The 71,308-nt window shown below is 43.9% G+C and overlaps 2 protein-coding genes and 1 long non-coding RNA gene across 7 annotated transcripts in view; 1 reads left to right on the forward strand and 2 right to left on the reverse strand.

The window, feature by feature from the left end:
• The first annotated feature begins 9,384 nt into the window (after positions 1-9,384).
• ASB2 (ankyrin repeat and SOCS box containing 2) lies at positions 9,385-41,394 on the forward strand. Of its 5 annotated transcripts, XM_039553015.1 has the most exons (12): positions 9,385-9,724; positions 15,602-15,866; positions 17,449-17,544; positions 21,880-22,046; positions 22,699-22,854; positions 24,733-24,978; positions 27,215-27,386; positions 32,115-32,676; positions 36,379-36,532; positions 37,274-37,311; positions 38,325-38,400; positions 39,491-41,394. In XM_039553015.1, exons 2-12 carry the CDS (start codon positions 15,622-15,624, stop codon positions 39,493-39,495), a joined length of 1,917 nt encoding a protein of 638 aa, XP_039408949.1. In that variant the 5' UTR covers positions 9,385-9,724; positions 15,602-15,621; the 3' UTR covers positions 39,496-41,394. The 5 variants fall into 5 exon arrangements, with proteins under 5 accessions (XP_039408949.1, XP_039408946.1, XP_039408950.1 ...); XM_039553012.1 differs by having other exon boundaries at positions 9,386-9,724; positions 38,325-41,394; XM_039553014.1 differs by having other exon boundaries at positions 9,387-9,724; positions 37,274-38,400.
• A 1,554-nt stretch (positions 41,395-42,948) lies between these two features.
• FAM181A (family with sequence similarity 181 member A) lies at positions 42,949-45,448 on the reverse strand. The gene is given in 4 exon segments (XM_039553017.1): positions 42,949-43,889; positions 43,891-44,142; positions 44,144-44,727; positions 45,045-45,448. Coding segments are annotated over 3 exon segments (870 nt in total). The 5' UTR covers positions 44,657-44,727; positions 45,045-45,448; the 3' UTR covers positions 42,949-43,784.
• Positions 45,449-60,736: 15,288 nt separating this feature from the next.
• The window catches only part of LOC109143834, a 12,291-nt gene continuing 1,719 nt past the window's right edge, over positions 60,737-71,308 (reverse strand). The window contains exons 2-4 of the long non-coding RNA XR_002044223.1: positions 71,222-71,308; positions 69,830-69,969; positions 60,737-61,000 (exon numbers count right to left, since the gene is read on the reverse strand). The exon at positions 71,222-71,308 is cut by the window's right edge and continues 25 nt beyond it. This is a non-coding gene — a long non-coding RNA (uncharacterized LOC109143834). The remainder of the gene's footprint in view (positions 61,001-69,829; positions 69,970-71,221) is intronic.

The following is a 71,308-nucleotide window of genomic DNA, read 5'->3' on the forward strand; positions in this document are numbered from 1 at the left end:
TGCTGAGTGTAAGACCTTGGGGGGGAGGCGGGAATTTTCAGCCTGAAAGCTTCTAAATCAACTGCAAAAAATTCAATATAATCAGTTCAGAGGATAGCTTCAAAATACAAATGCTAAAAATAGAATTGGAGGGCTGGGGTTATATTTCTTTGATTTTTCAGGTGTTTGACTTTCTCGCTGCTGTCCTTTTTTCACATAGTTCCTAGTCTCTCTTTGCATCTGTGGTGCCATTGTGCATATTTACTGCAGCATGTGCAGAGGTACACAAGTGTGTTTTTCCCATATAAAACAAGCAAGAGGTGCAGAGTCCCATGCTTATATCTGGTTGATGTCATTTTAGTTATCTGGAATAGTAGCTTTATTTTGATGTAATTTTATTTGGTTCTCTGATAATATGCATACTGTGCTGCTAACCTTTCTGATGATCTTTTCCTGAGGAGGCTTAGCCAGTACAGAATCCTGATCTGTGCGCTCCAGATGGTAGAGAAACAGAAATATATACTCCCTACAATTAACTCATTTTCCTGCTTGCTGCAATTCAGCCTAACCACCTGCAGAATGCACACCTGTTTTTTATATTTCATTGATGCCTGGCTTAGAGAGAGTGGTGGACTTTGTGCCTCAGGTCCTTTCCAGGTGTATTTGCACTTGTGGATGTCAGTAAATTATCCTGAACCATATGGGATCAGCAAAGAGTTTTTTACTCACCTCTGAAGAGCTTGAAGTCTTATTGCCTGTTTCTTATCCAACATAGGGTATTGATCTGGAGCTCAAAAAGGAAAAGTGTTAATGTGTCATGAGAATTTCATATTGCAAGTCAGTGTGCACCACTTATGTGTCATGTGATTTCGCAGATCTGAGGCACAGTTTTAAAAATCTCTTGATGAAACATCTGCCTCTCCCTGAAGTGATTCTTGTGCTCCTTGGCCTGAGCACCACTTACTTTGGAAAAAAGTAAGTACAGTTCCACTAAAATAATCAGGAAAGTATTGATTTATAGTACCTAGGGATCTGCTTGTTCTTTACATAAATAAATGCAAAAATCTATGTTCCCTGCCCTTGTTTGTCAGTTTTCCAGTAAGGACAGATGGAAATTGTCTGGAAGTAGAGTTTTAACTATATGAACAATTTCTTTATAGGAAGAAAGCTGGAGAAAGCTCATATCTTCCACATTATTTTCCCCAGCTATTCTCTTGCCACACTAATTTGTACCTGTTATGGATATCTCAGGTAAAGGACTTCAGTCTTTACCCAAGTACAGCAGATTTCTAGTAAAATATCTGTTCATAAGCACATATACATACAAAGACAGAGAGTCCTTATTCATGTGTCTGTTGATAGAAGGTAAGAAGAGACAATAATAGTTTTTCATAAATAACAAAATACCCTAGGGAAAGAAAGGTTGGTAATGCCTGGTTGATTTATTATTTCTTTGCATGTTTATGTGTGTTACTTCTATTGTATTATGAGACCTTCAGGCGTTTTGGCTGATGGCTTTGTCCTCACTCTGGTGTGACTCCATCAGCTTCCATGGTGCTGAAGCAATATACCTGAGCCTACCATGAAACAAATATTAGTTTCTGTGCTTTGTTACACAGATGTGATGCAGAGCTGAAATCAACTGATCCTCAGGCCAAACATGTGGTATGGATTGTGATTACAAAGATCAGTAATGAGGACAACACCCTTCACTTACTACAGTGGTTTCTGGTAAATCCTCCTTTTTCCTCCTCTTTAAAAAATAAAAGTAAAAATACTATGAAACACTCCATTCCTCTTCTTATCCTAAGCAATGAACTCATAACCACAGATGTTTCATAGAACTAGTGAAAATTTACACTATCAATCACTTTTTTTTTGAGATAGGAAGCAGTGTTTTGGTTCTTGCCAGACACAAACGTGTCTCAAGCTCTGCTGCTGCCATGTGCTGCACAGGCTGCCCCAGTGAGCCTCCTGGCACACTCAATAAGTACTGCTGCCTGAAAAAGTGAAGTCTTGGTGCATGTATGAGGTTTCAGATTTTTTTGACTTTGGCTGTGTTTTAAAGCTAACCACAGTTTCCTGTGCAACCTGAGCTCCGTGTTTCCAGCATGCCCCAGTGTCGTTTCCGTGTGACTCAGATCTGGGCTGGTGTTTGCAGCCTGGCTTTCCCCTCGGGCCTGACCCACAGTCAGGGAGTGAGATCCCTGCTCCTGTGTTCCAGCCACGTGTACGTCTTCACTGGTGCACAGCAAGAGGTTGTCAGCAGTATGACAACAATAGCAGGGGAATGTGCTATTTGAGGCTCTGGGACTTGTTGCTTCAAAATGTAAGGGAGATAAATAATTTAGGAAGATTCATATTTGGGTTCAGTGTTATACAAAAACAAGACTATTAAGGAGTAAATAATCAAATAAATATTTGGAAAGGTTGCAAAGTGCCATGTGTTGAAGATTTAAACCAGTTGTCATGAACTTGCATGATGTCTCTGAGGAGAACTATTTATCCTCACCAAAGTTTCTTGCAAATGCTCCCAAACTACCATTGCTAGGGTCAGCCTAGAGGGTCCACTTAAGCTGACCACTGGCCTGATTAATTTTTAGGTGCCAAGCCACAGAAAATAAGATTATATCAGAGGTTAATCAATGACACATAATAGTGACCACAACTGATGTGACAGACATGATGTACAATTGGCAGAGAAAGCAAAACCTTTTTCACGAACAATAGAACGTGACAACCAAGAAATGACTCAGTCTTTGCAGCATTTCAGGGAAAATATCTTTGACATCCTGCATGCACCCTCTTCACTCATATATAGCGTGAATAGTTTAAGACACCTTATCTTGTCTCACAATCTCAGGTCAAAAGGAAATCACTCATTAAAGGAAAAAATGATGAACATGATTTAAGCACTTTTGAAAGGTGCTGTAATGGCATGCCTGTGCTTTGGTATCCAGAGAAGAAGCATAAAGCAGATGGATACCTTTCCCTACACTGACATGGTGTTGTTCCTTGCTCTGGTCCCAAAGGACTGTCCCACCTGAGGGTGAGAGTTTTGTCTCAGGAGACCAGACAGTACCCACTGCAGCCCACGATGTGATTGATCAGCCTGTTCCCAGACTGAGCCTGCACAGGCTCCCACCAGCTCCTGGGCAACTATCAAGTACCAGCCCCCTCCATCTGGGCTGGACCAGCTTTAGCCTAGTGAGCCAGGGAACTGTCTGTATCCCACTTGTATCGCCTTGAAACAAAACCCTCTCCTTGCTGAGCTGCCACAGGCACTCCCCCAGTGCTTGCTCAGCAGCCCTGCACGCTGCCCTGGTGCTCTCAGTGATAACCAGCTGATTAGCACAGCTATTGGCCTCTCCAGTTGGTGGTCAGCAGCATTCAGCATTTTGTCTCATCCTGGTGACCTGCCCTCTGCCAGCCTGTATCTCCAGGGTGGAGCTGGGGCCCTATAAGGATGTTTCCTCAGCAAAGAGCCACGGAGGCTGCCAGCTCCTGTAACCAGAGGAGATCTCAGCTGTGATGGCCATCACCCACACATGGCTGAGGCACCTGCAGCCCCACCAAACAAGGCCTGGTGAAAACACCCTAACCTGTCCCTATCAGTAAGGTGTGTCTAGATAAATGCCAAAGAACCGAAGCATGGCTGCAGCTCAAGTACAGAAAATACATTCTGCTTGTTGTTACAGCTCTCAGCAACATCAAAGCAGCTTGGCTGAAGTTCAGCTCTTTACTCCAACCCTCATCTGTGCTGTTCTGCTGTTCTCATCTTATGCATAAAGGTGTTAAACAGATTTTCCATCTCACTTTGTGGTTTTGACACTTGTAAACCAGGCATGGTTTTTCTTGGAGCTATGATCTCCAAACACAGCTCAAGAAAGATAATGATGTTTAGTTTGGATATCTGGATCTACCTGATTCGGCCTCATCAATTGGTGCTATGTAGCCCATGTACATAGCAAGCTACTTTTTTACCGTGAAAGAATCTGTCCTCTTGTAGACTTAGGGTGGGAGTTTTAACAGCCATTTAACTCTGCTCTTAAGGAATGAGTGATCTCTCACTTCAGTGGGGGAAAAACTCTTCCCAATTTGACTCTAATTTACTTATTCACATCAATTTTTATTATCTGGACTGTCATATTACTATGAAACAGCACTTACTACTTGAAAAAAAAAAGCAACAAAGAACAGAAACAGGAAAATATTTTTTGTGTCTTCTTGCTTTTAGTTCTCGTAATATCTCTTTCTGCAGTATGCTTGTGACTCTTACTATTGCACTGTTTGCTTACCAGTTCAGTAGACAGAGTACAGAAGTCTGCTGAGTTAGGTAAGTGTACAGTTATTTTTAACCGAGTTGAACATTACATGTTCATATGGCATGTTGTGCAACAGATATACACTGGTGTCATGACATTCTGTCCAGACACTTGTCCTAAATTTAGCTCTAAATTTAACCTGAGATGTAGGGCAAATAATTAAATGTCAGCCTTGTGAATCAAACCTGTTGCTTTGTGATTTGAACTTAAAGGAGGCATAAACCTCTGCTCCTCTCTTGTTGTGTGCTCAGTCAGTGCAGGACAAGGAAGCTTTCCCCATGGCAAGATAAAGGACAGATCATTTGACCAGGGCTTCAGGTACCGTATTCATTACACAGGAGTTTGACAGCACACAAAACCAGCACTGGGTAAATAGAGGTGGTGGTGCAGTGTCCTTTAGCACAGCCTGTTCTGGAGCTTCTGCTGCTCTTGTCTGCACAGCAACCAACCGTGTCCCACCTCATCTCTGGGCCAGCATAGCAGGATCAATGTGGAGGACAACCTGTCCTCTTGCTTTCAGTTTCTGAGCCCCATGGCAGCAAACTCACTTCCAGCTGGGTTGGTCAGAAGCAACTTCCAGCATTCATCCCAAGCCAGGCGGGAGCCCATCTTTCCAGAGCCCAACCCACGCACCTCTCCCCTGGGGCTGTGCACAGGAGGGTCCTGCTCTGCCTTGCTGCTCTGCTAGCACCTGCCTTAGCTTCTTACCAAGCATATAGGGAGCTGTAACTCCTTGTGGTAAAAGTTACGGACATTACTGCAAGATGCTGAATTTAGGTATGAACATTTTTTTGTTTTTTAAGGTCTGTTTATCTGTGGCAAGAGTAAAGCAAAGACAGATCCATATGCAGAAAGCCTCTCATGTTGTTGCAAGAAGGGAAGGAGAGCAATCCAATAAATTTTATTGCATACAGCAGGCACAGTAGTTCGAAACAAACCAGTCTGAAAGGAATTAGAGAGTACCACAGAAAAGCTTCAAGAGAGATTTGTTAATAAACTATCCTAAGAGACTGAATGGAGAGGTAAACAGCCATTGCATATATCCAAGGACTCCTTTTAAAAAACCCGTGAAAAAGTTGTTTTCCATAAAAATTGGTTTCATATTTCATTAATTTGGAGACACTCTTTTTCCCAGGATCTTTGCTATTCACAGCAGCTTGTGTCTCAGGTTGCCATTCTCATTCTCCTGCTCCCCTGAAGGAGCCTCAGAGCACTGGGATTGCAGCAATATCTCTGAATTTTGTGGGTTTTGTAAAGGTCAAGGTAAAGGCGAGTCTTTCATTAGAATTCTTACTAACATACATTTTAACATAAGATAAATGATATTTGCACAGCAAAGAGAACTAAATGATAATGTTTATGATTTCCCTCTTCCTCCAAGGAGCATGTATTTGTTCATATAGTCTTTGGGTTGTGTTCACTTCATATTAGATTTTCATGTTCCCTCTGACTGATTCTTCTTTCAGGTTGAGTCAGTGGATGTGACCTTATGGTGACATTTGCAGAGTGGCATTGACTGTAGTAGCTGCACACTCTTACAAAGCTCACTGGCGGGGCTGAGTCATCGGATACGTGAAATGGGTCTTAGGACCTGGGTACTAGGATCATGTCATATTTCCAGAGGAGTGAGGACTTCATTTTGATTTGGTTTGAAAGGGAAAAATTTTCCGTGAGGAGCCACTGTGCAGAGGTGGAAGTCATACACTGAGCCAAAGGCCATCCTGACTCAGGGTGTGTGTCAGCAGCCATTGAAGTGGGATAAATTCCTCCTGAAAGGGGAATTATAATCTTGGTAGAGTGATCTCAAAACAGCTACATCTTTCCAGCAAAGAAGTATTTAGGCAGCAAAGTTAGTAAGGAGTAATGTATATCATATTCGTTACCCCTGGGCATGTGTGACATCCTGCACCTTTTCCCATAGAAGTGCTTCTGGCTCCTTGCCCCTCTCAAGGTATTGTGGCCAAAGCAATCATTAGTTCTTGCAAAGGAAATTGAAACCATCTTCTCTTGTGGGAGTTTCTATATTCTTGTTATTTTAACGTGGGTTGAGTAGCAGGAGGCACAGGAGAGGTGCTTGTGGTTCTGGTGCTCACATTTAATCTTTGGGACAGTCTGATGGAAGCACAGCATGGCAACACTGAATGCAAAGCTCTGCTCACTGGATATCATGGTAAAGGATGTGTACTCTAGCTCTGTGCTCTCAGGGAAATATGCCACTCAAAATACCTTGCTGTGTTTCTGAAGTAAAAAAGTTGAGACCAGATCTAAGTAACAAGACAACAGTTACAGGTAATTGGTGCACAAAGAGATATGCTGTCCTGAGGCAAAGTATTATGAGGATTTTCTGTCCAGGAACTGTTACTGTCAGAACTAGTCAGTATTTTCTTCCTTTCAGAACAGCCACATATATGCCAAGTGTTTGGATGCAGTAGTTAGTCACCATAGGTAGATACAGGCAGACAGTTTGTGCTAATGTCCATTCTCACCTGCCCTTCATCATGTGAAGGCACATCTGTGGCAGCTCTGCACACAGAATGAGTCAGTCACAAGCTCACCAGTCTCCTGGGATGCACAAACGAACTTTGTTTTTTCCTCCAGCCTCAGCTGCCAGATTCAGCTGTGTAGTTTAGTAGAGCTGAAGGGCTTAGTAGTGACGATGGGCTACTTACTTCAAATAATGGAAGTAGAGACAAAGGAAAGAAATTTTAAATTTGCTTTCCTAACCTGGCTTCTGCTGGCTATTTTGAGGAAATATGAAGAAGAAAACAATCTTGCTGATTATTTCGCCATTTGTTTTCACATGGTCATCCTCTCTTCTCCTCCCAGACTCAAATCTCTTTTACTGTGTCCTGTTCGTGAGACCCTAGCTGACTCCCCCATCAGCATGAGTTGGCCATTTCCATCACTTCTATTTAGAGACAGCAAATGGATCTAACATGCAGTGTCTGAGTTTGAAATGTCCCAGAAAATAGTGTAAATTTACATATTTGTTTTTGCAGGTGACATTTGTAATCTATTGAAATGCCTCAGGGTTAAGCTGAAAATGCAGATCTGTAACTTTGCATGCCCCAGGGGAAATATTAGGCAATCTGATGCAATGCTAATAAATCATCATTGTTATTATTGTGCTTTGGATATGTTGTAATAAAGCCACAATATTGTTTTATTGGGAAAAAAAAATCAACCCCCAAATGTATGATTTCATTTCTGAGTAGTATTATTTCTGTAATTAAAATTCAAACTTATATGAGGTCTTCCTCTGAGGATTTCACAGATAGTAATTAAATAAGGTCTTATTCAGCAGTCTCTCTCCATATAAGTAGTCCTGTTGGCTTCCCATCTGCAAGGAATTTTGGACTGTTCTCAAAGTTAAGGCATTTGATTATTTCCACTTCACTAATGTAGAAAATGATACACAGAGGAGTTAAATGATTTACTCAAGACAAAAGAGAGAGTTAATGGTATCTGAAAATAGATCTTCTGAAGCAGAGTCCTGTGCTTTTATTGGAAAATGGTGAATCAACATTCACAGCAGCTTCAAATACATAAAGGGCGCACAGAGCTCTGCAAGGAAGCCCAGGAACATGGGAGGGAAGGGAATTGCAGTGTGCTTGCCATGATGGCATGAGGAGCCACTTGCAATGCTCAGAGCCGATGGCACCTTGAGCCCCAATGTCTTTGTCATAATCAAACAGGCCATCCTGGAAGACTTAGACACCTTTGCCTTTGCAAAGCATGAATCTGCATCACAGTATCAGCAATTTTTTCTTGAGTTCAGTGATCAAGGGTGAGAGATTCCCAAAAAGCAAGCAGAAGGGTCAAATGTGGGAGATGCTCCTGGTTTTAAGCCAAGGCGTTACAATTTGAAATAGTATCAAGGAAAAAAAGCACTGGGTGTTGTTTAAAAGTCACAGAGGGTTGGCTGACATCTTGTCAAGGGCATAAAAGTTTCTCACACTCCTGGTGATGACATCCAGGGCTCCTTTGTCTGTCACAGTTACTGCTGAATGACCTTAACTTTGGACAAAGCAGTCACAGCACTAGGTATGAGGGGCAGATAGCTTTTCAGACAGCAGGGAAGAAAGATGTGCCATGTACTCACCATCATGTCATGCTGGAGCGAGATGGATTCAGGAGCAAGGATGGAGAGGGAATGATGCTGGTCCTGAAAGAATAAAACCAAAGCAGCTGAGCTGAAAGGAATCATGTATTAGTGGATGATATGGTCTTGCTACATTTTTTTGCTTCAAGACTGTTCTTGTTAAGCCTTAGATGGGGGTGTTCATGCATTGACAGGGTGCCTACAGCGAACCTGAGCCTCCACAAGGTATTCAGAAAGGATTCCAGACCTACTTCCATCTCGGCTTTATTCTCCATATATGCAATGTTTTGCCAAGGGAATGAGTTAAACGAGCTGAAGGAAAATGCATAGGCATAATTTTGATATCCTATTACAGTTTTCCTTCATTCATTGTATTAGCTGGATAAACACATGGAAACCTTCCCAAAGTGAGTATTATTATTCCCATGATCCAGACAATTCAAGTTCAAGTCAGTTCTTCTATATGTGCCCAACTCTTTTCTTCTAACTCATCCCTGGATCAGTGCTAACTCCTCAGCTAGCTTGCCCTCTTCCAGAAGATGGGGAAGATGGGTACCACCTCACATTTATGGCCTTGAGGAGTCTGAGAGAGAATCTGTTGTTCACATTTAGGTGGTATGGGAGCAGTCCTTTTCCACGAGTAAGCTCTTAAAAATACTACTTGGAACAGGTTCACAAGTGCTGTTGTCATCTTTTGGAATCCTGAAGTCTCAAACTTGCAGCCTTAAAAATGTATGAACAACTCTAACACATCAGTAAATACCCATGTAATGTTTGGCTGTTTTGTTTAATAAGTATCAGCTAAAACAAGAGTAAATGCAGATCACTTCTCCCCAGGCAAATAAAACTCTCCAGGACAGTATATTTTACTTCAAAATTATATGGCAATTTTTTTTCTTCTTTAGGTTCCAGAAACATATCCATATATGGTCTACTTGTCAGGGACAATAAATAATGATGTAATAGAAAGGTCAACTTTGTGTCATTTAGCTACAGGATGTTGATGAAGTGAAGTTCTTCAGATAATGCAACAAAGAAGAACTTTAGGATTGGTACAAGTTTCTGCTGTGCATCTTCAAACAGGAAATCTGAGATTGGGAACAACTTATATTTTGGCTTGTATTCGCTGATCATGGGGTGATCCAGAAATAAACTCCAGGCTTCAAAGCGAGCGTATTTCAAAGCTGTCCTGCAGTTGATCGAAACATCCCGGCAAAGCAGGGAGACAAATACCAGCGAGGATTTTCTGAATTAAGACTTAACCAAGAAGATAACCCATTTCAGCACTATTATTACCCTTTTATTTCAGAACAAAAAGGTAATGCAAATATGCATGTTTTGAACTTACTAGTACTTTCAATCTCTCCGTTCATTATGTCTATGCAAATATTTATTCCTACAGCAGTTTGTAATCTAACACCCTAACACAGCCTTGAGACTTGCTTTTGTTTGTTTTGGGCTTTGGGTTTTTTTCAAATATGCCACAAAACACTGTCTGGTGATAAGCAGAACAGTAGCTCTGTCATTTCCTCATTTTTCTTTTGCTTGCAGGTGATGCTTGTATCTTTGTCCCTAGAGTATCTTGCTCAGAAATCAATGCTATAGCTACAACATACTAAGGTAGAATGTAGCATGCAAGGCACAGTGTGAAGGAGAAAAATGACATCAGCAAATCATTAATTTCTAAATTTCTAGTTGGTTTGACATGAAGCTAATATTGCATTGATTGCTGTGTGAATGAATACGTTCTGAGAAGAAATAAAAGCTTGCAGGTGTATGATTTCCAGTAAAGAATTTGCACAGAATCATGATTTGGTGGCATCAGGGCATATGCCATACTGATAGGTGACCTGTTTTGACAGCTGGGTCTGAGCAAGGGGATTTGTTTGCTCAGATGATTCCTTCGAGAAGCCTGGCTTTGCTCCTTCAGCACTGGGCTAGAACTTGAGTGGTTTGCATAAGCTGTCACTACAAAGGATCCTTGCCTGTTGCCGCAGCCTGACAGCATGAGGTGTCATCCTTCTGATGTCTCAGCTCTGGCAGATCTGATGGGCACTGAAATCTTTCTGGTTTTGCAAAATCATTTGCTTCCTTGCAATAGTTATCCAATATAATACCCTTGGAAAACTGCAAAAGTTTATCAGGAAACTGACCTAAAATGTGAGCACTTCAAGTGCTGCAAGTTGGTCTGGTTTCCATTGCCTGCAGAGGATCTGTCCTGAAAGATGCCACAGTAAGAACCGAAGAAGAGGCTCAGCTTGCTGTGAAGACATCCAGCTGTGTATTCCTTCCCCCATGTGTGCTCCTGCTGCTTTCAGAAGTAAAGACAAACACATAGAAAGGCAAACATGGATCTGCAGAAGCAGGGGCTCCACCATTCCTTGAAAAAGGCAAAATGATGAAGCTGCTCCTCTTTTCTCTCTTTTGCAGCCTCCAAAGACTGGTTATGTTTTTACAAATGTGGTTTATAACACCCTGAGCCATAAATAACACGGTTCTGTATTCAGTTACAAGCTGACTGGGATAAACTCAGCGCAAAGACAGGCAAAGTCTGGCTCTGTTCCCTTAATGGCCTTGTCACTCACCTGCCATCCTTCTCTGACAGAAATAAGTAATTCTGCTAATTCTGCTGCCTGGGGTCTATTGAGGAGGGACAGGCAGCCTCGCTAAGCTTTTCTTTAAAGAAGTGCTATCAACGGGGACCAGTTGTTTCAGATGCTAATGGCATTGAATTGCACGGTTCTGCGTGTTCAAAGCCAGCCGTAATCCTTGTTTATTTATGTTGCATCAGGGATCAAAAGCCCATTCTCCTAATCACTGTATGTTGAGAGAGCTTGTAGTCCGAATGTAATAGCAACCTAATTGTGTTTGTCTCTGGCTTTTGCCATCATGTAGGTGATTACTAGTACTCCCCCTTGTGAGCAGTACCTTTGATTTCAGAGATCTACCAGGTACAGCTGCTCGTTAACACAGGTTAGAAGGCGGCAGCATGGTCCTTGCACAAGTATTTTATTTCCAGCCTTACCTTCTGGTCACTTGATGCAGCTAAGTTGCCTCTGTATGGCACAGACCTGATTACTACATCTGAATTAAAAAACTCTCACTCAAATCTGGATGACAAAATTAAAATCAGGACCAGACTCTATGTGGAAATGGTGGTAAGTTTAGATTACAGAAGATCTTGTCAGACTGAGCTACTAAATGGCAGCACAGACAGCAGAATCCCAAGACATGTCTCTGCCAAGAGAGATCACTAGTGAAGCCACCCAGACCTGAAAGCAAAGCACTCTCTAAGGAATAATAAAGGCACTATACCCACAGCTTTAAAAATCAGGTTCTGCTGTTCTAGTAGATGCTGTGTGCTACCTGCCTGTGAGGATGGGCTCTTGGGCTGCTGGAGAAATGCAGAGTACAGCCAAACGTTAAAACATCCCCCCAAAACTTAAAGTTAGGATGAAGAATGAACGCAGCATTTAACTTTTAAATCTAATTCCAATATTTTAAACCTACAGTAAGCTGGCTTAGAGCAAGGAAATAGATTCAAGCTGCATTTAGAAAGACCACTTTGGCCAGATCTTACTAATCCAAACTAGTTCAAGCATTTCTAGCAACAAAGATTGATTTTTTTCATACCTTCATTACAGAAGGTGGAAAATATTTAGCTTATAGCACATTAGCCTACTGTCTTTCATAAGTCTGTGGCTGGCAGTTCACCGATGGCCTCAGATGGGGTAAACTTAGCCCTGCTGTGTCAGCTGAGCAAGGGCACTCCCAGGTGATGCCACTGAGCTTGTCCTCAGGGAAAGAAGGGTAAACTGAATCAGGCTGTGGTGCATTAGCCTCCAGCCAAGGGCATGTGCTCAGCCTGTTGTTGCAGCTCAGCTGGCCCATTGTGGCTTCTTACAGACATAACTCAGACCAGTGCCCCTGTCCTGTGGTCCTGCAGCTTCAAACAAAAGCATCCTCAGGTGGAAGGGGAGGGTGGTGGCTCTGCTGTGCTCTGTTCTGCAGGGGGCTGTGGGGAAGAAGGCACGTGCCCTGCCTCCTGCCACACTCAGGCACAGCACACAGGCAAACTGCACACACACACTTGTCTGAGCAAGTGGAGACCAGAGGGGGATGCAGGAAGAGCTTCAAACCCAACTAGAACACTCTCTGCAGGGGTTCAGGGCAGCCAAGGCTGTCCCTGGCTCTCAGTAAGGACCCAAAAACTCCTGCAGCCCCAGGATGTGACCCCCACACCTTCATAGTGTTGTGCAGTGCCATGAGCAGAACTGAAAGCTTTCTCTATTTTGAGCCCTATGAAGTTTCTCCCTGCAGCATGAGTCAGTGATGGGAGCTGCAGCCAGTGCTGTTGTTTCTGCACTCTGTGGAATTCCTGTCAAAATATTTAGATTAGTGAGGCTCACCAACATGCAGGAGAGGTTCTCCCTTTTCTCTGTTAGTGGGTTGGACCCAGTTAACCCCTACAAAGGATAAGAGGATGAAATATGAGTTATCCCCACAAATGTAAAATCTTCCCTTTTGCTCCCTTTGCCTTAAGAATGTGTGAAACAAAAGGAGGGAGGGGAAGAAGGTCCAGAAGCAGCCTTTATACCTAGATCCATTTGGGATGTGGTGAAGGAGCGATATCAGTTAGCTCCTCTGTGCCAGGGTGTGGAGTCACGTTGGCAGAGGTCTCCTGTACAGTCCTTAAAGCCCAGGCTGCCACAGAAGGCACTGCAACACCCAGCTCAGAAGCACAGTGGCGATGGATTCACTGCCATAAGGATGCTGGCAATGGGACTGGGGAGGATGTAGAGTATGGGTCCATGTCCCAGGCTGCACTGGTGTGGGTTGCCCTCAGAGAGGAGCAGTTTCATCTCCATTCTTGCCTTCTCCAAGGATTCATTGTGCATCACCTCCATTAGGAGCTTAAGATCAGATCCTGCCCTCTCTGCTGACGGGTTTGTTTAGGTTTCTGAGTCACCACTGGGGCCAGGTCCCTACAGTCAGGCATTGCAGTGCTGGATGCTGCAGACGAGCCTTCCAGCTCCAGCCTGTGGATTCCACACATCTGCAGCTACTACGTGAGTTCCTAGGCTGAGCGACTATGTAAGTACTGCCCACCATGCCAGGGGCTGAGCAAGCCAGACAGCAGCAGCAGCTGCTGGACAAACGAAGCTGTGTCATGGTTCTCAGCCAGCTGCTGGCTGGAGAGCAGCCAAAGGCAGGTACCGGAGCAGCGGGGGCACAGGGAAGCTATCAGCGCTGTGATGCCTGGGCTTGGATCTTCGGGACAGTGAGGGTCACAGTGGAGCTGAGGCACCCCCTGGAGAAGGGAAGCAACAGCAGCCATGAGACATCTGGCTGAAAATAAAGAAAAAATTAGAGAGAGAGAGAAAAAACCACCAAAACTGGGTTGTATTATTTACAGCAATTGAAGGTTTTATTTTGGTATTTTTCATGGCTGTAAAATATATTCTTTGTTGTTAAAAGTCATGATGTCAATCTGAAATCTGCTGGGCTTCCCTTTACCCTGAAGTGTTTCCACTTCTTCTGGAGTGGGTTTAGAGCCTGAGGTGGTTGTTGATGTGGGAGATATCACCATGTCTGAAGTGAAAACCCTAAATCCAAGATTTTAAGTTACTTGATTGATTCAAGCTCTTGCAATGTCTTCAAATTGTATTTGGGGAGCTGCCATTTCCTCCAGGTCAGGACTGTCTCTTGGCTGTGCACAGAGCAGCAAGAGCTGCTACAGCAGGGCACTTTCCTGGTGTGAGGCTTGTGGCCTGCTGGACCCCTCTGCCATTGGTGTCAGTGTGAGTGCCCAGGAAACCAGGCTGACCCGGGCGCTTGGAGGAGAGAGCAGCTGTACAGGGAAAGGGAGCTGACAGCTCCCCTGAGGCTCCTGCTGAGGCAGATCCTGAGCAGTGGGAAGCTGGGTGGTTCTGCTGTCCTCATCCTCATGGCTCTGCCGGCTGGCCCAGATCAGTAAGACCTGATCCCGGGCAGAGGAGGGCTGTGTGGAGCTGGAGACCAACCTTGCTGTGGCATTGATGGGACAGGGACTGGCAGCCACGGGGTGGGAGCAGGCAGCTTTTTCAGCAACCCCACTGGTACACTCAGGCAGCCCCTCGCCTCTCTGCACCTGGGGGACATGCCTCCACAGTCCCCTCCTGCTAGCTCCCTGTCCTCCCCTGTCACGTCCATGTCTTCCTGAGCAGCTTGTTCCCATTGCTCCTCATCCCAGTCTCCCCATTATTTTACACAGCTCTCGCTCAGCGCTTATAAAATCAAACCTATTCTGCGCTGGCTGTTATCTCCTTAAGAGAGGCAAGCTTTTCCACTTCCTCCCATAAAATAAACCCTTGGCTCTTGAATACTGATGGCCAGAGTGCTCTCTGGCATCCGAATGAGATCCTGCTAGAGCATTGTACCATTCATGGCATTAGTACTTCCCCTATCACTGCTGGAAATTCTGCAGTATCTTGACTTGTCTTTGCCTTTTAGAGTCCTGCAGTGGTGGTTCACAGTCATTCTGTGATTGCTGAGTGTGCCCAATTCCCCCTTCTCTCATTTCCATCTCGCTCGTGACCTTGAACTTTGTTCTGTGAAAAAGCAAAAATCAGAAGTGAAACAGAGCAGTGTGGTGTTGCTCTCCTCACTGAGTGAAACAAAGTCACTTCAAAGCATAGCTTTGCATGTTGCTTGAGAGATCTCCAGATAAGGTGGAAAAAATTACAAAGCGTCTCTGCTCTTCATGGTGGAGAACCTGTCCTTACAGAGAACCAGCAAAGAGACAAACCTCTTCCCTTAATTTCCTGCAATTACAGCAAGAAAGAAAACCAGTAAAAAGAGACATCCATTGGTGTTCTCCCAAATAAATTTCAAAAATGTATCTCTTTAATCTTAAGGGGATTTCCTTTACCTATTTTTCTCTTGAGATGTGGTAACCGGAATAAGCAGATAAAAACTTGCCTTGCTTGCAGCAACTCCCCCTTTTTTAAACACCAGCTAAACCAGTTATTTCTGTGTAATTGAAAGGAGTTAGTTCATTAAGTTTACAAGCAGATTTTAGCTGATAATGTTCTCTCCCTGGTGAAGGATTTCTGAAGGATTTTCTGGTCAGTCTAGTTAAGAGGCACACCTGAATGACAGCACACAATAGTTGAGTTTTTTTCCAGATTTTGATGGCCACAATTTCCTTTTACAGGAAAGCAAAGAATTATAAAAATGGCTACAACGGCAGCAAACACTCAAAGACAAACAATAGGCTGCGAGGAATACAGTCTGTACAGCAGCCTGAGCGAAGATGAGCTTATAAAGATGGCCATCCAGCAGAGCTTGGAAGAGGATGCAGCAGGTCAGCCAGCGGCTCAGAGCCCCCAGAAGTCGATGGTGGCCCGTGCTGGTGAGGTGGCTGCCCCGAGCCGTGCCAGCCCCCACAACCCTCCCTACCGCATCTACCCCTGGCAAAGGTAAGCGAGTGCCAGCCCGAGCTGCTCCCCCAGAGAGCCCTGCCCAGGAAGGAAAACCAGGCTCCCTGTCAGTGCACGTGCTCTCTAATTAGCTGTGCCAGGCGGCTCCTCTGCGAGTCTGTCATTAGTGTCAAAGCCGGAGTCTGCTATAAATCCAGTGAGGTCAACAATTTACGTGCTCGCAGCGAGAGGAGAATTTGCTTCATGTTGTCCATTTTAAGCAACAAATAAAACAAATAAAGGGGCACAGCCACAAGGTTTCCTGAACAACAGAAGCCCTCCCAAGGCCAGCTGCTCCTTTCCCCCACTGTATGCCAAGCTTTGCCAGAGAGGGAGCAAAGCATCTGTTATGAGAAAACGTAAGAGAGGCACAAAAAATATGTATATAAAACAGTGTGAGCTGACTACCTGTTAAATACTTCAGCTTTTAAAGGATGTGGTTATTTCAGATCAGTCTGACTTCAAGCATGCCACTCTTAGCCAAGAGCAGCTCCAGACACCAAATCGTGGCAGCATCCCCCTCCCCTGCAATGCTGAGCTGTGGTCACAGAGACCTGCTGACAGCTTCAAACCCAGATGTTGTTCCCCTTTCATTTTACAAAAGGCAGGTTTCTCAAGGAGGAAGGGAATAGATTCCAAAGTCACCTCCAAAACAAGGAAAAATATCCTTTTAATCTTTTAAGTTACTTTAATTTTCCCTTTTTTAATAAACTGAGAGCTACAAAAGTTCTGTTCCTCCTCCTTTTTTGTAACTCCACCACCCTCTGATGCCTTGCTCATTACCGCCTGTGGTAATGAAACAAACCTGTTTGGTTTCCAAGGCTGGGAAGCTGGGGACAATTTGATGAGCAGCAAGCATGTGCATAGCTGTGGAATCGGGATGCTGTGCTGCCAGCAGTCCTGCTCCCAAAGGCTGTGGTTTCTCGGTGTGGTTACTGTGCATTTGTACAGTCAGCTCTCCTGTAGAGACCCGATGCAGGGGAGAATAAGGGCTTCCCTGGCCATTTGGTCCCGACCTTGTTGGAGGTCCTTCAACACCTGCTATTTTGGCAAAAAGCAGCATTAGCAGTTCTGTGCATTAACCCAGCCCAGGAGTGTACGACCTCTCACCAAAGGGAAAACCTTTGAGGCTTGTAGCACCAAATCTGTAGCATTGCTGAACTCTTCTGCCACCTGGGAGAGCCAAGCTGGAAAAGGAGCTGACATCCAGTGGCTCTGGGTCCTCCGCTGCCCCCACCCTGACCCACTTGCTTGGCACTTTGGAGGTGATGAATGTCACCTCACCTCTCTTTGTGCCTGCTTCCTGTGTGGTGGTGGTGGTAGGGTTAACCACACTGTTGTCTTATATGGTCATTTGAATCCCCTGACGCTTCCTCAGAGGGCCAAAAATAAACTCGAGCTGAGTGAGCAGCTGAATCCAGTGCAGAGCAAGCCGTGGCCATCTGCTTTTATTCAAAGCCCTGACCGGCAGGCTTTCTCACTCCGTCTCTGTGGATGTGTGTCTCTGTCTCTGCCTCAGCATGACTTGTTTCTCCTATTCGGAGTATTTCTCCTTATTTCATTCTTGTCATCGCCACACCAGATTGGCGGCCCAGCAGACAGGCCGTGCTCAGCCATCCAGCTCGGGGGCAGCCTGGGGGGTCAGGCGAAGGCACGACAGCAGCACGTCCCAGTCCGTGTAAGTGTCTCCCTCTCCCTCTCCTGCTTTCCCCTGCGGTCAAAACAAGCCTTGCTACCCACTCTCTCCTTGAGACATCTCTTCTGGGTGGTGATGGTGCCTGGTGGGGGGAAATGGTGGTGTTCATCTGGAGGAGGTCTCGCTGACACATGCACCTCACCCTCGCTGCACTCCTGTTCTTCCTTCCAACCTCCCCGCTGCCCCAGACCATGCCCATGCTCTTGCAGGTGACACACCTCAAGTCTCCCTTGTTCTCTTCTCCTTCTTCATCTCTCTCCGTCCCCCCAGTGCTCATGTCCTGGGGACTCTGGGTCACTCAGAAGCTCTGAGGTGACAAGGACAACAGAAAGAGATGACTGCACTGTGGTTAATTTATATAGGTTGGCTCACTTACGATCAGGATAGATGAGGGAGGCAGGTGCTGATAGTAACTACATTGGTATTAAGTTCAGGGCTCAGCAACGGGAAAAAGTAGGGGGAAAAATGTATCCCAAGATGCCATGCCTGTTACCAGCCATACGTGTGCAGTCCAGCCACACTGAGGAGGGCTTACTTAAATCCCCAAGGAATCCTCCTTTTCCAAGGAGGAAACTGGTTTGACTGACTGGTCCTCCTGGCCATGTTTTGCTGTTGGCAGAGGCTGCAAATAAGCTTAGTTGAACATAGCCATGGATGAGAAAAGCAGACAGTGGCCCAAGCTCTGTCCCAGTGCCTGTGTGTATTGGAAATGTCTGGACCATGGCGGGTTTATTACGCCTCTGTGCAGGGCAGAATAGATACATGCACCTGCCCTTAGCTACCAGATGACAAGAGAAAAGCGTTACAGCCAGCACTTCCCTGTGTCCTGCAGAAAAGAAACTTCCCGCCTATTCTATCTACCCAGTTCAAATCTTGTTTAATGCATCTTACAAGTCCCTCCCTGGAAGCACAGGCACAGTGACTACCCTACCACCACTCTTCTTCCTTTCACCCCTCACCCAGCTTTACAATCTCCCCCACTTCCCCCTGCATCCTGGCTGATCCAGGCTCTGTACCTGGCCCTCCACTGGCATTGCACTCCCTACCATTGTGAAAACCTCTTCCTGCTACAACATGAAACCTGCCTTATCCCTGTCATCTGCCAGCTTTCCTTGGCCACACTGAAATTGCATCCTCTTACTTAAGTGCTCTGCACTGCTTGCATGCCTCTGATGCATTGGGTGCAGCAGAAGTCTTGAGGGCAGGCTGTTCTTCTCCACCAGGTAGCTCAATAGAGTTCAGTCTACAAGAAGGCTGATAAACTAGCCCACCTCTGCTGTCAGGTAGAGCAAAAAGATAGCTGGGAAGTCCTAGGAGAGCATGATGGCATGACTGTTTTATAGCCCTAGTCTCATAGCTAGGCAGGGATGGTATTTGACTTCATCTGGGGAAGTGTTGTTCCTTCATCCTGCCCGCAGCTCTCCAGGCTGCCAGGAAAAGAAGGAGCTTCTTGAACCTTTCTATGCTCCACTGAACCTCTTCTTCAGCGCTCAGAATTGATCTCACCATATATCTCATCTGCAAGGGGTATTTATTATCTTGCCTACTGGTCTTTGAAATGCAGTAATTCTTTTGAGTTGCCTATAAGGTTAAGATTTCGTCATATCTTCAGACTTCCTCCATAGTTTTAATACTTGTATTTTCTATACCTGATGAAATCCAGGCAGCAGAATGTGATGGGTTTTTATAACAGCCAACTATAAGCCAGGCAGAAAACAAGGATTTCACATGGACATTCATTAAACTTTCTGTTCTGATCTGGAATTTTCTTGGCTAAAGCATCTGCAGCCTGGTCCAGCAACCCCCCTCATCTTACTCAGGAATCATTTAAGGTCAAGGAACCCAACAGAAGTTTGCTTCATTCAACATCTGAGGGCTTAAGCAGAATAGTAACTGATTCTTCACGCATTTTTAACCCTAACACAGATCCAAGGTACCCTCCTGCTTTCCCTGAGGTCTCAGATAATGTGATTTACCTTGCATTTGCTGTGAGCCAGCCCCATGAGCAGACTTCTGCCATGTCCCACCTGGCATGCAGTAATTCATTAAGCACCAGTAATTATATCATGTGCCCAAATCCTGAGGTCACAGCCCTACATGTGTAACATGAGTCTTTGCACAAAACAACAGATGGTTTCAGCAGCCTTGTGCCAGAGGTGTTGAAAGATGAAGATCCCCCACCTCCACCTCCCCTCCCAGCCAAAAATGCCAATAGTTGCTGTCAGCAGACTTCAACAAAATGCTCAAACACCTGCATAAAAAACTATTGTACGTACACAATTAGGAATCTTAGCTTTAGTCCCCAGGGTACTCTAAGCAGTATGGAGGTACAGCAGCGTCCCTGGGACATCTGGCCAGCAGTTATCACAACGTCAGTCGATTCCTCCTGGGAGGGCTGTGGCCAGGACAGCAGCTGCCTGTTCTAGCTGTTATCTTCTCAGGCAAAATGCCTGGCCTTGTGTCCCATATCTCTCCTCATTCCAGTGTTGCTATTTTTGTGACCCTACTGTCATGAAATCACTGCTTCCAGCTATAGAGAAGGAGCAAGTGGCACCAAGTACTATTTCACCTGGGAAATGGTGTCTTTTCCCATGCCCTGGCACAAGTGTTGAGGTCACCTGTTCCTCTCCAGGTCCTGAAAAGCAGCTTGGTGCCTTCTTTTACTGCTAATATCAGTGTTTATGGCATAGATTGTGTACCTTTTGGCAAACAGAAATTAGCGAGGCCTGTGTGAGTTTCAGACTGTTGGTCTGTCCAGCCCCTACAAGGTAATGGAGTTCAGTGCTCCTCCTGTAACTCCCACTAAATGCACAGGTTGCACCAGTATACGGCTTTGTGAAGACTCCTGTGCTGACCTGCCCATATTTTTCTGTCTCTGATCTCACTCTGTTGGGGTATTTTAGACTTTCTTCCTGTCATAACTGAAGTTTCTTGTTGTTCCCATCATCACTGGCCTGCATGACCTCCATCACATGCTGTATTCCTGCCCTGGCAGTGCTAATAGTTCAACATGCACCCTGCAGTCTCTGACTTCACAACTGCAAGTTTTTCTCTGTAGAGCTAGTTCAAACCACAAAGGCTCCAGCGTTTTCTGCAACTTCTTGTTTTCTGTCTCTGAAACTATAGCCCACGTTCATTTTTTGCAAGTCGCCCTTAGAATTGGTAAAGTGCTTCTTCCTCTGCAGTGTTGGCTGTGCTGAATCTTAGTCATTTAGTGCATCACAATAACAAAGCTGTGGCTGCCTTATCCCAGCACAGCTCAGCTGGAGCCCAAGCAGATGCCAACACTGGAAGGCACAGCCCACCAACATGCACAGAGCTACTGCCCACCATGGGCAAGGGTTCTGCCTGCTTTGGCTGCTGGGTCCGAGCTCCCCAGCTCCCTACCTCGGCCGTGCTACCAGCAGCCTCAGAATGGGTGGAAGGAGGGTGGCAGGTCCTGTTCAGGTACTGCTGACACAGGGCACAGTGACTGTCAGGCAGTGTTGGGACTCCCGCTGTGTGGGGAGACTCACAGAAGCTGTCGCTGTCACTCTGCAGTAGGATTGGTGTGCCCAGGTCAGCTCTGCTCTGCAAACACTCAGAGAGCTCGGAGAAGTGGGTTGCTGCCCAGAGTGTGAGGAATGCATGCTTGGCAGAGGGTAGGTGGATTTTTTTCAGTCTTCCCTGGATGAAGAAAGGAGAGCCAAGACCAACACCCCAGTTCACATGGTCTAATCAGAGCTCTCCCTTCTTCATAAATGCACTGGCTAAATTCTGAAAACAGGATTGTGAGAGGAAATATAAAGTATCTTCAAAATACAAGAGTAAGATTTATTGATAGTTTCTGTTAAAGCCACATGCAAATCAAATCTAAAAATTTCTTCAAGGATGAAGAGGGGTAATTTTCTTCAAAGTTGATCTTATTTAGAAGATCTCATATGGAAGCACCATGCAACATGGAACAGCAAGGTGATGAAATTATCAGTCATGGACACTCCACAGTGTATAGAGGAATGTCAGAGCCAGTCTTCCACAACTTCCAATGTCTAAAATATAAGTATTTATGCCAGACATTAGTTACACCTACACTTTCCTTACACTCTGAGGAGAGAGATCAGTTCCTCCAGACAGTGATTCTTCTGATCTGCTGACAATGACAAAATCAGAGAAGACAAATTTTACCTTTACAGGCCCTACGGTGTCTCACGGTACAAATATTTGCTATACAGACTGCAGGGGTTCACTATTTTGGCCAAATAAAACAGTGATGTCACTGCAGAAAGCTTCTCAGTAATGAAGGAAACAATAACCAAGTTTTTTAATCTTGTTTTAAAGAGAAATTGACCCTGTAGTGGCAGCAATCAAGAATGGAGATGAAAAAGCAGTATGCAACATGATGAAATCAGGAAAAAACCTTTCTGTACCTAATAAGGATGGCTGGATACCCCTCCATGAAGCTGCATACTATGGCCAAGTGGGCTGCCTGAGCCTGCTGCAAAAAGGTCAGTAAAGCTAAAACTAACTAATTACAAAAGGGAAAAGAAGAAAATGAATAAACTAAAAGGCCAAATTAGCAGTATTTTAATCCTGGCCTGGGGCTGTGTATGAAGCTTCTTTCCAACCTCCCTGCCTGTATATTAATTTCACCTTCTCTTGGAAAGTAGGTTTCCAGACTGAAGCCTCTAAAAGTTAGAATATTTGGGAGAAAGTGACACAGGTTAGATCCTGCCAAGCCCTGGCTTTCTCATGCTAAGGCCTTGAAGCTGAGCTCTCTACTGTTGTGGGCTGCTTAGCTGCTGTAGCTGACAGGAATAATGCCACTTTCCCCTGGGGGGAGATCCAACCCAGCATCTCTTTGCTGGTGCTTGAAAGCGGTTAATTACTGTAGTTTGTTTTCAAACTGCTGCTGAAGAGCAGTTGCTCAACAACTTTCTGCATCACTAGTGGCCAAAGCTGAACATTTTAATCTAAACTGAAGACAGATTTAGATACTCAGTCTGAGTTAAAGTAACATTATAGTATATTCCTAACTTAGACTGCTTATGGAAAAGGAAAAGAAATAAACAACAAAAACTTACTTAAGCCCTCAAGGACTTAGAAGGGTGATGGTGCATTACATGCCACAATGACTCTGAGCTCACCATTCCTTCACAGCATACCCTGGCACCATCGACCAGCGCACCCTCAATGAGGAGACAGCTCTCTACCTGGCCACCAGCCGGGGCAACCTGGACTGCCTGCTCACCCTGCTGCAGGCTGGGGCTGAGCCCGACATCTCCAACAAGGCCAGAGAAACACCACTCTACAAAGGTCAGTAGCTGCTTTTCCAGGGATGCTGAGCTCTTCTGGCACCACCAAGGCAGAACTGCAGGATCACTTGTGATGAGGGGCTAAAAGTCAGTGATTAGCTCCTGTTTTCTACTTCCCTGTGGTAGTCCTCTATCTCCTATGTCTGACCTGCTATGCCATGGCCCTTCTTCTCATCTGCAACACAGAGAGGCACCCTGATGGGTTGCTGAGGGGTGAGATACTCAGTGGGGCCCTAAGCATGGGCTGTCTGCACAATGTCCCAAACTTACAGAAAGCTGGGCAGTGAAGGACTATGTATGCTTTGCTAAACAGTAGGACCTAAGTAGCTGTTAGATGTGCAAGTACAGTAACTGTAGACATGCCAGTGATTCATATACTGTGGGGGTCAGGCCAGGCTGTGTGCTATGGGAGAGTCATAAAACTATAAACAATTCAATGAGGTAGATAAAGTATTTAACACAGACATATTACTTTGCTAATCATTGGAGAGAACACTTTCTTCTTTTAGCAGACTAGCAATACATCCATGATATCACAAACATTCAGAGAAGATGATCTCTAACACATTCATGTCCAACCCCCTTTGCCGTGCCATAACAGTTTTTAGCACTCTAAAACATTAAAAACACATAATACTGGTTAAAACAGCAAGATTTGGATGCATAGCATTAGAGCTGCTTTTAAAATGCTTTTGCTTTAAAATTCTGGTTTTTAGTTGACATGGGAAAAGTTGTTCAGCTGTGCAGTAAACACACAGCAGTAGTAGTGCTCATAGTAATAATAATGACAGCAACAATGATATGAAAACACCCTTTAGCCAGACAAGATCTGTTAGTAAGAACGGGCTAGCCTTGGTGCAGTATCTTCTAGTCTATCCTCAACAACAACAAAAAAAAGAGTTAAAAAACCTGTCATAAAATAATCATCCTTCATATGTAAGCAAATTGAACTCTGCAGAGCTATGGATAGATAATTACAGAAAGGTCTAATTACATAGTTGTTTTCAGTACATATGAGTGTATGTCTCCCCTGTCCTCCTGGGGGAGAACACCATGGAGCTATCACAAGGGAAGAATTGAAACCAAAAGGTGACCTCTGTGAGAAAATGACACTATTATTTCAAAGAAAAAACTAATTGCTATGAAATGTGCTGGCCTCTCTTCTGTACATTATACAACAAATGCTAATTGGGGTTTTTCAATGTAGCTATTCATCCTATGTACCTTTAGGTTGGACTCCCACCACTAAGGTGGGAAGCCTCATGATTTGGGATTCAAAAAACTATGGGACGAATTGGTAGAATAAAAATCAACAAAACTATCAAGAAACTATCTTTAGCTCAGGATGGTCCTGAACTATAAATTTTTTCAGGCTGAGAAAGTGTTACTGACTTACACAACTGTTGGTTTGAGTTTTTTTATTTTCTTGTCTCTATGGAGCTTTATCTGCAGTCCATGGCAAGATAAAGAGTCAGTTTGCACAGAATTTGGAAAGAAAGTGTTCAGGTCACGTGATTTCTGTAACACATTTGTTCTTCATAAATTATTTCCTGCACCTTATCACCTCACTGAATCTCCATGGTTTTCTGTTGGTACACATGTGCTGGGCCGGGCTCCCCCCAGTACCGGACTTGGCACAACCCCTGCACAGGACACTTAGCCAGGTCTCAGCTGAAGACTGGCTTCACTGCTACATCCTTTCTGAGTCTCAGACAGCATCACTTGGCAGCAGCCTTGGCCCTCATATACACCTAAAAGGATCTTTGGTCTTACTATGACCTACTTGTATTAAATTGCTTTGGGCTACATGAAACTGATACACAACACCCAGAATATTTTCAAGAGCCTGTCCTAGTCTCTTCCCTTTTTTCCAAAACAGCTTGTGAGCGCAAGAATGCAGAGGCTGCAAGACTCCTGGTGCAGTACAATGCAGATACCAACCATCGTTGCAATCGAGGCTGGACTGCTCTCCATGAAGCTGTCTCCCGAAATGACCTGGAGATTATTGATATCCTTGTGAAAGGGGGTGCCAAGATTGAGTCAGCAAATGCCTATGGAATCACTTCTTTATTTGTGGCAGCTGAGAGTGGGCAATTGGAAGCTTTGAGATACCTTGCAAGATGTGGTGAGTATGGCTTACATGCCTCTATTCATTTAATTCTTAATAATTCAGTTTCCCAGTAATTCTCCCTGACAGTTTTTCTGTCTCTGGAGGCCAGGCCTAGCCTGCAGAGGCACTAGAAGTCTGTTGCTCCTGATGGTGGAACTGGGTAGGGTCTTTCACAGAGCACGAAGTACATGGTTCAGAGGCATGTGCTTCTTCGGCATTCATTCACAGTCACCTACTTTGGGAAGTAATGCAGTGCTGTCTGACTGCCTCTCCTAAGAGCTTTCTAAACCCATATTGCTGCACACATGTCGCCTGAAATCCAGTCAGTCATAAAAGACAGCTGTAGGTGCAATAGATGGCAGAAGTCGAACTTTAGCTAACCCCACCTGGTCATGAACATGTGCAGTGATGGGCAAGGTGAGCTGTTCTCTTCGTAATGTGTCCTCTGAAAACAGATAAAGTACTACTGTAGAGTTGATGGGTTTATATCAAATAGAAGCAGACTTACTCTCCCTATGAGTAAAACATAGAGTGAATTTGAATCTAATTTACACTAAACCTATCTTTTACTGCTCCACTCATGTAAAACAGCTTTACAATAAGCACAATATCACTACTATTCTGAGGCATATTATATTTTCACAATGGACTAATATCTTCACTGTAGGTAAGATTTGGGTCCTGCACTTGCAAAACTAGAGCTTACCAATGATGAAGATAAGAAAAACTTCTGAAAAAATTAATATTATTAAGAAAGATATGAGAGTTGGGAAACAAAAAATGTGTTCTGCTGCCCAGATAATCTTGTCAAGTGAGTTTTGTATGACCAGTTAGTCCATCATGCCGCCTGCGACTTAAGAAACTAAGCCAGAATGTGATTTGTGTTTCAAATTAGATAGATATTAAGATTTCCTTAAAGTCCAATTTTGAGAAAAATACACAAGGAAAAAACCAATAAAACTGTCCAATTGTTTCAAGCCCTGAAAAGCTCTTCTCAGAACCCCAGGAATGATATCATTCATTGTTTACAATGAGCAATTTTCATCATAAAAAGGGTTTCTTTCTCATTAGGAACATAGTCCTGTGTTATGTTTTGTCACTGTAATTCTCCTAATGTTTGCAGCTACAACATCTTCAAAAGACCAAACACAACACAGATGTTTCAGCTGAGGGTGAGAGCTCAGGGAAATGTTCTCATTGGCAGGGAGATTTCATGATCAAACAGAAGACTGATTGGTTTCTTCACTGGAGTTTAGAAGCAAAACTCCAGTGAACTATCATTCCCATTTAGGATACACATAGATCAGCCTTCCTGAGAACACCATGTTATGGTATATGACAGTCAAAACCCAGGCTTAAGGGCCTTAAATATCCACAACAGAAAAAATCTAGATTCCAAATTGTTTATGGCAAAAAAGTATTGTCTCGGTTTTCACTTGCATGTTATTTATTAAGCCAAACACACATTAGAGCTCAAGAAAAAAATTCCTAAATAATCTAGTAGTTTATGTTAATATTTATCTTCTTTTGTAGTAAAACTTACCATTTGAAGCCCAACTTCAGCCTTCATGAAGCAAAGAGATATGACCTCAGGTGCTGAGTTTTGAAATGCAATATTCATTGATTAAGGCACACCCCAATAAAACCTGTTTAGAATTGTTGATCAGCACCAAGCAGATGTTATTTTATAGAGTATTATTTTACCCTGGATACATGCTAAAATTAAAAAAGAGTATAAATACTTTACTGTACTTACAGTGTGAATATACAGAGTATAAATGATAAATATAAATAAATATATAGCATAAATAGATATCCATAGAATTCTGGAGACCACCTATTGAGATACTCTAGTCCGAACTCCTTCTCAGGAATAGCATATATACACAGTGTAAACACATAAATATTAATGGCATTACTGCTTTTGAAGGGAAGGCCATGCCCTATAAAGAACAGCCCATTTTAAAATTTTTTTACCTTTGAGCTGCAGCTGAATGGAGTGTGGATTCATGACTGGGACTTAATGGTTGCCACCCATGATAAACTGTCCCTCATAAAATTCCCATCATATTATAAGCCAATGTAAATGTATGATATACAGGTGTATAACTGACATGACTGTACCACCTCTGATATGACTGTATTCACATTTCATAGCTCCATTGTCATGGAAATAAAAGTGTTCATTCAAAGTATGTTCCTCCCATCTAATTTTAACCTTTTGGTGCTAAAAGGTTTTCTTCCTTCCTAGGTGCTGATATAAATACACAAGCCAGTGATAATGCCTCTGCTCTTTATGAAGCCTGTAAAAATGGACACGTACCTATTGTGGAGTTTCTTTTGTCCCAAGGAGCAGATGCTAACAAAGCCAATAAGGACGGCCTGTTACCTCTTCACATAGCAGCCAAAAAGGGGATTTGCGAGTAAGTTTTAGTTAGCTTCCTGCTTTCATCTTTTAGACAAGAATCCAAAGTCCTTAAAAAAAGGAGAGTATAACATCCCAGATCTAATTCTGAGCATTGTGAGCAAGGCAGATACCAGCTGAGAAGTGGGCTTTCTGCTTGCAGAGCTCAGGCTAGAAACTATACACCAAAGAGCATTTGGAGGTTGGGATGAGATGGGGTGAGCAGGAATGTGGGGCAAAAGATTCCTGTAATTTTACCAAGACATCACATATTACAGCTAAATAACATCATGTATCTTGGAAGTGGATTAAACTGAAGTTCTTAAAACACCCTTGAATTATAATAGAAAAAGTATTGGTGGGGAGTGTTAGTCCTTAATAGCTTTTGCAGCATAGTTAGCAATAATTTTCCTACATGGGCCCATTGTGGTTCTTCCGCACAAGCAGATGTTGGATTTGTCTCTAGTGTGTTCAGGTTTTAATAACAATAATTCAGTTGCTGACAGCAGGAAGTGGTTAAGTGAATCTCTAGGGCATTAGTGAGACTGTTTCTAGAATATGGTGTCCAGTTCTGTTATCCCTCCTTTCAGAAGCCTTTCAGGAAATTGAAAGGCTTTAGAAAAGTAGGACAAGAATTTCTCATGGTCTAGAAAATATATTTTATTAGTGAGTGATTAAATAACTCTTAATTGTAACAGACCCACTGCTTTCTTTCCGAAGTTAAATGTGTTTGGGATAGAGCTGAGCATATACTTTAAACAGGGAGAAAAGTAAAGAGTGGAAAAAATAAGCAGGAATCGGGTAGAATTCACAGTCCTCTGAAATAAAGGTTTTTCTAGGAAAGCAACAAACTATAGTTTGTGATAAAGAATATCAATTTAGAAGTTGCTGTCTGGGGATGGGATGTTGCACTGTCATGTAAGTAGTAACCTGGGACATTGCAGCATGCTTCTGAGCCTGAACTCTACAACACTTACTTCTGATCCTAGAGCAAGTTTTAGTTCCTGCTTTTAGCCCCTCACTGCTAGAAGAGTGAGTGACCCACAACTAATTTTTCACTGCAGTAAAAGATCCCTTTGGTGATTATAGAGGACTCTTCTGACTATCACAGTTTCCATCAAAATACTTCTACAATAGCAAATGAGAGTGTCTGTCCAACTGCAGTGACTGTTTCTGGACAGTACAGCTATCTTTGCAGAGAACTGCTCAAGTGGATTCCTACATATTTCTGAGGAATAAGTTTTTAACATCACTACACCTTCCCATAATGTTTTTCATTCTAGCATTTACATGTGCTTGGGAATGCCAATTAAGCTTCTCAAATCACTTTGAATAGACCTGAGGATATATAATTTTCTGTAGTTGGAGTAGGCCTGATTCCTTGTGCAAGCTGTGTATTCTAGAGGGCAGCTCAGTGTCAACTTATGTAACAGCTTTATACACTTATATCACGTACATGAATACCTTGCACTGACTAACGTAAGTATGACTCAAAATTTTCTCCAGGGTTTGAGTTATAAAGCCATTTTCTTGTGCAAGAAACAGAACTCACCTCCAGTCGTTCACTTTCTAAAAAGTTCATCTGAAATTACAGTAAGTTGATCTGAATCCAATTTGTATATAGAGTACGGGCTAGCTCTCTGAATCTTTCCCTCCCCTCAGTAGTCCCACACTCCGCTCTGAAAAGAAATTTACATGGAAACTCCACAACCTGAGTTCACTCCTGGGTTATGAAAGCAAGGGCCTGATTCAGGGCTCGTATCTATTATTCCCAACAGCCAGCAGCACAAATGAGAGCAGAATTTAGTTCAAACTCTGCATTCCCTCACTTGTAAAAGACTGAGCACAAATTTTGTGCACAACTGCTGCAAACTAAGTAGAAAAGAAAGACAAAAGAAAAATATATTCTCTTATAAATATTTATCTAAATGACAAAACTTTAGGCCATTTGGCTGATCATTCTTAATTCCTTTGGTATTCAGTAAAATAACACCCTGCACGGTGACCTCTGTATTCCTGCAGATTTAGTACGTAACTCTGCAGGAATTCCACACTTCTACTATTTGCCAGAGCACGAAGGCTCCCTACCATCAAAAAGCCAAGAATGTGGTCCCAGGGCTCAACTGTCAACTCTTGTTGCTTGGTGTTCGTTTGTTTTAAATGACACCTTGTCAATACTGACCTGAAATTCATAAGGGTCATCTCATAAGCTGTAGTACAATCGCAAGCAGTCACTTAACTCTTTCTCCCTTAGAACTGAGATGTTGAGAAGGGAAGACTTTGTGAAGCATGGGCAGGTTTATTAAGTAAATACAAGTCAGTAAACTCTTGGCATGCTCACACTAAGGATGCTCTGCCTCCTCCATATAACCTCTAACAAATAGAAAACACAGAAGCAGGTGTCAGGGATAAGGGGAATCTTGGCACTATTTAAAAACTGTACATGAAGCTCATCATGGGACGTGGTCTGACTTGTCTGGCCTTGGCTGCCTTCACTTGAGTAGCATTCTACCTCTAGAGAAACAGGAAAGGCTCCAAAGGCACCATATTACTGAACTGACCCACTTTGGAGGGTGAGAAAGAGACACAGGTTCAAGTTACACTTGATTAAACTGATAAAAACTTGATGCTTCCTGCTTGTCATACAAAAATAAATGTGGGGTACAGGGACTGTACTGAGTTCTAGGACACTGCAGCATTTGAATGCAGAGCCTCAGTGCAGCATCCCTGCAGTGAGGTTCAGGTTCCCCTTGCAGACAGAAATGATGCAGTGCCTCTTTAACTCAGATGTGAAAAGCTGGCTGAAGCACATATGCTGGAAGGAAAGAACAAAACAGACCCTTAAATCTTCAAAACATTTGATCATGGGATGACTAATGCTGGTACTTGGCGTAGCGTCCTCACAGTGCTCTGTGCCCTTTTTGTTATTAGGCACTTACAGAACATTTGCTGAGGGTGGGAAGTTGCCAGCTCACCAGCACCCAAACCTCCTGCTCCCTGGCAAGTGTCACAGTGCTGGAAAATTAGTGCAACTGCTTGGAGAAAAAAAAGTGCTTAATTTCCCAACATATTTACATAATTTAAAAAGCCTTTTTGTTTAAAAATGAGATGTAGAAGTAACTTGGAGACATCAATAGTCCATCATGTAAATAGGAACATAATCCTGTAAAGTGCTGTGCATCTTCAGCCCTTATTTCAGCTCCTGGGAGTGTTGGAGGCTCAGTCTTTCACAGGATCACAAGATCATCACAGACAAACATTTTACTGGCTTAGTTCATTATGTAAATATATGTCTGAGGGCCCAGTGTTGGGACCAGTCATTGCAGTCAAGCTGAAGATATGCAGCATTTTAAAGGAGACACACTACATGGTAGGAAACTGAGCTTTGCATGTTTGTGTGTCACCAGAGCTGTTGACTGCTAGGTAGAGTAGTCTGCATGGGAGGGAAAGAAGAGGAGAGGGTGTGCTTGGCTTCCCGGCTCACACAAGTTCCTATTTAAGATATCCCTCTCTCCACAGACTTTACACAGGGAGTGTAGGCAACTCTTGAGACAGCAGGCAAATTCAGGTTGGATGGTCTCTAGGCTCTTTCTGAAAGTAGCTTAAGGTGATTTGTCTATATCTACAGCATCGACCTAGGGCCTTGGCTAAATCACCCAACTTTATGAGCAGGAAATCAAGGTTTAACCTATGGGATTGGCCATGCAGCTCCAAAGAGACCTATGCAGACATAAAAATGATTATGGATTTGCGACTGCAGGGCTCCTGTGCATCATATATTTGAAACCCATATTACAAATTAGAGCAGCTTGATTTACGTTGTTGTGTTTAAGGCCACACCACACTTTCCAGTAGCAATCCCTCATTTACTGGGGTTTAGGACTTGCCTGTATATTTTTCTCCCTCTGCTGAAACATGGAAACCAGCCTGGAAAATATTTTCACTTCTTTTTCTCCCTTTTACTAATTGTCTTTTTGGCTCCCCATGATCTGGGATGGACGCTGGTAGCTCCATGGATTTGCCACAGCCAAACGCCACACAGTGAAGGCCTTCAGGACAGGGATCAATGCAGGGTAATAACTGAATTGTAAAATCTAATAGGGAAGGCCTGGGAACCAAACCTGTAGTTTATCCTAGCTCAGTCCTGTAGAGATGGGGTTTCACCCGCATCTGGTGTCAAGCCTATTACTGTGGCTGTGACCCACAGGACCTGCCAGCCTTTGGTGTTGGCACCCTTCTCTGCTGAGCAGTAAAGCAAAGCCTGTGAAGGTGGGGAGATACATTCTCTCTGCTGGCACCCCAGGCTGGAAGTGGTGAGCCTTTTCCTTCAGTCCTACCCACAGCATGATGATGAAGGTGCAGAAAATCTGGTAGTTCCTGGCTGGTTGTCTGCCATTTGGGCTGTGGAACCTAAGAGAAGTTACAACAGGGTGGGTGAGTGCCAGCATGTTGTCTCTTCCACTGTAACTGCCCCTGTAGCTGCCATTACATCATAGAAACTGAGTGATAATCTTAAAAAAATGTGTTCCTCCGTGAAAGGGGAAGGTCACACAACTCACATTTTTGGCTAGGTAGTTGCACAGGGAGTTGCTGACAGGTTTGAGGTTTGTGCTCTGTTTTCTCTGAGTTGTTCCTGTGCCCGAGTTAGCGGGCTCTGCCTCACAAGTACAATCATAAAGCTATGATTTGCTGTAGGGTTGTAGATCCCCTAGAGCTCACTGCTGCTCACTGAGTCTTCTCCTGGCAGGATTGTCTCCATGCTGATCCCTGTGACCAGCCGCACCCGTGTCAAGCGTAGTGGCATCAGCCCCCTGCACTTAGCAGCTGAACGTAACAATGACGACATCTTGGAAGAGCTGATAGATGCTGGCTACGAGGTCAACACTGCCCTCTCTGATGAACGGTCCTGCCTTTATGAGGACAGACGCACCACCCCGCTCTATTTTGCTGTTTTTAACAACAATATCTACGCCACAGAGCTGCTGCTGCAAGCTGGAGCCAACCCCAATGTTGACCTCATTAACCCATTACTCATCTCCATCCGCCATGGCTGCCTGAAGACCATGAAACTGCTTCTTGACCATGGAGCAAACATTGATGCCTATATATCAAGTCATCCCACCACATTTCCAGCTACCATCATGTTTTCAATGAAGTACCTTTCCGTGCTGAAGTATCTTCTGGATCTGGGCTGTGATGCAGGTTCCTGCTTTGAGTGTCAGTACGGAAATGGCCCACACCCAGCATTAAATTGCAGGCGGGAAAGACTTAATGATCCTCAGCTGACCAGGGAGCCAACTGTAGTACAGGTAAGCACTGCCTAATCTACCTACAGGACTTCTGAGGACATCTCCTACCAGTGGATTTTGACAACAAGTGTACTTTTTCTTCCACCTTTTTTGTGAGAGAAAATGCCACTATCCCTACTTTATTTACAGAAAAAAGGCTCAGTATGAGTCTGCAAACATTCCAAGTTTGCGTCCAATGATAGCAGGAACGTAGGCAACAGCCACTGTGGCCATAGCTTGAATGTACAGTGAATTGTAGCCATCCTGGTAGACTTACTGAGAGTTCTACAACGCTCTTTTCCTCTGGACCTGAGGTGCCAGGAGTGAGGCATATTTTCCTGACAAACATATGGATGATAGCATACGGGTGGTAGAAACCTTCTTTTTGTAACTTGCCCTCTAGGATTTGGTTTGTCTGATACAGAATGTTAGCCACTGGTTACATTAAAACAGTCTAGTGCTTCACTCTATGAGGGTAAACTAGTGAATGTAAACAACTGCAATTTCTGAGTCTACTGGATAAGCAGTCACGGAAAGAGAGCATAAATTATTACATTAGCTATAGGACTGAATTATATTTGAAGTTTTCACAAGAGATCAGGAGATTTAGGTCCATGATTTCATATTTTCAAAGCCACTTACAGTCTTTAGATACCTGCTTTTTATACATGTATCTTTGCAGTCCTTTCTAAAATGCAGCTGAGCTAAGCTTCCATTGGGCTGGAATTGGACTCTGACTCCCTTAAAGGACTTTGCAGAATCTCGAATTACACTTTTTTTCTGATTTCTGTATGTTCTCTCCTTCCAATGTATCTCAAAACCTAATGCTCCACTCAAAATCTGCTGCCTTTCAACAAGCTACACAAAAAAGAAATCTCAGCACGGCAGTCTTTCTATCTTGCAAAGAATCAGGGAAGAAATAAATCAGCTTCTATCTAGTTAAATGTAGCTTTGAGGGATTCAGAAGAATCCCAAAGGTGTGGTTACCAATATATGTTCTTTGGTGGTGGAAAGAATAAAGGAAAACATTAAAAGATCCTAGGAAATCTTGACCTTTTTTTATCAGTCCTGTCTTCCAAAAGACTTTACTCTCCAGTAACATATCTGGGGGAAAAAACCAAAAAGAAAATCTTATAGAGAGAATTTTAAGAGTCCATCACAATAATCTCTTATCCTAAAGAGGGCTTTACCCTCAAGAGTCTTTGTCACAACAAAATTCCTCCAGGATACCATATTTTTTGTCAAAGAAAAGTTTATAAAATATATCATCTCTAGTTCTTAATCTGTGATATGGTAGCACATCGAGTGAACAGAGAGATGGAATTCCAAGACAAGTAGAGAGGGTTTGTCTGTAGCCCTCTACAGTATCCTAGCCACTCAAAACCAGTTCCTTCTGGATCTCACCTGAAACTATTGCCTAAGAAAACATTAGGTCACTCGCAAAGGGTCACTGCCTCAATGGTCACATCACATGAGGTAGAGATAGCAAAAGCTGTGTCAAGTTTTATCTGTGCCCAGAGAGAAAGCAGTGAGGACAGATGCACACAGAAAAAAAGTAATCTCTTCCCTCTAATATTGTTTTTAATTTGCTTTTACTGCTAGGGTTTTGGCTAATAAAAGTGAGACTTGTGTGGTAGCTTCATGATATGTATTTATGATATGGTTTATATTCTGAAATACAGAGGATGTTATGAAACTACAGCCTTCTCCACACAAAGGATGTTCACTTTCTATTTTCTTGTGTAAGATTACGTAAGGATAGTAAATCTGAATAAAGTCTTTATAAAGACTACGAACTACTGTAACTGGATTTGGAAAATGCACAAATATAAATCATCACTGATGCTACTAAATTAAGGTGTCCTGGAGAAAGTGAACACAGAAAAATGGTTGCTGACTCCTTCAACATTTCCAGAACTGCTGTTGATCCCGGGAAGGTGGGGACAGCAGTACCATGCTGCCACGAGAGGGCATTCGGGTTTCTGCCGAGAATGCAGGCTCAGAGCCACCTTGTCCCTGAGTCAATCCCCACTGCCTGTTGTTGCAGTTTTGCATTATTTTCATTTTGCTGTGCTTATTTCCCTGCAATGTGTTTTGAAACGTGTTTATTCCAGAAGTTGTTTTTGTAAGCTGAGCTTGTGAACAAGGAAGAGAGAAAAAGGCAGGCAAGGGCTCTGGTGGAGATAAAAAGAGAGCAAGTAAGATCCAGTGTTTTATTGCCCTACACGTGTCTTCATTTCAACTCTAATAAAGCAGTTACTGCAAGGAGGTGGTAGTGCAGATGCCCAGTCTGTGCATCCCACGGGTAGCTGCAGGGCAGTGACACATGCACTGGAGAGTGACAGCCAGATAGACAAAACTGAACTTCCTATAAGCAGCCCAGGTAGGAAACTGTAGGTTGTCCACTGTGATCCTTCTGACATTACTGTCTCTAGTTGTGCTGGGAAACATTACATGGTGATGTTCAGTGAAAAATAAGAGTCAGAAGAGTTGTAAACACCTCTGTGAATGCTCTCACCTTGAACAAAATAACCTTATTTTCTACAGCTCTATTCTTTACTAAGTGAACTAATAAAATTTTTCTTCTGAATAAGAGTATCCACACAAGAGTTGAATGATTTTGAGTAAGGACTCCTGCATGTATAATCAAATTTGATCTAGTTACAGGAGCTTAAACTGAGAGAGCTTTAAGCTGGTGCATTTCCTTTCATGCTTGGTGTGGACTTGGAGGGTGCTTGCAGACAGTGTGAGTGACTAAGTTGATGGATGGTGCTCCAGCCACCATCATTCAATAGGGTTCAGCCATGGGCCTGAGTTCTTATCCACAGAGCATGATTTAATTCCTGTTAAACTTCCTGACTGCTTACATGCAGATTACATCCACAGATATCTTCCTCATATACAGAACTCTAAGAGAGACAGATGAAACTGACTGGTATTATATATATATTTAGATTAAAGTGAGCAGATTTTTTTTAAATGAGACTGCACAAAGTCAGGTCCTTAAGTCTGTTCTTCAGTATCTCCAAGCAACCCTTCATGCAATGGATCTGGGTACTCTGCAGCTTGCACTGGGGACAATAGAAAAGTTGCACAATCCAGGACTGAGTAAGGAACGTGCCCCTCTATAAGGCCCAGGATAGTTCTCACATGAGTGAGTAAAATGGCCTGGGATTCATCTGTGCAGAGATTTCTCCAGGCTTGTTTCTAGTAAGGTGTTTGGTCCCCCAAAGCTGCAGATACTAGCAGGTTCACAAGAAGCAGGAGGTGCTGTGCCCTTCTGAACCTCCCTCTTTCCCTAAGATTCCTTTTTGCCCCACAGAGTCCCTCCGAGGAAGGGAAAGGACTCAGCATGCTAGGTCACAGGGCCCTAGACTGCATGGACCTTTCAGCAGCCCCTGACTGGCTTGGGGCAAAGTTCCTCTGCCACTGCATTTCTGTGGAAGTAGGATCTTTGGACTTGTAGACAATTCAACATTATTCCATGTTCCAGAGCTAGGCCTTCACCAGGGATTTGACATCCTGTAATTGCAAAGAGGGGGTTCTACCTCAGCTGGAAAAGAACAGGCTTTAGTTGAAGTTTTCTGAAGGGAAACTGGTGATTGTCCTCACAGCTGGTAGAAGGGAGGTACCATCATAGCTGTCAGGGCTATTGCAATTGTTGCTGTTTCCACAACAGCATTTATGTCCCACTGATGGTTGTCAATCTGTTTTTCCTTGAAGTTTTGTGAAATGGTGTCTACTCCAGAGATAAGTCGCTGGGCTGGGCCGATCATCGACGTTCTTCTGGATTATGTGGGTAACGTGCAGCTCTGTTCCCGGCTCAAGGAGCACATTGACAGCTATGAGGACTGGGCTGTCATTAAAGAAAAAGCAGGTATGGTCTCCCAGAAGAGAATCTGGCACAAATAGTTCCACTGTTGGATTCAAAACCTCAGTCACCATCTCCTCTTAGTATTCATCCCATAAACTTGAAAGGATTTCCCTGCTGTGACTGACCAGGTATGAGGGTCAGAAATTTCTGGGGTGTCACTGGCTCTGTGGTGTGAAATGCACACCAGCCATAGATCTGACCCACTGGGAATGAGCACTGCAGTGCAGAAAGGCCCATTTGGATGTACCACGGGTGCAGTCAGATCAGGACAGGTGGGAAGCCCAGCCATCTCCACAGCAGCCTAGCAGGCACCAGTGGCCTTTAAAGCCTTTATTAATATTGCACTCTCCTAATATCCTTTCCCTCAGGAAAAAGTCTTTCATAGATATTATCAGAATCAGTGTTCTGCCACCAAGCTATATTTGGTACCTATTGCAGTTATTTCCAGTGGGAAGGCTGAATACTTTGAAGTGGCTTGTTTAAATCCTCCCAGAAAGCCCATTGCTATGGCTGATACGGGGTACAGCACCCCATCTTCCAGCCCCACTTCCTTCCCCATGTCATGCCTCAGAATAGATGAATCTGCCACCAATCCCAGACACATTATCCCTTCATTACAGAAAAAATACCCCTTTCTTCATTCTTCCTTTTCCCATTTTCCTGACACTGTCCTGCTTAAGCTGAGCTCAAGTCCCTCAGGTTAAAACCTCTTCTGCTCATGTTTCTGACCCTCCTGTCTTTCAGAAACTCCACGACCTCTTTCCCATCTTTGCCGCATCAAGGTACGGAGCCTGGTTGGAAGAAACCGCATTAAACTCCTTGACACCCTGCCTCTGCCAGACAGACTGATCCGGTACTTACAGCACGATTACTCACAGTGACCCCAAGCACACTGGCTATGCAGCAGCTTCCCAGTGTGGCACCGGGCGTCACCACCGTGGCACAGGTGCACACCAGGGAGGAATTGCTGCTGGCTTGGTCAAGCACCCTCCCGTGACTAATCTAAGAGAAATGTGCCTTTGAAGCATGAGTGAGAAGAAAATGGAGCAGACAGCTAACATAGGAGACTGTTGTTAGGTTTTTCAGGAGAAAAGACATACGATTCACCTCAGACCTTAGTCTGCAAAGAGGAAGAAATGAAAGCCAACACTGACAAATGAGTAGTGCTGAAGCAAGTATCAGTGAGGAACATCCTGAAGCTTAGCATCTTTGCTGTGGTCACAATTCAGAACTTGTCAAGAATTAACATACTTGGGAAAACAGTCACATTACCTTCACTAACTGAGATTTTTATTGTAGTTTCTGTTCTATTGTTAGGATTTCTTCTAAGTGTGTTGGTTGCTAATTCCCTGATATTTTGACATCACCTTGCTAACACTTTTACTTCTTTTTTTGTACCTTTCTTATTGAGTACTTGATTTCTGAATATGCAAATCTCAGAACTCTTTAATAGATTAAGTCCAGAAATGCTGAATCCTTTAAAAGTCAAGAAAAGGTTTATTTAAGGAGGTTGGAAGAATTATTTGCACATAGTGAATGCAGTTCATTCTGTATTATATTTGCAATAGGAAGCAAGTGAAATTCTGCTTGAGAGAATTTCCTAGACTGGGGATTTGAAAGCAACCCTGAACTCTTTTTTTTTTCTGTGTAAATTAGAAGTAGCTGCACTGTAAACAGTAGGTTTATGCTTTCATGAAGCTGGTGTCAGAACAGAACAAAGCCCTAGAGGAGCAGGAACGGAGAGTGATGTGGAGAGGCAACACTGCTGAACCAACTTATTCTCTTCCTCCCCCAGAAGATCTTATCGCTACAAGACCCAGCCTCTCCGACCTCCTTGGACCTCTGTGGCTATAACAATACCATGATTGAAAGTAAGAGAAATTATTTCAAAATTATGGAAGTCAAACTTCAAAATTTATGAAAATGGATACCCAGACTTAGGTTTCCAAATCCTTGCTCATGTGCCTAACAATGCCAAGTTGCTTGCACCAGGTGTTGTTCCACTTAAACCAGGGGGATCATATTCAGTATCAGATAATACTGAGGCAGAATATAAATCTCAGAATTTAGCCCTGAATATTCTGACTCTGGAAGTTTGAAGTATCTGTTAGCTTCCTTTGACAGTGATGAAAGTTATTATCTGTTTCTTTGAAAATTAGGTCACCTATTTACAGCTCAGATCCACAACTGATTTATGGCAGCTTAACAAGTCACCATCTATCTGCTGAACCACTATAATTGTCCGTGAAATTCTTTTATTGAAGTTTTTAACAAGTCACATTCCCTCACAGCTGGGGAGGCCAAGGAACCCATGAACAGTTATTGGCAGTGACTACAGCTCACTTGACAGGTGTGACTTGCTGAACTGCTTTGATGAGTGCTTTGTTCCTCACTAGGCACCTAAGAAAGTATGGAAGAAACTAAACTTGGAACTACATCTTTGCAGATCTTATGCTAGAAGTATCTCCTTGCCTTAGGTGACAGAGGAGCTGTGCACCATGGTCTGCTTGGAGTCCCCACCAAAGACCTTACAAATCTGGTTTTGTTTGTTAGTCTGCATACCATCCATGGAATATGATAGAAATGTATGTAGGGAAAATACATTGCACTGAGTTTTATTTGTGTGGAGTTTTATACCTTAACACAGGACTAAAGTGTGTTGCACAAATACAAGTAATACAATCTGTCTGGGCACACAGACTGTGATGACTTTGTGTGAAATGTGTTCATCACTTGTGGGACAGGATGGGAGCAGAAAAAGGATTGGTTACAGGATTGCTTACTCTGTCCACTGCTGTCCCCTTTATAAATGCAAAAATTGAAAAACCACAGTTTCAGTTCACACTGAACACTGATCTTCTTGTAAAGCTTTGGAAAGTCAGGTGAGATTCCTCCACTGTTGAAGTCATCCAGTAACTTCCTTTACTGCCAGTTTAAGATCTACTCCCTTGTCTCCTGCAGTGTGAACAGGGAATTGGTTCAGGTTAGAAGAACACTGGATGGAGAGAAAAGGATGGGGAGCAAGAAATCGCTATATCAGCTCTGCCAGTGAAGGCCCTGTATTGGTAAGCAGCACCTGGAGAGATTGAAAATCACCATGGAGTTCATGCATCTCTCACTTTCTGGGGCTGAACAACGAAGCTCTGGGTCTTACATTGATGTAAGTCAGAAGTCCTTGAAATCAAATAAGTGTAACAAAGCAGAGTTGTAGAGGGTGATGGACAGAGCTTGGTGGAGACCACTTCAGAGTTTGTTTGGTGTGCAGTGGCAGCCCTGGCAGGTAGAAGGATTCATGATCACCAAGTATGCATATAATTCCAGAAGTGGGATTTCATAAGCTATCCCAAACTTGGAATTTCCCCTGAGACAACATTCTTGTGTCCACAAAAGTCTGGCAAGTAGCAATTTCTTCTTATGTCCTTGGAGAAGCTGAAACTGGGTTTGAATGGGACAAATATGGAAAGCCCATTTCTCCTTTCAACCAAGAGAGCTTCATTTTTATTGGGAGACCCATGTCCTGATTGCTGTCAACCATCTGTCCTGAGCAGGAGTCACTGAGCCAGAGAGCACTGATCTGATGGGAACATAACACAGCTGTGGGAAGGATAAGTGCATGTTGTGCACAGAAACTGAGCTGAGAAGAGTGTACCTGTTAAAGGGGGAATCTGGTAATTACAATGTTATTAAGTCCTTTCTGCTTGATCTTTAAAGCCAACCTTCACACAGTTTACTTTTATTTGCACTGAAATGGAGCCCACTACCTGTCCACTCCTGTCACTGACATACTATTTTGTGCACAATACTGAATCTGCACCAATTCAATGTGCCTTTAATGCATCTATCTAGAAGTTACTGTGAAAAGAAAAATACTCCAAAACCCAGGCAAGGCAGGCTTTGTAAGCAGATCAGTAATTCTAGCGCAAGGTGAAATGGCTTCTTTTGCTGAGTGTGATAGATAGACTCCTTCAGAGACGATGACTTTATGTGAAATGTTCTAGGAATATTTCATGACCAGGTTACTGTACTTTTTTTACTGCAACATGTGCAATTCACTTGATGTTCTTGTGCACTTTTTTGATTTTTTTATTTCATTTTGTATGAAAGTTTTTTCATTTACCTCTCCCTTCCCATTATTTATAAAAGCTATTGTGTTTTTAAAAGTTTAAATCTGCATTGTTCTAGTAAATAGCAGCTCTCAAATGTTATGTTTCCATCTTTCAAACAAAGTATGAATAAACAAGTAGATTCTGAAGGACTATCAGCTGTCCTGAATAGCAACATCAAACATTGACCAGCCAAACACAAAAATATCCAGGAAAATTCTGAATCAAACCAAGCTTGAACAATTAATAATTCTGATGTTAATCTCAGGGATGAGAGAACAGTGAGTATTGCTAGAGAGGAGACAGAGTTGCTATTATTTGCAAACCTTTTGGAAAGTCTCACACATCCCCATTCAGGGATTTTGAATATACTTAACAATTGTCTTCTGTTCGTTTGTGTTTTACTTCACTGCTGCTCCAGTTCAAAGCCCCAGCAAGGGCCACTGCCTGCCTAAGGCTGGGGAGGGGGAGCTTCCATGTCACAAAGGATTTTGAAAAAGTAACATTACTTTACATCTGAGTGTAGGAGCATAAATATTTGAGTCAGGTCATTTAGAATGGTCTGTTTCAATCCTTCATCATAACTTTAAAACACACTATTCTACTACATGGAAAATGTGCAGCAATATACATTCAAATAAGAAAGACTTTAAAAGAAGGAAAAAAAGAAAACTAGGAATTTAATATTCAAAAGATAGAAACTTGGTTTTAATTCTCTTCTTTCTCTGGACTTCTTCAGAAATAAAATTTATACAGAGGCTATCCACTTTGCCAAGTATTTTAATTTTTATAGAAATACTTACCCTGGTGTGATCCACAGCACTTTGAAAATTCCCTTCTGAAATCAAGGAGGAACACTTGAGCACAGCAACCACTGCAATACCACTAATTCATTCCAAGATGTGATCTAGCCACCCAGATGGAAATCCAGACCAATACCAAGGAGGCCACTCTGCGTTGATAGTACTGAGACAGAGTTCAGCATCTGGCTGCATCTGGATTACAGCAGTGACACAGAGCTACTGATGTGAGAAAAGTCCCCCATTTCCATGTAAAAAAACTTCCTTGCCTACAGGTCTGTAAATTTAAAGCCCTTGTTCTCCTACCTTTAACTTCAATGGCTCTGGTTTCTGTTATTCTTCTTTTGGAGAGGGACAGAGTTTCCTCATGGATTTTTTCCAAAAAAAGGGAAAGGCGTCTAAGTATGTTCCTATCTTCATTTCTGGATCAAGAGCTAACCTGACATCTTTAACCCCTAGATTAGCTCTTTAGCACCTCACACCTTGCACGTAGTTGCAGGTATGTGCTACCAAAGATATTTCCTGCTCTCTGTCCTATAGGTATAGTCTGTACTGGCTTGATACATACATTAAGTGCATATAGCAGGGTGAAAGCAATGAAAGCTACCTGCACTTCTACTTCTGACTTGCACTCCTAACACCTTACAGACATTATTTCCATAAAAGTGAACACTGGTGGGATGTGTGAGGTTTGGAGAAAGAGCAAACCACTTGTAGCCTGGGAGTAGAATCACAGAATATTCTAAGTTGGAACGCACCCACAAGGATCATCAAGTCCAAGTCTTAAGTGAATCCTGTACAGGGATCAAATCCACAACCTTGGCATTATCAGCACCAGACTCTAACCAAATGATCTAATCCCAGCGGCAGTTCATATCCTAATAAAAGGTGCAACCTGGTTATATAATACCAAGGCCATTAGAAGATACAAAATGATACTCTACAATTGCTTCAGATTATAACCTTTTTAATGACTGCAATGCACTCAAATGAAGTGTTTTCTGTTTTTGCCTTGAAGAAGTATCAGGAGTCATAGAGAGCTATGCTAGTCAGAGACCAAATCAATCAAGGCCACTTTTTATTGAATGCTGGGAGAAGTCCCCATTAGCTTCAGCAACAGCAGGTTCAGGCCCTGGGAGATCACAGGTGTCCATTCTCTGGCCCTTTTTCCTCCCAAAATATACTTCTCTTGACTTCAGTGATTTACTCCAGTATAACCAAATGGATACATACACCTGCAATATTAAACCTCTCACATTCCATGTTCTGTGTCTTAATACCACTTTCTCCATGGGTTTAAGAGAAACCTAACTTAAAAACACTTCCTATTAAATTCTCCAATGACAATTTGTTAAAAAAAATAGGAAAATACTAGGAAAAACATTCACAGACAGGTCTTGTGATAACATCTTAAAATCAGCCAAAATAAAAGATGTATCTCAGCCAGAAATCAAGGCAGTCTATTCTTTACTTTTTTCTTCCATCGCACCTAATGGTTTTGTATTAAACTAATACAATTCCTCATTTATTCTGTTGATGCAGAGCAATTCCTGATGTGAAAATTCATCCCACTTCCATTTGCACCAGCTTAGCACTAGCTAATATCCTAGCCCCAGAAGAATTACTTCTGATTTATATCAATCTGAATAGGCAGAGATTTCAGCCCTAATATCTCCCCACCAGTTGCAAATCATACCTGTGCCTACTCAGTGGGGAAACACTAAACAGACTGCATTTGCAGAATCACCAAAATAAAATTACCTCCTTTCTTTCCTTATTTTTTTCTTTTAATTCTCTCAGTATTTACATACAACAAGAGCTTAAATCAATCACAAGTGGTTTCTATCTCAAATACCATCCTTCCAGTCTCTTGCATGCAAAACGAAATGACCTGAATATCTTGACTTCTCTGGAATTACTTTTAAGTACAAAACCCCTTTGAATGCATTTAATTCATTCCATTTCACTGCTGCTGCCTCAAGGCAGCCCCAGAAAGATGTTCCCACGTGGAGAAGGTCTCCTAGGTGTTATATGAACGGCCCGCAGCCCCGCTCGCCGCGGCTCAGACAATGCCCCTCGGTGAGAGACCTGGTGTGCCTCATGCTCCATGCCACCGGCTTCGCAAGGTTTATTCCCGATTTACCCCCGTGTGCTGAGAGGAGAGTGCAGCCCAAGTACCTTCCCAGCAGTTACTAATTCTCTCCAGCCCGCCCACAAGGCAGACGGGTGTGAGCGCCGGCCTCCTTCTCCTGCCGCTCCGCGCTGCCAGCAGCTCATGCCCGGAGGCTGACCGGGCCTTTCAAATCCCCCTCAGGAGCTGTCGTGTTCGGCATGACTCCGACACCCGCCCCGCTAAAGATAGCCGAAAACATTGAAGATGGGTGGGGGGATGGCGGGCTTGGTGGGGATGGGTTTCAGAACCATGGGCCTGTAGAGTTTCTGCCCCGGGCCATCGGCCCTCCTTGCAGAAATGCGGCACCTCCGCCGGCAGCGCGGCCGCACTCTTCCTCCACAGCCCCAGCCCCGGGAAGGGCGACGGGGGCAGCGCGCCCGGGGGCTGGTACACGCCTGGGCCGGGGCAGGGAAAGGGGCAGCAGGTCCAAGCACCCACCCGGCCTGAGAGGGCCCCGGCAGGGTCCTTCTCCCCGGCATGTGGCGCAGGGTCAGGGGGGCTCTCCTGGCCAGCAGCATCTGGGCACCTTTTGCTTTTTCTTCCCCTCATAGGGAGGAGGGTCTCTGGGGGCTTGGAACCCCTCAGGGCTGGCAGGAAAAGCCCTGCCCGTCAGGCTCTGGGCCGGCCGTGGCTCTTCCCAGAAGGAGGCGGGGAGCTGGCGCTTCCTCATGGGCACCTGGTCAGGTCGGGCAGCCTCGGGTTTTTGTTCCTGCAAAACCCGTTCCCCGGTGAGGTTCTCCTCTGCCTCGGCTGTCTGCATCACCTTTTCGGCGGCAGCCCCACCGTGGGGGCCGGAGTCTGGTGCCTCGGGCTGGGGGCCGCGGGCCCGGTCCTCTGCCCCCCTGCGCCAGCCGCACTCAGGGGGTTTGCTGGGGTGACATCGTGGGATTCGTGAGTACTTCTGAGAAAACCGCTTGAGCTGCTTCTGCAAGTATTTTCTGTGGTCAACTGACCGGCGACAAGGAGCTGATTTATCCAGAGCCGCTTTGATGTCGCTCGAAGCCAGGTTAACGAAGTTCAGTAGAGTTTTTACCTCGCTGTCTGATGCCATCTCACTGAATGCACTGTGCAGAGTTTCCCATTAAAAGTTTATAATCCTTCTTCGGACAAACTTTGGCAAACCTGCGAAACATGACGGGCAGATTTTTGAGCAAGAAGCTTTGGTTCAAATAGCACTAACCAAATGGAGGGAGAGTAGGGAGACATGTCAAACTTCTCAGGCGCGCAAACAAGTCGTTCGTCAGCTCGCTTCCATGCAGGGAAACTCCCGTCGGAGCGGACGCGTGCCCGCAGCCCACCGCCCCGCACTGCTGCCCCAGCACACACCGGCACGGGGACCGGCTCACAAGTGCCAGCAGCTCAGCGCCTAATCTTGTTAGAGAGCACTTAGGTGGACAGCAGTCGGGGTGGCCGCCCTGTAAGCAAGCACGGACACTCACCCGGCGCGCGGCAGCTTTTCTCACCGGTGCTGGCGGCTGCGTCGCTGCAGAGGAGAGCCCCTTCCCCGCTAATCTCGTTAGGCAGGTTACACACCGCCAACCTCGGTGGAGGCAGCCAGGGCCCGCCAGTGTTTGGATGCAGTTTAGCAAGCACTTGAGCAAGCTGAATGAATATCGACTCCAGCGAGTTCGGGGCTCTCCCAGGCCAATCAGAAGCCACTTTGCCAAATACAAAGCATCCCAATCAGGCATCAGCCTCCCCTCCTTGCATTCTTTGCCATCACAAATTGTCTCCATGGGGACAGCCGCAGAAAGACAGCTAATAAATACAATCATTTCCCCATGATTTCTACCATTCTCCCTATCCCCTTCACCTCGATGGAAACCTTTCATTTAAAAATTACACAATCTGAAGCAAAAATGCTGAAGATGAGTTAGGAAAGTTTAGACACCCTTTTCTCTGCATTCTCCAAAGCTGTCTGGGGACTGATACTAAACATGCTTCATTGGCACAGGACAATATAATACGGGGGACTGGACTAGCCTACTTCTAACCGTTCCCCACCAGAGCATTTTTTTTTTTTTAAGGGGAGGATGATGTCAGAAAAAGGTAGGAAAGGAACAAATCTCTAAAGAGATGTGCAGATATCCATGGAAAGGGAGCTTGAGCGCTCAAGAATCTTGTCTTTATGTTTGCCCCCTCAATTGAGTTACACAAAAGCTGAATTACCCATTCAAACTACCCGAACAAAAGGATGGAGTTGGATAGTACTCTTGCATCTGTAGTCAAACAGTTAGAGACTTAAATCGAGTCGTCATGATGGAGAAAGAGTTAGACAAAGCCCATAGAATTGCCATCAGCAAACATTTTCCTGTGTCATATTAGTGGGTCTCCATGACTCCCCCTGGCCTGGGGACAATAGCACAAGTTTGCACACTCGACTACTGTCACCCTGCCAACGCTGGCAAGGAGCAGAAACAGGACAATCCTTTAAGGGGAAAGCATGCCCGCTGCAGGGAAGGTAAGAAGAGAGGGAAGAAAAGGCGTGTGAAATGCTAATTGAGCTGCTTCCTTTACTGATCCAGAGTTATGCGAGCCTTCTGCCTTCTCGAAGGCTTTTCCCTAAGGGGTGACAATTACTTAAAAGCACAGTAAAACCTAGAGCTGGAGGGAGAGGAGAGGAGAAGAGCTGCCCTTGGTGTGCACCGATGACACAGAACTGGCAGCAGCCTGTGTGCCAGCCAGCACCCGCTGCCTCCCACAGCTGAAGAAGCTTGCTCCTGCTCTCCAGTCCGCAGTACCCTGGGGATGGGAAGACTGGATAGGGGCACAGCACCTGTGTACCCATCATCAAGGAGATGCTGCCAGCTCTGAATCAAACACAGATGTGTGCTGAGGAAAGCAGGGACTGAAGTCCAAGACATTTTGCAAGTAAAATCTACCTTACTGACATGAGGCATCAAAGGCCTGAGCACTGATGGATGAAAACAGCCACATTTTACAAGTATTTTACTGACTGTTACTTTATTTCTATTTATCCAATTTTCATCAGAGGGAGCCAAGATCCAGATTGTGCCATTATATGAAAGTCTGGGCAGAGGCCTCAGGGATGATTCTTCAGGATCCCTGTACTGGTGCACTCAAGTACTGTACTGGTGCACTCATCCCTGTTCACACCTTTTCTCTCAGTCTGGCCTGAGCCACATGTGGTGGTGCCCAGGCTGAGGTGTTTCAGGTCTAGGGAGAGCCTGGGGTCAGGACGTCCTGCAACAGAATGTGCTGCAGAGCTGTTGGCACCACGGTGGGCTGTAACACAGTGGCTGATTTGCTACTTGCAGGTGTGCCTCTCTCCTCCTGGTGTCTTTGTGGCCCACACAGACACTTCTGTGCAGCTGAGGCTACAGGGAGAGGTTTTGTCTAGCTCATTGAAAGAGATGCACACCAAGGGGTCATGTCTCTCTTTGCAGGAACAAACTGCCTTCTGTGCTTGAGCTTTCAAATCCAGCCTGGGACACCACATTTCATGGTGCAGGCTCCCACTAGAGGTAGTTGGTTTCCCAAGGTGGAAAAAGGGAGAGATAGAGAGACATGTGACAGGTGCCTGTGAGTCAGAGATTATCTCAGGATGTTAATGAACTATGTCCTCAGAGGCCGGGGAAACTCATGCCATGTATTATGAGACCTACATCCAATCGTGGGGGCTCCAGAACCCTAGGCTGTGCTCTGGGACTGAGGGCTAGTGGGTCAGTTAGATTGAAGAGGGTGGATGTGACTTGCCTGCATACTGGGGGATAACAGCCCTGCACACCTCAACACAGTCACTGCAGAAACCCTTTCCAAGTTCCTACACTACAGCCATGCCCATCTTCTGCCAGAAGGACACTTGTTCAGGATGTGGCTCCTTGGACACACATGGCAGGGATGGAGGAGCTCCCCATGCCTTGCTACACTCGCTGCTCCGGCATCCCATTCCCCTGCAGCTGGTAACAGTGGGGTGCCAGAGGGGAATGAACCAGCAAGAGGGATTTAAAAACCAGAGCAACCCACCCTTTCAAGGTCAGACTCAGGTTGAGCTGCACAGGGTTTTCTCTAAGAGGCCACCGGAGCCCTTTTGTTCCTCGCTGCTCTCACCATGTTCATCCCAATGTACATGTGAAAGGAACAATTAACAATAGGGCACTCCTCTACGAGGATCCAATGCACTTTGAAGTGTCCACCAAGCAAAGGCTCAAGAATGATACATCATTTTCCACTGTGAACATGTCAAACTAGTACAGCAATTGAAAAAATGTCTCCACATGCCTTCCCAGCATGCAGACAGGGACCAGCTGGAGAGCTACTTCATATCCGACATGTCACCTCCTGACAGCTGTCTTCTTGGGAATTTTTGGTATGTAAAGTTTTCTAACTCTTTTTTGTAAGTAAAGCACAAGAATAGATCCATTCACTTGAAAATTGCAGCCAGGTCTCTCCTAAAATGAAGTATTTCCTTTGAGACTAAATTAAGAAGTGAGGAAAGATTTTCTTGCACAAAAATACCTGCAAAGTTTTTTTTAAAGTGTCACTAATTGTGAGCGATGTTGATCTTTAGTCATTTCTACACTAAAATTTCATTAAGTTTATTTCCAGGCTGAGGGGCTCATTCAGCAAAAGTATTCCAGCATTAGGTTATCCTGGACCATGTGAGCACACCCACTAACCAAAATGCACAGCATTAACTGGGGCAGGGATCCCTCCTCCATAAGTGCCACAAACATTTCAAATAGCAGGAATACCTAAATCATGCTGGTAAAACAAAAGGCAGCTCAGTGAACAACTGAGTATCACAGAGATGATATAGAAGTCACTGTTTTGACTTCTCAAAACTCTTTTTCCTTCACTGAAAGGAAGGTTTTTGTCCATCCTAACCTGAGCAACAGATGTTACAGCACGGTTCACCCCGCTATCAGGATCAGAGCTGTGAAAATCACGTAGTACTTTCTGGGAAGGCCTGGACTGAAATCAGCTCTTGGTGGCTGTATCTGCTTGTCTGAAGTACACATCTGAATGACAAGCACCATTATCCTCATCTCTTCCCCATGAGTGTCAAAACCAGGCAATCTCTGTTAATCACAAAGAGAAACCCACTAAATCTATCAGATTTTTATTTGAAAAATACAGCTTCTTAACAGACATCAAAATATTTTCTTTAGAAATTCCACAGAGGTTTTGCTGAGGGAAGGGGAAGGGAGGCAAGGCAAGGCAAGGCAAGGCAAGGCAAAAAATAAATTTCCATTGTTTTATAAATTTTTTATACTATTTTTCCCCATTTGGGTTGCAGTCCTGTAACTCCATGTTGAGCCTAATGGGTGTGCACTTCGAAGCAAAGAAAAAACGGAGCTCCAACTGTTTTGAACATTAGACAGTTAGCTGGGACATCTCAGATAGGCCACGTGTGAATTGTTCCTTTTCTTTGTCCTGTCCACTATGGGCAGTTAAAAGCAAAGATAATTCAGTTGTGTGATCTGTTGTCACTCACCTGCTGCCTCCTAAGCCTCTGCTTTGCCTTCACACTTGAAAAGGAGAGCCAAGAACCTGAGGAGAGGTGATGATGATTCATGGTGAAACCAGAAGTACTGGCCTAGAGAGGAGTAGTATTGGGATGGAGGAAGGCCACTAAAGCTCTTCCTTGGGGATCCTGATTTTAGATTTCATGTTGACAGTGACTGAAGAGGAAAGATGTTAATGATGCACTGATGGCATAAAAATGAATTTAACATCATAGTGCAAGAACTGGGTGACCTTAAAGGTGAATGCAATGGGAGAGGAAAGGATTGCAGTAACTGAGCGATGCACCTCAGGAACTGATAGCAGGAATTTCTGTCGTAAGGAAAAATGACATTGTCTGGAAATGAGAAGGGCAATCAGGTCACAGGTTAAAAATGAATCTCCCTCCATCTAGTCTGACCTTCCAAGTGTGTGGAGGGGAGAGGGGTGAGGGAGAAAGGTGGTGTGGTACTGATGGTGCTCAGGACCCCAAACAGGCTTAGACACTGGCCCCAGCCTGGGACGGGAGCTTGTCCATTCCAGGACCTGCAAGTTCATTTGAAAGGGATGTCTGGCAGTGTGGGCATAGGGGTGCAGCCAAAGGCCTTAGCATCCCTTCCGGCACTCCAGCACACAGGCACTGCAGACAGCAGCAGGGATGTCTCTGCCTGGCACTGACCCTCACACAGCCTGGTCCTGCCCCAGAGCTGAGTCCTCTAAGCTCATGGAAAGAGAATATGGGATTTCTCCCCATTCTTGTGCTATCCAGTTGTTCCCTTTTCTCACCCTCCACATCTTCTTGTTGAAACTAACACCTCTGCTCCCAGGAGAACAGCAGTCTGGCTCTCCAGCAGATGAAGCTTTGACTCTTTCCCCACCCTCCTTTTTTTTTCCCCTCTTGACAGTCTGCTTTGACCTGAGTGACATCCTCTCTTTGCTTTCAGTGCCTGATTTTCTGCACTTGGGGACAGACTTTGAGCAGGCAGTAAGTGCTGAGGCCATGCAGAGACAGCGCGGGGGGGCTGCTGCTACCCCACAGCCTGCCATTCAGGCAGATGGTGGAGGGGGCCGATGTGAATAGCTCCTGTCAGTCTCATAGAGAGAACTTTACAATTGTGCTACGTGTTGGACTGCACGTGACTAATGCCATTCTTCTGCAGGCTGCAGGCAGGACACAGCTGTTTCTTTAAGGAGAATTTTGTTTTTCTGGGCAGAAGGAAAAGCACCCATGACAATATTGTATCCATGTATCCGATATTACACTCCATAATTAGGCGTGATCAAAGCCCTTCCTGCCTTTCTCTACCTCTCTTTCTGGTAAATAAGATAATGTTTAAAAAAAAGCATGGCCTTGGTTTGGTCCTTCTGAAGGTTTAAATTCTACCTCCCCACATGGCAGGTATGCACTGAGAAAAAGCAACAGGGCCAAATATAGGTTTCTTTACATAATTCTGGAGTAAATAAGTATTTCAAGAGCAGGACGAACTCCATGCCAAATGCTACAGGGTGCATCTGTTGATGAGAAACAGTGCTGCAAAAAGAATTTTAAAAATACAGACATTATTATGAACATATGAAAGGGTGACTACCTACTCTTAAAAGCTGCAAAATAAGAAATACACAATGGGCTCTGGACAGGGAGTCTGGACCTAGAGCTTACAGTACAGAAGAGCCATGCCAGACCAGAAGGGTAGTGCTCCTCCTGCCCACATTTTGACCAGGCTCACAGCTATGTTCCCTGCTCTACTCTCTTGGGCAAGGCTTCTCCACATGGGTGTTTCTGCACTGGAATCAGTGCTGGACTCCTCAGCCCAGAAACTCACCCCTGACCATCCTGCACGTGCATTCCCTTACCATGGGGCATGACCCTGTCCCACAGCCCAACTGGGGCTGCACTTGCTCTTGAGCAGCCCTCGGAACTTGGACAAGGTGCTGGCAGCCCCAGGCAGTGCTGCCTTGAGCTGACCCCCATGTCAGGATGACCATGAGGCTTCAGGCAGGCAGCGATCTATCTAGCAATGCACAGAGTGTAGTTCTACCCCTAACGTTTCCTTCTGACAGCCTCCCTTGTTGTATTCCAGACATAGCATCTGCCCACCAGAACTGGTGAATCACCCTGTGGAGTGTGGAGCAGAGCAAGTGCCTTGGTTTGGCTCGTGCACGAGCATCACCCACAGATGTGTGCAGGCATTGGCTCAGCACAGGGGGAGTTCAGAGAGGATGCGCTTTGCTTGAAGCCCCTTTGCCATCCCCTCTAAAGGGTGAGCCAGGAGATGTCTGAGCAAAAAGGGTGTCTTTGATCTCTTTCTCCTCCTTCCATCAATGAGCCATTGAGGCTGCAACAAGCTGTGTTTCTGTGGCATAGCAGTCCCATCTCAGACTGTGTTTTTGCAGCACAAATTGACCTTGGACTCACACTTTTTTGAGGTATTTCATACATAGGATTGATAGAGACAATAAAAGCTAACACTAACTACTATTTCAGTTTCTCTTTGTTGATAAACAGTTAGAAATAACAAGGGTCATAATTGTCAAACCAAAATAAAAATTCCTTTCTTATCTGTAATGACAGAAATAGCTGATGAACTACGACCCTCTTCTTTTACCAGATCTTCAAACTCTCTTGGTGGTCTGCAGTACAGAAGCTACAGGGGAGCTCTTGCAGTCCCAAGTGTCCTACGGGAGGGATACTAGGATGAAGACCCAGTATCCAGCCTAGCTGGGCTGAACTATCCGTGCAGAAGACTTAGAAAAAACTCTAAAGGTCTCTAAATCTTCGCTACACTACCTGTTGTCTTGATTGGTAACTTTAGCAGTATTAATAGTTTGGGGAATTCAGCTGCCTTTGCAGCAGGCAGTTGCACAAGGAAGTAGAACCAGCGTGTACCAAGTTCGATGTCATCCCTCCATCCCAGTTTTGGAAGTGTCCTTCTCTAAAATCGACCTCATGCTTCAGAGGAATGTGCAAAGGTGACAAGGGCTGCAGCTGCTACTGAGGGTCACCGTGGGAATCCCTAGAAGGGTCCATAGGAGGTGAGTGCCAGGAAATGCAAACAAGTGCCAGAAGTGCACGCTAAGCGGGTATGCCAGCTCTGCCTCTCAGCGTGATGCGCTTGATTCCTAGGCTGTGTTTACACAGGTAAGTGGCCATCACCTGTGGAAAAGGTCCGCCGTGCGCCGTTGCTGCCGGGAGCAGCCGGGTCGGGCCGCCCGTGTGCCCTGTCCCGGGGTGCGCTGGGGAGCCCCAGTCGGGGCCGTGTGGCGGCGCTGCCGCGAGGGGGCGCTGCGGGAGCCCGGCTGGGCCCGGCCGCGCGGCCCCAAATTTGCGCGGTGCTCCTGCTCTGTGCCGAGCTCCTGCCGAGCGCCCTCCTTCCCTCCCTCCCTTCCTCCTTTCCTACCTCCCTGCCTGCCTCCATCGCAGTGCTGCTCTCGGCCCGGGCAGCAGCAGCCTTTGCTCCGGCCAGAAAAGCCAACATCAGGGGTTAATTGTTACTTAAAACAAATCTCCTCTGCTCTTCTCCTCCCCTTTCACACCGCGATGCGGTCTGCGGTCGGGAGGTGCTCTCCTCTCCCCACACGGTGCTGCTGCTAAGGAGAGTAGGAGAAGCCACCGCGGGCGAACAAACGAACCTCTGTGTCCAGGAGGTCCTTGCCGGGCAAAAGGTTCAAAGACGCCTGAGCAAAATCCTGGGCAGCCTCAGAGCCCCCTCAGTTCAGTGGTGCTTGAGCATGCTCAGCATCGTCCAGGTGCTTGAGTCCAGTTCTTCGGGCCCAATTGTGCACAAAGCATCAGGAAGATTGTCAGAGGAAAATGGGATCTACAGAACATATCGCGGTGAAGAAATTGAGCAAATCACAAAGTCAATATTAATCAAAGTATTGGTGATCAGAATCAGTCTCTGCTGGAGCTCAGTATTTGCTCTAGGTGTTCTGGACTCATTACTACCACTGAAGCCAAATTTTAAATGAACATGGATTTTTACAGGTACCAAATTAGGTTCCATCCTGAGTTTTCCATGAAAAATACAAGAGCTGGGTACTTGGAGCAGATTAGCACTCTGTTTTCCTGGGATATAACAGTGTTTACATCATCCTATAGTGGGTGTTGATGGGAGGCAGCAGGGTTTGGTATGTGCTCCTGCAGAATGTAAAGGACTTGGAACACCAATATGCTGAAGTAAAAAAAAAACAAAACACCAAAACAAAAAAAGAATTATGTTTATTGGCCTTAACACAATCTTTTCCACTATCTTTTGCAGAGAATGCTAATAAAGAAAAAAATAGTGTTTAATTGTTTATGACAAATAACCATAAAAATACATTGTCCAAAACCTAATTTTTTCAAGTCTGATATTAAGTTTGTTAGTTTTCTCTTTTTCTTTCTGCCCTCAAAGAATCTGGTACATAGGAAAGTCTGTCACTGTTGCACAACCTAGATCTGTGCATGCAACTGCCAGGCATGAGCAGAGCTTCACATGAGAGATAGTGATATTGGGGCACCTCGTCTGATCCACCATGGGGACCAGGGAAATGAATCCAGATGGATGGTGCTTTTAAGTAGTGCTTCACTCACAAAATTCTATAATCAGTAGCTCATGGTGAATGAGAAGATTTGTAGCTATTTCTGAGAGTAGCTTAAATGTCTATTACTTGCAGTGTGATTTGTACCTTGGCAATGTATATCTGATGAGACTTTTATATCTGAGGAGGCTTTTATACTTAAATACTTATCAGAATTTGTATTATTTTCTTCATGAAAGCATATTGTGGAGCTACACTCAAGGACAGCAGAGAGTGATACAAACAACAGTTTGGCAACAGCTTTGGCAGTCCTGAGCTTAGTGACTGCTGTTTGTCCCAGCACAGAGGGATGACACAAAGTAAACTAGAAGAGACTCGCCAGTTTGCCAGCCTGGCTGAAGCCAAGCTCTGCACTTGCTTGTCAGAGAAGGACCTGTAGACAATAGACCTGCCTGTGATGAAAATAAATGGGTAAAGGAAGGGTGAAAATGCAACTTGCTGTCCTGCTAGAAGTCTCTTTCTCACTTACAAGAAGAGGTATAAGCATAATATGTGTGTTGCTCCAGATCCCAGTTCAGGGGAACACATGGCACAGATTTTGTGCACTATACAGATGTCAACACAGACTTATTCACATGGACTCTAATAAGTGAACCTTTGATTAGCAGCAGTCAGTTCTCCCTAACCCACTTCTTTGGTACAATACAAAAGACTACTCCATTGCATTCCCATGCTCAACAGAATGCTAATTCTGGGATACTGAAAGAGTCCCCATGCATGAGCTGGTAGAGGAATCACCCTCAGCCTAAGAGCTTAATCTAGGTGTATGGGACCCTTCTTTTAAGGATTAGTTTTGCTGGAAAATGCAAAAGGTTGACATTTCCGGTAAACAAGTCACTACACCTGCATTGTTCCCAGAGCTGAAGCTTTGATGGCAAGGTGGAACAACTGTGGACAAAGAGAAGCACAGTCTCTGGAAAGCAGACCCTCTTGGATAAGTCGACCTGAGCCAAACAATGAGGACAACATGGCATTCAACTAAGTGTGCTAAAAGAGCTCAAATATGAAACTGCTGAGCTACCAAAGCAGAGCTTACACCAACCACCATCTCAAGGAACAAAGGTGAGTAATGTGATACGTAGTTGTAAAAAAAGCAACATTTTCCCTGGACTGGTGGTAAATTTACAGAAGGAGTGTCCAACGGTTTATGTTGGGACTGGTGTTGTTCACCACCTCTATATGTGGCATGACAAAGCAGGTGAATACTGGCAAAGTTTGCAGATGATACAGAATTATTCACAATAATCAAAGCTAAAGCTGACTGTTGCAGAAGGAGCTTATAGTATCAACTGACAGTGAAGTGCCAGATGAAATTCAATATTGACAAGTACAAAGTAAGGCACTTAGGGAAAAAATAACTCTACTTATACATGTGCAGTGACAGTCTCTAGAAAGCAACACTTAGGAAAGATCTTGGGTAACTGAAATTAAGGTATGAGGTTTCTGAAAACATCACTTGTTGCCCTGCAGCAGTCAAAAAGCAAATTGGATAGTAGGAGTTGCTGAATGAGGGAACACAATAAAGTAGAACTGAAAATAGTATTACAGCACTGATCTAATAACTTTCGAAAAGATACAGAACAGGTAGCAAGGATGATCAGAGTTTTGTAACAGTGTATTTTTCAGGAAACACTAAATTGGACCTTTTCAGCTTTGAAAGAAAACTACCTGAGGGGACTTGATGTACGTGTATAAAATCACCAGTGGCATGGAGAAGGTAAGCAAGACACGGTTAATTTGTGTTTCTCCAATGCGAGAATTAGGGGTAATAAATTGAATTATCCTACAGTAGATCTAAACCATAAGGAAGGAATTTTCCACATGATGCATTAAACCATGGGACTTGTTGCCAAAACAGCAACTTGTTCTTGCACAAATATGTTTAAAAAAGACTTAGACAAAATCATGTTATATCGGACCATTATTAAGATGAAATATCCACCTTCAACCTGTAGCTTAGAGACTCCTGAAACTATCAATCGTCAAAAGTCAGAACAGTACAGACCACTGTGTACTGTCCCTGTCCTTGTGCACTTCCTTAAATATCCACATGGGCTGACATTTGAGGTCAGGTTCTGGACTATAGAGACTTTAATCACAATCACCAGAGCATTTTCATTTGAAGGAATGGGAAAATACATCCTGGATATTTAATACAGTGAGAGGCAAGGAAAGGATATACTGAAACCATATGAAAAACAAAGTCCCATTTCCCTTCACCTACTATTTACAAGTTTGTTTGGGACAATTCTGCATTGATAGCAATTTTGTTTTGATCCTCATAAAAGGACATTTGCAACTCAGAAAGGCTGAGTTATTATTTCTTTAGAAGATTAGATTGTTCTAAGGGGAGCTAACATAATTCCAAGTGTCATCCATCATGAAAAAAAAACCTTTATTTTTTGGAGAAGATTTTGTTTCAGTTGCTGTTGTATTATGGTCTCAGTCACAGCATCTTTCCTTACACCAGAATATACAGTACTAAGCCCATCAAAACAAAGTCCGAGTCCAGTTCTGAAAGCAGTAACATCCTGCTTACCTTTGAAGCCTCTCTCCAGCACTTCTGGAAGTCAGGGTGGCCATTCATTTCCATACACTTGAGTGCGTGTGTGCTTGCAGATTTGTGGCACAGGAGAAAATCCAAGCCAGAGAGAGTGAGAGAAAATTTCTTTGTTTCTTTCTTACTTGCTTGTTTGAAGGCCTCATCAGGGGGTTCAGATGCACTAATTCAGTAGCACAGTATCTGCATCCAGACTGAATATGGGGTCTAAGACATTAAAGTAGGCAGTGGTTGAGGGCACCACACAGCTGTCAGCAACCAGATGCGGGCCTGATGGCTGGAGCAGACAAGCTCCTGGGGCAGCACAAATTCAATTTTGTTCAACTTGCTGCTGAGTCTCATGTTGCACCGCTTGGTTTGCAAACACGGGAGGCATGTTCCCGGTGGAGCTAAAACCACTGAGATGGAGCTGTTTCTGCTGTCCCACTTTATCACACAGACTTTATGACCATATTTGAAGACATATTTGACACCTAGACAAAAGTCAAAGACGAAGATTTCCTAGGAGTGAGACAAATACCCATCCTCAGCCCCGTGAACCTTCAGATACTGCAATGAAGTGTTTGGTAGAAAAACTTTGGTTGCTTTCTGTTCCAAACAGCTCAGCTTTGATAACTGCAGCAGGATTGATCTGTGCTGTGCATCCCTTAACTGAGTTACATATATAATCCTCCCTGGAATGGAACATTTACATTCCACTGACCTAGTTGAAAAAATGCATTAATTTTAATTTATGCAAAATTATCTCAATAGAGGAGTGTGAGGAGAGAGGCGATGTCTTATTTGCAGTCCTTGCCTGCTTGAAGCTAGAAGTGAAGCCAACTTTTTAATCAGGATTTTTTAAAAATGCTGAAGCATTTCCATGGGTGTCTTGTTCATATAAATCCAGACAGAGCTTTTTTACCTCCCATATATCTCACATGGTCACAAATACAAAATGTGCCATTAACCTGTCTCCTCTCCACTGAGTGGTGCCTCTCTGCCTCTGGAGACCGTGGGGCAGTGGGGCAGCAGGGACAGTTTAATGCAAACCTTAGCCAGACACCTCATTTCAACTCTCCCTGTTGCACATCTCTCTGGAGGCTGATCCCATATGGAGACAATAGGGAACTTTATTGTTGAGGAAGGAAGTTAATGGTGTATATTCCTACATCATCTGACCTGAAAAGCCCTGAGAGCATAGTTAGCCCACAGCCCAGCCCCAGTGCTGCAGCTCTCTCAAAGGAACAATGGCCAGTAAGGCTCGCGAGAACTGATTGTGTAGCCCAAAATTTGTCTGTAGGGTCACTTCATCTGCCTTAGTGAGTCAAACACAACAGGTACACATACAAAAGGGACTGAGTGGAGGGTAGTTTTATACTGCTTCAGCATGGAGAAACAGAGGGATAGATGCCCTCATGTTAGAATTCCCTTTAGTAAGGATTACTTCAGGGTCTTGACTCAGCAATGTTGCTGCTACTGCAGCCAGCCAGCCCTGTTTCCACATGGGAGGTTGTCAGAGCAAGGAAGAGCTAGGAGCCATCATTATTTGCTCAGCAGGCTCTTTGGCAACTACCAACATTGCTGTAGTCAGTGCAAAGTAAACCAATTAAGTAGCTTTTCATGCCAAAATGGCCCAGGAAAAGGAGAGCTCCACAATGGCTATGTCATCTTTTTTCTTTACTCGTGCTTAAAGAGTAGATTTGGGGCAGGTGAGCATGAGGTCCTTTCTCTATCCCGGGAGATCCCAGCCTGCCTTACTCATGCTGACAGCCCAGCTGTGGCTGAGGGGGCTGTTCTCTCTGTGCCTGAAGCAGGAGCTTTGCAAGCCTGAGCAATGCCACAGCTGTCCACAGGAGCCTGTATGTGACCTGAGGGAGCAGCTCAGAAACCCATTGATTTGGGAGATGTTCAGATCCAGACTCTGCCGTGAGCCCTCACAGAAACATCAAATGCAGGCCGTGCTCATGCAGTGTTGCTGCACAGCATGTTGTCTCATGTAGTCCTTGACAGCTACCATGTAAACACAGGAACCACAGCCTGAGCAAGTGAGAGGAAAAAAAATAAACCTGGAGGTATCTGCAACTGTGTGATTCTTAAATCCCCTTATTGTGTAGTACCCCTGCTTTTTATAGTCTTGCCCCTTTCTTTGTTTTAAAATCACCTCTGTTGTAACTCTAAGAATGAGAAAAACATCCCTTGTAGGTGCAAGTAAGCATGTGTGTTTATTGGAGTATCACAGGGATGGATTTTATTACTAATGTGTAAGGACAAGAGCCACCAGGCTTTCAGGAGATTGCTTCCCACCTGACATGGTATTTTTTCTTGGTTGCTGGTATCTTTAGCTTTCAGTAAAGCTCATTTCAGATGGAAAGTACTGTAGATGTTTTGCTCATTATCAATGGAAATGCAATGGTGTGTTCTCAGTAAGGCTCTGAATGTGCTTATCTCCAGCTGTTTAAGGACATGTATTGCTGAAGAAGGGCAATCCCTACACTAGACTGCAGCTGCTCAGAGAGATATAGTATCGTAAAATGCAGACAGTGATTTGTGACAACAGGGACATTTTTCTTCTTTTCGCCAGCCAAAAAGCAGTCATTTTGCACTCCACCTTATGCAGAATGAAAAAGCTTTTATGAAAAGTAACTTCTCCTGTTTTCTAATAAATGAATACCAGTAACATCAGGGGTACAGTATCAGGCAGGTATAAATAAAAAAAGGCAAGGAAAGCAGGAGGAATAATGTCCAAAGAAAGTACCCCATCAGCTCCCAGAACATTTCCAAAGATTTATTTGGTAATTAAACCAGCAATATTAATTTCAGGTATTAGGACCCAATTGTCAATGTCTCAAGCCTAGATAACTCCCAAGCTGTCAGATGTCCTTCCAAATACACATGCACTCTCACAAATTTATTTTTTTCTGCAGCTGGACTTTGGAACAGTCTTGGAACAATTGTTTCAAGACAGATAAATGGCTATGCAATGATACAACTTTTGCTAAAAAGAGAATAAATAGAAATAAGTAATATCAGTGAAATAATGTGTATCTCTCTGTACAATGTAAAATTTTGAGAACACTGGCAGGACAAAGGGGATTTTATTAACCATTCTTCCAAGCATGGAATGTTGAGAAGAGACCGGAGTTGTTCACTGGCATGAGTAGCCAAGGCTCAGTAAAAGCAGTCTGCAGGTGGAAATACTCTTTCAGCATAATCTTTATTTTCCGTGGAATTTCCCATGACCCACAGAAATTTGATTAACTCATAGTTTATAGGGATTTGCTGTTATTAATCTGGTTTAAGAATTAACATGTCATTCTGTAATGTTACTCTAGGGGCAAAGCTGACCAAAGACTTTCTTGAAAGAGATTTTTCCAAGGTTTTGAACACACTTGGTGTTTTGTGTCTTCCCAGACACTTGCTAAGAAAAGCAGCACAGAGTCATGAGTGTTCTCTGTACCAGGTAGGATTGCTTCAAATAGGGGTAGTCCACTGGGCCATACCCTGGACCAGACCCTGTTTTCTACGCAGGGTCTCTACCAGTACAAGCACTTGGCGGACCAAACTGGAGGTGCTGGTAAATGTGTTTTGAGGGAAGAAGCGATCTATCAAGAGACTAGACTGGCAAGGCTTTTTATATGAACTGAATTGGCCTGATGTGATCACAACATCCAGGAACAAAAGTATCCCTGAACATGTGTTTTGTTTAACTTTTGTTTGCCACCTTTAGGACAGGCCTGGTTGAATACCACAGGGGCTTCTGGCATGGTAGTCTCATTGACTAATGCAGATGCATTAGTCCCTTTCTTCTCCTCTTGCTATTACTTTAGTTCATATTTATGCAAGCATACTGGTCAGAAACTCCTTGAGAATAAAATAAATCTGCTTTTTTTTTTTTTTTTTTTTAAATAAGAATGAATCATTAATTATCCATTCATGATTCCCTGGACCATTTAGGTAACCCATATTTCAGCTAATGGGTTAATTCATTTTATGTCAGTTCAGCTGTGTCATATTTTGTCACATTTCTTGATTGGGTGAGTGAAACATTTAAAATGGGATGTAACAAGTAAGGAATACCTTGTTCATACAGTAGAGTAATTCTTGGGTTTGTATGTGACTGACTATGCAAACAATTACATCCAGGCCAGTGCAGCCAGCCACCACAGGGTGAATGCAGCACATCAGCTGCACAGAGAATAAGTGGAGTTTGAAAATGTCTTGGCAGACCTGGTCCCACTGCTTTGAATGCAACATCCCCTTTTTACAAACCTTTTGTACGAAAAAAGTTAACTGGCCCTACAAAATGATCAGCACTGTCATCTGCTTGTTTTTGTTTAACAGTGACTTTTTAAAACCTTTTAAATGCCTATTGTCACCACTGGATTGAGTCTGATTTTATCTGAATGCACTTCCCAGGACAGTTGTTATCAAAAAAAAGGGAGCAAGAATAAAGAAAACCCCAGTAAAAAAAAAAAAAAATTAAATTGAGCAAAGGGAAAAATTGAAAACTCAACTGATTCAGAAGGGTTTTTTCTAAACTTGTTTTTATATTTTAATGCACAAGCGTGCCCATTAACCATTCAGCATTATTTCAGCAACTGTAGTACAAAGAAACCTTAACATGCCAGGACTCATTGTCCTTTGCTTTAGTCTTCTGTCCAGGCTGAGCTTCAGCTTCTCCTCTTTGTATTTTTCTCCATCACAGATTCATATTATTTCTATTACCATCTTCCTAACAGCTCTTACTTAGAAGTAGAGAAAAGTAGTATCTCTCACCCATATGTTTATCTTGCTCTTGGGAATTATCTGAATAGAAAATGAGCACAAGCAACACTCATTTACCATGAAAAAGCAAGCTGGAAAGTGTCAGAGAGCTGCAATGAATGAACTCTTGCTAATGGCTAGCTGGCCTTGTTATTAATATAGTTATAATAACGTTAAGCTTCTCTATTAAGTCAGCAGACAGGGGCTATTGGTTACACTTCATTTCTAAGAAACAGGCCCATTTTTCAATTATATTGTAATTCACGGTGCCTTTAAATGCCTGGAAAATGCAAGTTCAAGAACATCTCATTGAGGATTCTGCAAAGTTTAACTAAAACAAAAATCTCTGTTTAGAAAGACCACATTTTCTGGCTTGTGATTCACTTCTTCCCTGTTCCCAGATGAAGGGAAGAAATTGATTACCCCTGTACAGATTTGGAACCAAAATTCATAACAAATGAAACTGAAAGTAAGTTAAGATCATCCTGAGGACATGACTGAAGTTGTGTTCTTAAAACTCTCTGCCAGAGCCCTCCAAATGCTGAGTTATCTGGTTGTGCTCAGCAGTTACATACTGGTGTGCAGCTGCAATTTTGGAGTGCCTGTCAGCATCAGAGGACAGGTGCTAGAGCACATTTGTCTCTGTCTCTGTGCCCCTGCTGCAAGGGTCCGTTCTCAGTTCCTACCTATTGCTGGGGCATAGATACGGTGCAGTCCATCCTGGGGCTGTGGGCTACCCAGGAGAGCAGGGCAGCAGGATCCTCATGTCTCTCAAGCTTCTGGGTGTGAAGGGAAATAGTGTTAGCTCAACGATGCTCCTGGACAGTGATGAAAGCAAAACACAGCCCATGCTGTTTGCATTTGCATCACTGTACATATCTGAGCTCCCAGCAGCACTACTGCCCCCTCCTGCTGCGCACACCACTGTGGAGACTGGCTCCAGGTACAGCCTGTTGTCACCACGCCTGTTTGGGAGGGAAGCACAGTCTTCCTCCTCCTTGGTGTCCTTGTCAGTTGCTCTCTGTCTCTTTCTCATTTTCTTTGTATTGCTCCAATGAGACAGCTCAGGTCCTGCTAGCATGGCAGCAGTGATTTACTGTTCATGCTGTGGGTAGGGACAGGGCCTATGTCCCTTATTCCCCCATCTCTTGGTCCTTCAACTCCAGTGACTCACACTGCACTGTGGACATGAGCACACACCTTTGTTTAAGGTCCACTCAGCAGGATTTTTGTAAGAGCCCTGGTCCCAGGCAGTGGGGGTTGTTCAGCTAGTAATCCCCTTTCCTTTGGGGGTGTAGGGGTGTCTATGATAACAGTGAACATTTCTGACACTCTCAGGACAAAGCACTGGCTGCAGAGAACAGCCAGCAACATTTCACCTCCCTGTTTATAATGGAAGCAGCCTTTTGAATTTGAGAGTGACTGATATTCATGACCTTTTCATCTCAGAAATAAAGGACTGTCTTTAAAATATGCTCGGCCTGCAACTTGGGATGTGCAGTGAGCTGACCTGCCCTTGAAAACAGGACTTGAAAGGACTTCACTTCCCAGGGTCTTGGTCCTGTAAAGGGAAGGGAGTTGGGGGTTTGATCATTCAGGGTAAGAAATTACAGGAGTGATCAGGGGTAGGCAGTTTTACTTTCTGTCTTGCTCAGCTGTGACCAATGCCAGGGCATCCTGCATCTCAGGCTGCTGATGGCAGTAGGGCTGGCTGGCTGGAGGAGACATGCCAGAGACCAAGTGCAGGTCCCACCACAGGACACGGGACAGAACCTGCCCCAATGCCAGCCAAGTTACAGTAATGTATAGCTTGTTGTCCTCCCAGTATGTCTTGTGCTGCCATTTTGTGGTGGGAATAGTCTCACCTACTGACAGGCTTTGGACTTGAAACCAATGGACTTTAAACCCCCTGAGTGGTCATGAGGTTTGGAAAACTGAAAGCATGTTTTGTAGATCCACCAAACTGTTGCAGTTGGCAGAGCAAGAGGAGGAACCCCTGTGTATGGTGCAGGGAAAATGCTTTCTTAACAGGAATGAAAAATTAATTTAAGATAAGAACTATCTCCCTGCACAGACTTATAAAGACAACATGTACAAATGAGCAAGAGGGTTGAGGTGTTCTAATCACAGCTACAGGGCTTTTTCTTAATTTCCTACATACCTGAATAGAAACAAATATTTGACAGATATAACTGGGAGTCTGCTATTTCTTGCAGGAAATAACAAGGCCAGGATTGTTGCTTGCAGGCTTATCAAAATTACAGCAAGATACAATTCTCTATTAAATGATTGAAAAAATAAAAAAATAACTAGAACCAAGGTGTCAGAGAAGATGATCATAGTGAACCTTTTAAGCTTTAGAATTATGATACTATAGAAAGGATATTATTTTCTGTGCAAGACAAAAATGTCTGTTCATTGCTAAGCATTATTATTTTCATTATATCACTAGTAATGCCTAAACCAAGGCAGAGTTTGTTTCCTCTCTACATAGTGGAAGAGAAGTCCTGAGAATTGCAGACCTGCAACTGAGAATTAAATTAGGCTGACAATATTTTTGCAGCTTTTGGCTTCTTTTAGTGTACCTCCTTCTGCATGAATGCTCTTTTCAAGCTGGAGCTCTGAGGCTGTACATAGGCACAGAAAAAAACCCAAGAAAACTTTCTCAAGTATATGCATTAGCAACTAGTCCTGAGGCTCATCTGAAGCTGTTGTACCTACTTAGGCAGTGTTTGAAGAGCTTTCAGATCGTAATGAATTCATGCACCCTACTTCATTTAAATACATGGAGACGCCATTTTTAAGTCCATAATCCTGAGCTCTCCAGCTTTGTTTTGCTCATCAAACAGGAAGTAACTTGGGATCAGTCCCTGTTCACACTGCCATTATGAGGGAATAAAAACTATTTCAATAGTAATGTGCCCCATTACTCTCTTTTTGAGCTAGTGGTATCCAAGCCTTCCCAACATCTTTCCACAGCCTTTTTCCCATCATGAAGATGAAGGATGGGAAGCAGGAAGTGCTATTTTTCTGTACATTAAATAAAAAAATCGAGTAAAAATTAAGTAAAAGTTAATTTTAAAAGTACAAAAAGTAAAACATGCATCTCAGACCTAGATAGACTAAAGTCATCGTGCTCTTCAGGGGACAGATCCAGATGAAATCTCATCCATGCAGATGAGGCTGACACCTTCCCTGTGATCTGAAAGAGGAACAAGGCTAGAAGATCTCCTGTGACAGTGACACCAGGAGCTGGCAAAGCAGCAGCAAGTTTGGCTTGCACAGGAGTCTGCATGGTGGCAAGCTTGACCCAGCAGGCTAGTTAAAGTCACCTTGGGTACCCCTACACAACAGGGCTGGCATGCCAGGAAGCTTAAGACTCTTTTGAAACTGTAGTGACTCCAGCTTGCCCCTCAATCCAGGTTGCTCTCCATTCTAAAGGAGACAATCCTTTCACAACTCCCCTGCTCCCCTCCCTGACACTGCCCCTTGCCAGTAATTAAATAATGGACTAATGGAATATGTCATGATGGTAAGTGCTTAAAAGATTTGTCTTTCTGTCTTCATTTGAGACATTTTAGTATCAGCCAGCAGTTTCCAGCCATCATGATAATTTATTTAAATGATTTATGTGGAAAAACAAGACATTCCACAATACCTCTAAGATGGCTCCTGGAGCGTGGCTGTTGCTGGCTAACACTGCCTTTGGGAGCTGAGGTACTCATTTACACCTTGTACTTCTCATCTCTGCGGGGAGGTGATTACCCCTGACAACAACACCCCTTGCCAGGGATTTTAAGCATTTCTGCTTGAACAAATATGAAGCTACATGGAATTTAAAAAGCACGGTGCACAGGAACAACATGGGAAAGAATTATTTCAGCAGTGCTCAATGCTGCAATATGAAACAAAAAGAAACAAAAAATCCCAAACAAACAAACTCAAGGAAGAGATTTCTCAAAAGTAAGACCAAAACATATTTAAGGACTTCAGAACAAAAACCAGGGAAGACAGGGACTGATTAATCTGTGGGAATAGTCAGACTCTAGGCTCTACCCTGTTAAAGCTTTCAGAAGCATTGACTGAGAGCAGCTGCATTTTTGACCATAAAACAGTGGCGAGCCATTCTGCGAAAACATACGAGCAATTTACAGGCTCACCATTGCCTCTAGAACTGCCTGGTCTATCTATCTGCAAAGAAATATTGCCAGTTAAACAAGACTGCAGTGTACTAAAAGTTGACTTATTCAATTTCTGAAGCTCTTCAGTGAGCAGTGCCATCCGTTCTTCTCTGAACTCAGTGATGTCCCTGCAAGTTACATTAATTTGCAGCCTGGGAGTCCAATCCCAGTCACCTCCAGCTTTGCTGCAAATGCCTTCCCAATACAAAGGATGTGATATGTGCAGACTTCCTTTCCTAAAAGCAGGGGGCTAAGGGGATTTTGAGAGTCGTTCTCTTGCCAGTGTGAGCTGGCCAGCTGGAGTCAAAGCAGTGTTCAGCAGTTTCTGCCTTGCAGACACTGGGAGCAGGAACAAAATGCAGTGGGCTGGCTCTCCTGGACCTGGGCAGGGAGGTAGGCTGAGTGGAGCAAGGGGAAGAGCCCAGGATCAGGATGCTCAGCTCACAGCAGGGCCTGAGGGAGCTCTCCCATGCACCCACAGATACGTGTATGTGCAAGCGAGCTTCCAGTACGGTTGTGGTGACACCTCAAACACCACATCAGAGGGCTCTGGATGGGCCTTACTCAGCTCACCTCTATGTATACGTGTTTTTCAAAAGTCAGAGAGTAAATTAAGACCTTCAGCAGGTGACTGTGACTTTATCAAGACCTTGAGCCTGTGCTATTACAGTAGGAAGGAGATAGACAAGAGACACTCCTGCCTGCATGAGGCAGTGTGCACCCCACTGACCCTTTTCCCAGAGCACCAGTTGCTGGCCACTGGCACAGAGCTCATTGATCCAGGGGACAGAAGGGAGCATTCTGCCTGGCTTTTGCAGTTTGCAGTCAGAGACAGCTATCAGAGCTGTGGGGAACATATTTCCCCTTAATAAGTAGGGTATTCCTAAGTAAAAGAACTATTTTCTCCCAGGGACCATGAGGCCTGTTAAGCATTACAGAGGGCACAGCCTGTCCAGGCAATCAGCAGACACAATGCCTTGCCACAAATTCTGCCCAAGCAGGGGGTCTCCGCACCAAGGACAGAGAGCACAAGCCTGAGGGGAGCCTGTCCTTATTCTCCTGCTCTCTGCTGATGTAATGGAACTACCAAACCTTTCTACTACAACCTGAGCCAGCCCTGCTGGTACTGCCTAGGTGGTAACAGGCCCTGAAACTTTGGCAAACGTTTGTCCTGTGTCTCTCTCCAGGCTTCCTCCCTGCAACCCTATTTCTCCATCTCTGAGAAATTTCAACAAAACCAGCAGCAGTAACCTTGCTAGGTGATACCTGTTTCCCAAGGCTACTGCCAATGTGAACAAAGTTAAATAGACTTCAATCCAACTGGGGATCCTGTCTCTGAAACACTCAAGGTTCAGGCATTTGTTCTTGTTAGCCTGCACCTTGCAGAATGTTTCTCAAAAGCAGTAGGTTTTTAATAATTGACTCCTTAGGTTTGATGGAGTGGTGTTTTTCGATAAATAATAAAATACCCAACTGGGAAATAGCTATTAATTATTCACTGAAATAGCAACTACAACCTCATTTGCCTCCAACGCTCCATTACAGTCTACAACCTCCTTGTGAGGTAAAGAGGAAGGGCAGACACTGATCTCTTCTCTGTGGTGACCAGTGACAGGACTGAGGGAACAGCCTGAAGTTGTGTCAGGGGAGGTTTAGGTTGAATATTAGAAAAAGGTTCTTCACCCAGAGGGTGGCAGGGCACTGGAACAGGCGCCCCAGGGTAGTGGTCACAGCACCAAGCCTGACAGAGTTCAAGAAGAGTTTGGACAATGCTCTCAAGCACATGGTGTGACTCTTGGGGATTTTTCTGTGCCGGGACAGGAGCTGGACTCGATGATCCTTGTGGGTCCCTTCCAACTCAACATATTCTTTGATTCTGTGAAGAACTGGTCTGTCTATAAGCAGACACTCCCCAGGTGACCAGATCATGATCATATTGATTTAGTGGGTTTTCCCCTTTTAGTTCAACAATAACAGGAGGAGCTGCTTTGTTCACTTAAATTACACTCGCTGACAGATCTACTGACTCCATGGAAGTTATATCAGTCTCCAATGTCAGAAGACTGGGCATTGGATTTTGCACATGCTGGCATAACTCAGCAATAATCTGAATAAGTAGGTGAAGTCCAACTTATGTCCATTATTTACAATGATAAATATCCACATTATTTGTCATCAAAACACTGATTGCTGGTTTGTAGGCTTAAATGGGCAAATCACTAGCAATAAAATATCATGCCTCTAGATGAAAGTTTGATAGCTGATAGGCAGTTTGGAATACGAACTGGTACAAATAAAAAGTAAAGAATACTTTGAGGAGATATCCTAAGGACAACTCTGGACAGACACCAAAATGAAGTCAGTAAATAGGTGTCAAATTGTTATTAAGCAGGAAAAGCAGTAGGCCTTGCTATTAGCAGAGTGCTTTGATTCAGATGCAATGATAAAATGATATTGTTAAGAGGATGGACAAAAACCTGGAGTCCTGGAGAAGAGGATCTTAGGTAACAGAAAGGCTTGTTGATTCCTGTAAGAATCATGTTCACCTGTGAAATCTACCATCTTAACATTGTTGGGGTTTTTTTAAGAAACAAATGCTTTTTTACATTTTTAAACAGAATTAATCTTTTATCTGTAAAGACTAATATCTGGCGGAAAACTGAGTAATCTCTAGGAATACGGGCTGTAGGGAAGGTGCAGTAGGTAAACCAAAACCATGATTTACAGAGCTGTGAGTGCTAAGTACTATTCTTCTGTTTGCATACATGGCTGTAACTGACTTTATCTTCCTTTAATACACTACAGCCTACAAGATACAGCATTTTCCTCTTACCGTGCTATCTCCTGAGCATAGACAACACTGGAAATGATGACGCCTAAAAACTATTGGCATTGCCTAAATAATGTGGAATACTGTATTTGCTTTATCCAAGCCAGACAGAAAATCAGGATTGAAGCAAGGTGACATGTCTGGCTGAGATGGGGTGGTCCTGTTCAGGGAGTTTAGACTGACACAACCACTGAAGGGAAGCCCAAGTAGGAAGCATGTGATAAATTCATACCCACAACAGCATTAGCAAATAACAGCAGCACTGCTGTGTTCTCCAGTTTGGAAGGAAACCATATAACCACAGATTTGATTGAGCTTCTGCTGGGAAGTCAATGTAATCATCACCTTCAAAAACAGGTCTGTTGTCTGTCACGTAGACACAAATTGCTTATGACACTTTGCACTGTTCAATTATTCTTACTCATAACAAGATTGAGAAGTTTCTCAGGGTGCTTGTTATCCCTTGCCTTCCCTTTGCAGTACTAGGGAGGGTGCTTGGCTTTAGCATGTCTTTGACTCCCCAAGTTGAGGAGGTTATCCTTTCCAGGCAGCTGGGCCTGAGGCTTTTGCATCACATGTTGCTCCACAGGGACCTTTGGGAGCTGGTCACAGGCAGGTCAACATAAAAAAGGTGCAGAAATCTGCAAGATGTCATTGGCTTCAGCTCATCTATCAGCACGTATTACACAAGGCAGAATTTGCCCTTAATAGTCTTTTGTTGGTCTTACATCAAAGGGCTAAATTATGCCCACTAATAGGTGTAAGAGGATTTTCAGTTATCTTTCTGATGCAAATTATATCATTTTGCATTATCCACTGATTATCTGCAGTCTGAAAAGTACCACAGATGTTAAGCAAAGCCTATATGTCAGTTCTCTCCTCCTCAGAGAAGAGCATCTAAGTAAGCAAATTGAAAGAGTCCTGTGGGAATTCTAGTTTAGCTGTAGCTCAAGAGGGAAACCAGTCTGGGCTTCAGAAAGTTTGTGAGGTACTTGATGAAACTGTGATTAAAGGACTGGGGGTGTGCCCAGCTCAGCACCTGGATGTATACCAGCTCATATCCAGCACATACATCCTCCCCCCTTGCTACATGCCTATATTGAGGACAGCGCACTGTTACATTTAGCAGGTGCTTCAGGTCCATTAGATGACAGCCCAGTGTGAGATCTGCCCTCAGCTCTCATTGCACAACATGGAATAAGTTGTATTTGATTGTGGCAACATGCTGACAATGCCAAGGTTAATGAACTAACAAGGAATGCTTAATGAAGTCAAATTATGAGTGATTGTTTTACTAGGTAGCATTTAGGATTCAGAATAATCATTAAAAAGTAAATCCTCTACCCACCTCTGACTGGGCTCTTGTAGAGGTGCACAACATTTCAAAAAACAGTTGAATCAAGAAAAAGCAAGTACCCAAAACGTCTGCAAAGCAACATCAGCCAAACGTGATATTACTTACTGTTTTTAAGGAACAGTGACAGGGAAAGTATGGGGGCAAAGAAGGAACTATATCATGACTCTGCCTTGTGTTATTATCATAAAAATATGTGGGTAGACCACCTCCCTGGTTGTGCCTGTGTTAAATCTCAGTAATCTGGCTCATTTGCAAATTCAAGCTTTTGTATGTCTGTAACAGCCTGGGACTGTAGCCTACAGTTATTAATTTAATGGTGGCTTCTGGACCATATCTTATTACCTAGTCAGATATATTAAATTATGACAAAAGACTTCTCCAGACTGAGGGCACTTACAGAACACTGCCAGATGGTCAAACATCCAAGACAGTAAGGAGTAAGAGGAGCCTTTTCACCCAATCCCGTCTATCCTTCTGAAGGGCTGAAGTTCTGTCAAACTCACCCATTCCTTAGCTTGTGGAAGTTAGGGAAGATGTGACTTTGTAGGACTCTCCTTCTTCCTATGCTGAACACCCTACAAGGTTGCAATGGGGCCACAGACAGGCCTTGATCACACATCGAAGGGCACAGTATGAAAGGCACCTGCCAGAGTTGGAAGAATCAATGTCAGCTCTTTTCCTTTGCCAAAAAAACTATCGATTCTCTATACTTACTCCTGTAACTTGGCTGACAGGTTAATAGGACAGCAAGAATCTCAGCTAACAACAGTGCTGCTTCAGCCACTTGTTCTTAATAACCCTGCCAAGGAAAGATTTATAGACATGCACTGAACAAGGCAAGAGAATACATACTTTTTTTAATGTAAGAACATATTTCAGGACAGTTTGCTCAGGTACCAGTTGTCTCATTCTTTTCCACAAAGCTGCAAGAGCACAGTCTCCCTGCAGTGTTTGATAGGTAAAAGGTGATAAATGAAGTGGGGTAAGAGGATATACATAAAGCTGGTTGGTCTGTGTGTTCCCTCATATAGCAGCAGCTTTACAATAGCAAAGGTTCTTAAATCATGACCTTCTAGACTCACAACTAACCCATTTCCCCTTGAAGTTAATTAGAAAACTTTTGCTGATCTGTATGCAGATTATATGCTTACCACAGTCAAGGCTTGTCCCTCCATACATCCTCTTTCCCTAAGGCTATCCTCTTGTTTGGTTGTTATTGCCATGAGCACGCATTCTTCTTCAAAATTAATAAGCAGATCTTTCCACATGACCTCTCTGCTTTGTCAGATGTGTATATCCTGACCTGCTGCTTCAGAGACACTACCAAACTTGGCACAATGCACTGGCAAATAAAGGCAATACAGTAAAATAGGAATGAAGGTGATTGGTTGGCTGTTACTGCTGTGGTAGAATGTATGTCAAAAGAAGGAATGTGCCGTGCTGACTGTAGGATAGCTCTGATTTACTATACTTTCAAACCATACCTTAAATGCACTGTGGTTTTCAGGATATCCGTAATTTTTTTCCTCTCACCTTAAGCAGTCCTTTCTATCCATTATCTTTATGTACCCCCTCTCCTCCAGAGGATATCTGGTGGAAATACCAACCAGCCCAAAGCACCTTGCAGGCTGGCAACTTGGGCTTTACAATGCTTTTATGGGAGCTATAAAGAAGACACTCAGCAAAAATAGACTGATAAATGAGATAGTCAGCACACGCTTGTTATGCGACTGTGACAATGCCAGATGATGGAAACAGATATTTCTCAAGCTTTTCTCATCAAAAAGCAGCAGAGAGAAGCACAAGCTTCTTTCATTGTTTTCTTTTATTTTTGTAAATCATGCTTCAGTGAAACACGAGTAAAAGTCTTGTTTACATTGAACTTTAAGTCTCACCAGTTTGTTGAACAGCATCAAGCAGGTAATGTTTGGAGGACTTCTGAGGACTTAGAGCCTCTCACTCTGGTCTTCCAGCATACATTT

The sequence above is a fragment of the Corvus cornix genome, chromosome 5 (assembly GCF_000738735.6).
Source record: "Corvus cornix cornix isolate S_Up_H32 chromosome 5, ASM73873v5, whole genome shotgun sequence".
Lineage (NCBI taxonomy): Eukaryota > Metazoa > Chordata > Aves > Passeriformes > Corvidae > Corvus > Corvus cornix.

What these genes read in the sequence shown, in the direction of transcription:
- ASB2 (XM_039553012.1), top strand. Translation starts at nt 15,622, where the DNA reads ATGGCTACAACGGCAGCAAACACTCAAAGACAAACAATAGGCTGCGAG. An exon ending in CCTGAGCCTGCTGCAAAAAG is followed by an intron (nt 22,047 to 22,698) that starts GTCAGTAAAGCT and finishes ATTCCTTCACAG; the next exon opens with CATACCCTGGCACCATCGAC. An exon ending in GCCAAAAAGGGGATTTGCGA is followed by an intron (nt 27,387 to 32,114) that starts GTAAGTTTTAGT and finishes TTCTCCTGGCAG; the next exon opens with GATTGTCTCCATGCTGATCC.